Source organism: Dryobates pubescens, chromosome 9 (genome assembly GCF_014839835.1).
Source record: "Dryobates pubescens isolate bDryPub1 chromosome 9, bDryPub1.pri, whole genome shotgun sequence".
In the NCBI taxonomy this organism is placed as follows: domain Eukaryota; kingdom Metazoa; phylum Chordata; class Aves; order Piciformes; family Picidae; genus Dryobates; species Dryobates pubescens.
In genome coordinates, this window is record NC_071620.1 from 685,912 (window position 1) to 754,322 (window position 68,411).

The window sequence follows — 68,411 nt, forward strand, 5'->3', positions numbered from 1 at the left end:
CTGCTCGGCTGGGACCCTGCTCTGCTCGGCTGGGACCCTGCTCTGCTCGGCTGAGACCCTGCTGTGCTCGGCTGGGACCCTGCTCTGCTCGGCTGGGACCCTGCTCTGCTCGGTGGGACCCTGCTCTGCTCGGCGGGACCCTGCTCTGCTCGGCTGGGACCCTGCTCTGCTCGGCTGAGACCCTGCTGTGCTCGGCTGGGACCCTGCTCTGCTCGGCTGGGACCCTGCTGTGCTCGGTGGGACCCTGCTGTGCTCGGTGGGACCCTGCTCTGCTCGGTGGGACCCTGCTCTGCTCGGTGGGACCCTGCTGTGCTCGGCTGGGACCCTGCTCTGCTCGGTGGGACCCTGCTCTGCTCGGCTGGGACCCTGCTCTGCTCGGTGGGACCCTGCTCTGCTCGGCTGGGACCCTGCTCTGCTCGGCTGAGACCCTGCTGTGCTCGGCTGGGACCCTGCTGTGCTCGGCTGGGACCCTGCTCTGCTCGGTGGGACCCTGCTCTGCTCGGTGGGACCCTGCTGCGCTCGGTGGGACCCTGCTGTGCTCGGTGGGACCCTGCTCTGCTCGGCTGGGACCCTGCTGCGCTCGGCTGGGACCCTGCTCTGCTCGGCTGGGACCCTGCTGCGCTCGGCTGGGACCCTGCTCTGCTCGGCTGAGACCCTGCTCTGCTCGGTGGGACCCTGCTGCGCTCGGTGGGACCCTGCTGTGCTCGGCTGGGACCCTGCTCTGCTCGGCTGGGACCCTGCTGCGCTCGGCTGGGACCCTGCTCTGCTCGGCTGAGACCCTGCTCTGCTCGGCTGGGACCCTGCTCTGCTCGGCTGGGACCCTGCTGTGCTCGGCTGGGACCCTGCTCTGCTCGGCTGGGACCCTGCTGCGCTCGGCTGGGACCCTGCTGTGCTCGGCTGGGACCCTGCTCTGCTCGGCTGAGACCCTGCTGTGCTCGGCTGGGACCCTGCTCTGCTCGGTGGGACCCTGCTCTGCTCGGTGGGACCCTGCTCTGCTCGGCTGGGACCCTGCTGCGCTCGGCTGGGACCCTGCTCTGCTCGGTGGGACCCTGCTGTGCTCGGCTGGGACCCTGCTGTGCTCGGCTGGGACCCTGCTCTGCTCGGCTGGGACCCTGCTCTGCTCGGCTGGGACCCTGCTGTGCTCGGTGGGACCCTGCTCTGCTCGGTGGGACCCTGCTCTGCTCGGTGGGACCCTGCTGCGCTCGGTGGGACCCTGCTGCGCTCGGCTGGGACCCTGCTCTGCTCGGCTGAGACCCTGCTCTGCTCGGCTGGGACCCTGCTGCGCTCGGCTGGGACCCTGCTGCGCTCGGCTGGGACCCTGCTCTGCTCGGTGGGAACCTGCTCTGCTCGGCTGGGACCCTGCTCTGCTCGGTGGGACCCTGCTGTGCTTGGTGGGACCCTGCTGTGCTCGGCTCGGAACCTGCTCTGCTCGGTGGGACCCTGCTCTGCTCGGTGGGACCCTGCTCTGCTCGGTGGGACCCTGCTGTGCTCGGCTGGGACCCTGGCTTCCCGAGAAGCTGTCGGCATGACCTCTGCCTGAAGGCAGTGCTGAGGGACAGTCGTCTCTGCCTGGCAGGAGCAGGCTGGGCTCCTCCTTGGAGCATCTCTGCGTTGCCAAGGAGCCTGCAGCAGCCGCGGCTCGTTGGCTCTGCCTGTGCTCCGCAGCTGGGCTCTGCTCTTTGATGGGTGGCAGGGAGAGCTCGGGGGGCTTGGGGCTCTCTGGGGTTTGTAAGGTACTCGTGGGGGCTTCTGTACCAAGGAAAGAGATTCCTGCAGCCAGGCCCTCCCCTGCCAGGAGTCAAGTGGCCGTTTTGGACTGCAGTAACCTGCTCTGCCTCCCCAGGCCACACAGCCTGATCCTCATGGGACTGCAGGCTGGGGTTGTGGGGCAAATCCTTGACAGTGAGGGTGGGGAGAGCCTGGCACAGGCTGCCCAGGGAGGCTGTGGCTGCCCCTTCCCTGGAGGTGTTCAAGGCCAGGCTGGATGAGGCCTGGAGCAGCCTGGGCAGGTAGGAGGTGTCCCTGCCCCTGGCACAGGGCTGGGGCTGGATGATCTTCAAGGTCCCTTCTATCCCAACCCATTCTGTGATTCTATGACTCACAGCATGTCATAAACTTCCTTGCTTTCTTCCTGTGCCCCTGGGCTTGGAGCCTTCTCCCTGCAGCCCCTGGGCTCAAAGATTTCTCCCTGTGCCCCTGGGCTGGGAGGCTTCCCCTGCACCCCTGGGCTTGGAGGCTTCCCCTGCACCCCTGGGCTTGGAGCCTTCTCCCTGTGCCCCCCTGGGCTGAGAGCCTTGTCCCTATGCCCCTGGGCTGGGAGCTTTGTCCCTGCACCCCCTGGGTTCAGAGCCTTCCCCTGCACCCCTGGGCTTGGAGCTTTCTCCCTGTGCCCCCCTGGGCTGAGAGCCTTCTCCCTATGCCCCTGGGCTGGGAGCTTTGTCCCTGCACCCCCTGGGTTCAGAGCTTTGTTCCTTGCTTGCAGGGAGGAAAGGGAACTGGGCTCCAGTGAGGGGCTCCTGTGGTGGGCTCTCTTCCCAAGGGCTCTGTGGCTCAGGGATGTTCTGGTTGCTTGCCCCAGAGTGCCTCACACTGCTGTACTGAATGAGGCTCTGGCTGGGGAGGCTCCATTCAGGTGAGGAGCTGCAGAGCCTGCTGAACGAGCGCTGGCAGAGAGAGGCAGCCTCGGCTGCGCTGCTGCTGCTGCTGCAGAGCACAGCTCCCTTCCACCCCAAGCCACACCAGGCTGCTGTGGGGGCTCTGCCTGGCTCCCAGGGCCCCACCTGGCTAACCTGAAGTGAGATTGCCTCACTTCCCCACCAGCTGAGAGTGAGAGTAGAGCTTGCAGGCTGCCTTCAGCTCTCCAGCCTCCACGCTGCCCGCCGCTGGCTTCCCCCACTGCTCTCAGAGCTTTCCCAACTCCTCCTTTCCCACCTCCTCACCCCTCAAGATCCCCAGCACCAAACACTGCCTGGGAGCAGATGTGGGAGAGCTGAAAGTTCATGGAAACCTGGAATGGTTTGAGCTGGATGGGACCTTGAACACCAACGCCCTGCCGTGGGCAGGGACCCCTGGCCCAAGGGGCCTGGGAATGAAAGCAACCTGCTCCTTCTCTTGGCTTGCTCTCTGGGAGCCAGCAGCAGCTTGGGAGAAGGGGAAGCACCAGCTCAGGGCTCTGGCAAGGCTTTAACCCTTGTTCCAGCATTCAAAACAGCCCCCAGAAAGCACAGGGCAGAGTTAGGCAAACTCATGAAACTCTGTTGTGTCCCCAGATCATAGAATCAGCCAGGCTGGAAGAGACCTCAGAGCTCATCCAGTCCAACCTCTCCCCCAGCACCATCTGAGCAACTCAACCATGGCACCAAGGGCCTCAGCCAGGCTCTTCCTGAACACCTCCAGGGATGGTGACTCCACCACCTCCTTGGGCAGCACATCCCCAGGGCCAATCTCTCTGGCTGGCAAGAACTTTCTCCTCACCTCCAGCCTGAACCTCCCCTGGCACAGCTTGAGACTGTGTTCTCTTGTTCTGCTGCTGGCTGCCTGGGAGAAGAGACCAACCCCCACCTGGCTCCAACCTCCCTTCAGGGAGTTGCAGAGAGCAAGAAGGTCTCCCCTGAGCCTCCTCTTCTGCAGGCTAAGCAACCCCAGCTCCCTCAGCCTCTCCTCCCAGGGCTGTGCCCCAGACCCCTCCCCAGCTTTGTTGCCCTTCTCTGGACACCTTCAAGAGTCTCAGTGTCCTTCTTAAACTGAGGAGCCCAGAACTGGACAGAGATTCACAGAACCATGGAATGGGTTGGGTTGGGTTGGGAGGGACCTCAATGATCATCCAGTTCCAACCCCCTGCCAGGGGCAGGGACAGCTCCCCCCAGCCCAGGTTGCTCAGGGCCTCATCCAGCCTGGCCTTGAACACCTCCATGGAGAGGACATCCCCAGGCTCCCTGGGCAGCCTGTGCCAGCTGCTGGTTGCTGTCAGCATGGGGACAGAGTGGTTGGGCTTTGGGGGGGTGGAGGCAGCCCTGGTGCAGTCAGCTTGCTGTGGTTTCCTGCCAGTGGCTGGGGAGAGCTCCCCCGGAGATGGGAGACTGGAAATTGCTGAGAGCAAAGTGAGAGATTCCTTGAGTTGGGAAGACATTGCTGGTGGTGAGGGTGGTGGGCAGCCTGTGCCGGTGCCTCCCCGGGGCAGCCTGTGCCGGTGCCTCCCCGGGGCAGCCTGTGCCGGTGCCTCCCCGGGGCAGCCTGTGCCGGTGCCTCTCAGGGCAGCCTGTGCCGGTGCCTCTCTGGGCAGCCTGTGCCGGTGCCTCTCTGGGCAGCCTGTGCCGGTGCCTCCCCGGGGCAGCCTGTGCCGGTGCCTCCCCGGGGCAGCCTGTGCCGGTGCCTCTCTGGGCAGCCTGTGCCGGTGCCTCTCTGGGCAGCCTGTGCCGGTGCCTCCCCGGGGCAGCCTGTGCCGGTGCCTCTCTGGGCAGCCTGTGCCGGTGCCTCTCTGGGCAGCCTGTGCCGGTGCCTCCCCGGGGCAGCCTGTGCCGGTGCCTCCCCGGGGCAGCCTGTGCCGGTGCCTCCCCGGGGCAGCCTGTGCCGGTGCCTCTCTGGGCAGCCTGTGCCGGTGCCTCTCTGGGCAGCCTGTGCCGGTGCCTCTCTGGGCAGCCTGTGCCGGTGCCTCTCTGGGCAGCCTGTGCCGGTGCCTCTCTGGGCAGCCTGTGCCGGTGCCTCTCAGGGCAGCTTGTGCCGGTGCCTCCCCGGGGCAGCCTGTGCCGGTGCCTCTCTGGGCAGCCTGTGCCGGTGCCTCCCCGGGGCAGCCTGTGCCGGTGCCTCCCCGGGGCAGCCTGTGCCGGTGCCTCCCCGGGGCAGCCTGTGCCGGTGCCTCTCTGGGCAGCCTGTGCCGGTGCCTCTCTGGGCAGCCTGTGCCGGTGCCTCTCTGGGCAGCCTGTGCCGGTGCCTCTCTGGGCAGCCTGTGCCGGTGCCTCCCCGGGGCAGCCTGTGCCGGTGCCTCTCAGGGCAGCCTGTGCCGGTGCCTCCCCGGGGCAGCCTGTGCCGGTGCCTCTCTGGGCAGCCTGTGCCGGTGCCTCCCCGGGGCAGCCTGTGCCGGTGCCTCTCTGGGCAGCCTGTGCCGGTGCCTCCCCGGGGCAGCCTGTGCCGGTGCCTCCCCGGGGCAGCCTGTGCCGGTGCCTCCCCGGGGCAGCCTGTGCCGGTGCCTCCCCGGGGCAGCCTGTGCCGGTGCCTCCCCGGGGCAGCCTGTGCCGGTGCCTCTCTGGGCAGCCTGTGCCGGTGCCTCTCTGGGCAGCCTGTGCCGGTGCCTCTGAGGGCAGCCTGTGCCGGTGCCTCTCTGGGCAGCCTGTGCCGGTGCCTCCCCGGGGCAGCCTGTGCCGGTGCCTCTGAGGGCAGCCTGTGCCGGTGCCTCCCCGGGGCAGCCTGTGCCGGTGCCTCTCTGGGCAGCCTGTGCCGGTGCCTCTCAGGGCAGCCTGTGCCGGTGCCTCCCCAGCCTCACTGCAAGTCCAGGAAGCCCTCAGGGCCGTGCCGTGGGCCGCCAGGAGGAGCCCAGGCGGCAGCCCTGCCGTGGGGCTGCGTGGGGCAGCTTGGAGCCCTCGGCCGGGGCTGGCTCCTCGGCGAGGCGGTGCCGAACTCGGCGCCGGGCCGGGCGCCGGCAGCGGAGCCGCTCCCCGGCTGTCACTACGTCCCTCAGCGCTCGGCAGGTGTCAGAAAGCACCGCAGGGGTGAGCGCTGCTCCCGCTAAGCCCCAAGCCGTCGGAGGCAGGAGGCTTTGGGGGGTGTTTTGCGGCGCTTCCATGGAACCCGGGGTATTTTTGGATCGCACGGCTCGGCCACGAGACTTCGCCGGGAAGCGAAAACCCCATCCGGCTCTGCCTGCTTCCCTCCGCTTCTGTCGCAAGGGTCTGCCTCTCCCCAGGCATATGGTGAGGCTCAGAATTATCCCTTCTCCCACCCACCGCTCGCAACTCCTTGCCTGCCGATTTCAGCACCTAATCCGTGGTGCTAAAACCAATTAGTGCCGCATCAAAGGCTGCCGCGCTCGTAAATTCGGGGGCCCGCGCGGAGCGGGAGCGCCTGAGCTCCTCATTACAGGCACGGAGACATCTGATCTCTGATCCATCTGATAAGAGATACACTCCAAATATGTTTTCTTTGGCAACCTTACACTCTCCTAATTGAGGGGAAAAAAGCTAATTATGGCGTTCTTGGCAAGGCTGCAGCGAGGCTGTGCACACAGAGCCAGCTGTGAACCAGAAGGGAGAGTTCCACTTCCTCCCCCCCATCCCTCTTCCTCGGGATTCTTTGCTCTCTGGAGCCGCAGGAAGTTCTTCTCCACAAAGCACAGCCTCCAGTGGACGGCTTGGGGGGCTTCAAGGAGGTTCACGGAGTCATAGAATGGTTTGGGTTGGAAGGGAAAAGAATCATCTGGTTCCAAGCCCCTGACACCTCCCACCAGTCCAGGTTGCTCAGGGCCTCATCCAGCCTGGCCTTGACCACAGGCTCCCTGGGCAGCCTGCTCCAGTGTCTCCCCACCCTCCTTGTAAGGAGCTTTGCCCCTGATCTCCAGTCCAAACTTGCCCTCCTTAAGCGGGAGGATCCCTGGGTTAATATCCAAGGCTCCTGCACTAACAGCTCTGAGCCAAGCTTCAGCCCCACAGCCATGCTTAGCTCTTGGCTCAGACCACCCCCACCAAAGCCAGGGACTCCAACTGCTGCCAGCTGAAACCCAGCACCAGAGCAGAGATTAGTAAGTACCACATCCTCCTGGCTGGCTCTCAGGACACCACTGCCATCTGCATGAAGCACATGGACCAGAAGCAAGGCAAGGACCCCATGGTGAAGCCACGCATCCTACAGCCAGTGCTCAGGCTGCTTGCTGGGCTCTTTGTGCCTCCTGCCCTTCCCCAGCCCTCCACAGAGCTCGCGAGGTGCCCCAGGTTCAATAGCCAGTGGGGCCTTGCCACTGGGTGGTAGCTCCCCAGAACACTCAGTTGTTGTCCTCTTCCTCCCCAGGGAGGAGGTTTTCCACCCATTGGAGCCCATGCCCAAGCCTGGCAGGCACCAGCCTGCATTAGCTTGGGGCTGACGGGGCCTTCACTGGCGGACAGGCTCCAGGGTGGGCTGAGCTCTGCTGCCTCCCTTTGCTTCCCAGGGTGAAGAAATGGGCTGCAGTGAGACAGAAAATGGAGAGGGCAGGAAAGAGTGAGGGGAAGAGAAAGAAGGGGGGGGAGGGAGCAGAGAAAGAGATTCCTCCTCTCTGTTGCCCATCAAACCTCTCAGTCTCCCAAGGAAATCCTTGCCAAGGCAGAGGAGCGCCCCGGGATCCCCAGCGTCGGCAGAAGCAGCCCCTGGCCTGCAGGGATTCAGAGGGGGGAGGCAGGAACCCTTTGCTGCTCCTTGCTGCAGCCATTTCCAGGAGACCTTTCCACTCTGCTCAGGAGTTTGCTGCAGACCCTCTGCAGGAGGTGTCCCTCCCCTTGCCCTGTGGGGATGGAGGAGGAAGAGGTTGCTGGCAAGAGCCCAGGCTGGATTCTCACCTTCCGAAGTGGACAACAGGAGGTGAAAGGGATGAAACCTCCATGCCCTGGAGCTGCTTCTGGTACTCACAGGAGGTTCATTCCCCCCTGCCCCCCTCCCCTCCAGCGTTTGAACACCAACACAGCTCCCTGCCAGCAGCTTTTGGGGTACCATCAGCATCCCACAGCTCCTCACCCATGCTGCAGGCTCAGTGTGCACCTCCCACACCAAGCCTGAGCAGCAACATAAGATGCCCTCCACGGTGCCTGCTCTGCTGGGGCTCTTCCTGAGCAGTCTGGGCTAGTGGGAGGCGTCCCTGCCCGTGGCAGGAGTTGGAACTGCCTGAGATTTAAAGTCCCGCCCAGGCCAGCTCGGCCTGGCACATGCCGGCCCAGCCCAGCCCAGCCTTGCTCGGCCCAGCCCAGCCCAGCCCTGCCCAGCCCGGCCCTGCCCAGCCCGGCCCTGCTCAGCTCAGTCCTGCTCAGCCCAGCCAACCCCAGCTCAGCCCAGCACAGCTCTGCTCAGCCCGGCCCAGCCCCGCCTGGCCCTGCCAGCCCCGCCCAACCCAGGCCAGCCCAGCCCTGCTCAGCCCAACCCAGCCCAGCCCAGCTGAGCCCTGCTCACCCCAGTCCTGCTCAGCCCAGCCCAGCCCAGCTCAGTCCAGCCCAGCCCATCCCATCCCATCCCATCCCATCCCATCCCATCCCATCCCATCCCAGCCCAGCCTAGCCCAGCCCTGCCAAGCGCAACCCATCCCATCCCATCCCAGCCCAGCCCAGCCTAGCCTAGCCCAGCCCTGCTCAGCCCTGCCCAGCCCAGCCCAGCCCAGCCCAGCCCAGCCCAGCCCAGCCTAGCCCAGCCCTGCCCAGCCCTGCTCAGCCCAGCCCAGCCCAGCCCAGCCCAGCCCAGCCCAGCCTGGCTCAGCCCAGCCCAGCCCCGCTCAGCCCAGCCCTGAGCAGCCCAGCCCGGCCCTGCCCAGCCCTGCCCAGCCCAGCCCAGCCCAGCCCAGCCTGGCTCAGCCCGGCCCAGCCCTGCTCATCCCAGCCTTGCCCAGCCCAGCCAGGCCCAGCCCGGCATAGCCTGACCCAGCCCTGGCCAGCCCAGCCCAGCCCAGCCCAGCCCAGCCAAGCCCAGCCCAGCCCAGTCAAGTTCTGTTCAGCCAGGCCCTGCCCAACACGGCCCAGCCCAGCCCACCACAGCCAGCCCTGCCCAGCCGAGCCCAGCCCAGCCCACCCCAGCCCAGCCTTTCCCAGCCAATCCCGGACCAGCCCTGCGCAGCCGGGCCCAGCCCAGCCCAGCCCAGCCCAGCCCAGTCCAGCTGTGTTCAGCCAGGCCCTGCCCAACCCGGCACAGCCCAGCCCCCCCCCCAGCCCAGCCCAGCTCACCCCAGTCCTGCCCAGCCCAGCCCAGCCCTGCTCAGCCCTGCTCATCCCAGCCCAGCCCAGCCTGGCCCAGCCTGGCCCAGCCCTGATCAGCCAAGCCCGGCCCAGCCCTGTCCAGCCCTGCCCAGCCTTGCCCAGACCAGCCCGGACCAGCCCTGCCCAGCCTGGCCCAGCCCAGCCCAGCTCAGCTCAGCTCAGCCCAGCCCAGCCCAGCCTAGCTCGGCTCTGGCCAGCCCAGCCCGGCACAGCCCAGGCCAGGCCAGCCCTGCTCAGCCCTGCCCAGCCCATCCCAGCCAAGCGCAGCCCAGCCCAGCCCAGCCCAGCCCAGCCCAGCCCAGCCCAGCCCATCCGATCCCAGCCCAGCCCAGCCCAGCCAAGCCCTGCCCAGCCCAGCCCAGCCCAGCCCAGCCCATCCCATCCCAGCCCAGCCCAGCCCAGCCCATCCCAGCCAAGCCCATCCCAGCCCAGCTCAGCCCAGCCCAGCCAGGCTCAGCCCAGCTCAGCCTAGTCCTGCCCAGCCCAGCCCAGCCAAGCCGTGCCCAGCCCAGCCCAGCCCAGCCAAGCCCTGCCCAGCCCAGCCCAGCCCAGCTCAGCCCATCCCAGCCCATCCCATCCCAGCCCAGCCCAGCCCAGCCCAGCCCAGCCAGGCTCAGCCCTGCCCAGCCCAGCCCAGCCCAGCACTGCCCAGCCCTCCCCAGCCCAGCCCATTGCAGCCAAGCCGTGCCCAGCCCATCGCAGCCCATCGCAGCCCTGCCCAGCCCAGCCCAGCCGAGACCAGCCCAGCCCAGCCCAGCCCGGCCCAGCCCTGCCCAGCCCAGCCCTTCCCAGCCCAGCCCAACCCTGCCCAGCCCAGCCCAGCTCAGCCCAGCTCAGCCCAGCCCAGCCCAGCCCAGCCCTCTTCAGCTCAGCTCAGCTCAGCCCAGCCCAGCCCTGCTCAGCCCAACCCGGACCAGCCCAGCCCGGCCCTGCCAGCACAGCCCTGACCAGCCCTGCCAGCCCAGCCCAGCCCAGCTCTTCTCAGCCCTGCCTAGCCCAGCCCAGCCCAGCCCAGCCCAGCCCAGCCCTTCTCAGCCCTGCCTAGCCCAGCCAAGCCCAGACTAGCCCAGCCCAGCCCAGTCCATCCCAGCCCAGCTCAGCTCTGCTCAGCCCAACCCAGCCCAGCCCAGCTCAGCCCTGCTCAGCCCAGCCCTGCCCAGCCCAGCCCAGCCCAGCCCTGTTCAGCCCGGCCCTGCACAGCCCAGCCTAACCCTGCTGAGCCCAGCCCAGCCCAGGCCAGCCCTGCCCAGCCCATCCCAGCCAAGCCGTGCCCACCCCAGCCCAGCCCATCCCAGACCAGCCCAGCCTAGCCCAGCCTTGCACAGACCTGCCAAGCCCAGCCCATCCCATCCCATCCCATCCCAGCCCAGCCCAGCCTAGCCCAGCCCTGCTCAGCCCTGCCAAGCCCGGCCAAGCCCAGCCCAGGCCATCCCATCCCATCCCATCCCATCCCAGCCCAGCCCAGCCTAGCCCAGCCCTGCTCAGCCCTGCCAAGCCCATCCCATCCCATCCCATCCCATCCCATCCCATCCCATCCCATCCCATCCCATCCCATCCCATCCCATCCCATCCCAGCCCAGTCCAGCCCTGCTCAGCCCTGCCCAGCCCAGCCCAGCCTAGCCCAGCCTGGCTCAGCCCGGCCCAGCCCTGCTCATCCCAGCCTTGCCCAGCCCAGCCAGGCCCAGCCCGGCGTAGCCTGGCCCAGCCCTGGCCAGCCCAGCCCAGCCCAGCCCAGCCCAGCCCAGCCAAGCCCAGCCCAGCCCAGTCCAGTTCTGTTCAGCCAGGCCCTGCCCAACACGGCCCAGCCCAGCCCAGCACAGCCCAGCCCTGCCCAGCCGAGCCCAGCCCAGCCCACCCCAGCCCAGCCTTTCCCAGCCAAGCCCGGACCAGCCCTGCGCAGCCAGGCCCAGCCCAGCCCAGCCCAGCCCAGTCCAGCTGTGTTCAGCCAGGCCCTGCCCAACCCGGCACAGCCCAGCCCCCCCCCCCAGCCCAGCCCAGCTCACCCCAGTCCTGCCCAGCCCAGCCCAGCCCTGCTCAGCCCTGCTCATCCCAGCCCAGCCCAGCCTGGCCCAGCCTGGCCCAGCCCTGATCAGCCAAGCCCGGCCCAGCCCTGTCCAGCCCTGCCCAGCCTTGCCCAGACCAGCCCGGACCAGCCCTGCCCAGCCTGGCCCAGCCCTGCCCAGCCTGGCCCAGCCCTGCCCAGCCTGGCCCAGCCCAGCCCAGCTCAGCTCAGCCCAGCCCAGCCCAGCCTAGCTCGGCTCTGGCCAGCCCAGCCCGGCACAGCCCAGGCCAGGCCAGCCCTGCTCAGCCCTGCCCAGCCCATCCCAGCCAAGCGCAGCCCAGCCCAGCCCAGCCCAGCCCAGCCCAGCCCATCCGATCCCAGCCCAGCCCAGCCCAGCCAAGCCCTGCCCAGCCCAGCCCAGCCCAGCCCAGCCCATCCCATCCCAGCCCAGCCCAGCCCAGCCCATCCCAGCCAAGCCCATCCCAGCCCAGCTCAGCCCAGCCCAGCCAGGCTCAGCCCAGCTCAGCCGAGTCCTGCCCAGCCCAGCCCAGCCAAGCCGTGCCCAGCCCAGCCCAGCCCAGCCAAGCCCTGCCCAGCCCAGCCCAGCCCAGCCCAGCCCAGCCCAGCCCATCCCATCCCAGCCCAGCCCAGCCCAGCCCAGCCCAGCCAGGCTCAGCCCTGCCCAGCCCAGCCCAGCCCAGCACTGCCCAGCCCTCCCCAGCCCAGCCCATTGCAGCCAAGCCGTGCCCAGCCCATCGCAGCCCATCGCAGCCCTGCCCAGCCCAGCCCAGCTGAGACCAGCCCAGCCCAGCCCAGCCCGGCCCAGCCCTGCCCAGCCCAGCCCTTCCCAGCCCAGCCCAACCCTGCCCAGCCCAGCCCAGCTCAGCCCAGCTCAGCCCAGCCCAGCCCAGCCCAGCCCTCTTCAGCTCAGCTCAGCTCAGCCCAGCCCAGCCCTGCTCAGCCCAACCCGGACCAGCCCAGCCCGGCCCTGCCAGCACAGCCCTGACCAGCCCTGCCAGCCCAGCCCAGCCCAGCTCTTCTCAGCCCTGCCGAGCCCAGCCCAGCCCAGCCCAGCCCAGCCCAGCCCTTCTCAGCCCTGCCTAGCCCAGCCAAGCCCAGACCAGCCCAGCCCAGCCCAGTCCATCCCAGCCCAGCTCAGCTCTGCTCAGCCCAACCCAGCCCAGCCCAGCTCAGCCCTGCTCAGCCCAGCCCTGCCCAGCCCAGCCCAGCCCAGCCCTGGTCAGCCCGGCCCTGCACAGCCCAGCCTAACCCTGCTGAGCCCAGCCCAGCCCAGGCCAGCCCTGCCCAGCCCATCCCAGCCAAGCCGTGCCCACCCCAGCCCAGCCCATCCCAGACCAGCCCAGCCTAGCCCAGCCTTGCACAGACCTGCCAAGCCCAGCCCAGCCCATCCCATCCCAGCCCAGCCCAGCCCAGCCTAGCCCAGCCCTGCTCAGCCCTGCCAAGCCCGGCCAAGCCCAGCCCAGGCCATCCCATCCCATCCCATCCCATCCCAGCCCAGCCCAGCCTAGCCCAGCCCTGCTCAGCCCTGCCAAGCCCATCCCATCCCATCCCATCCCATCCCATCCCATCCCATCCCATCCCATCCCATCCCATCCCATCCCATCCCAGCCCAGCCCAGCCCAGTCCAGCCCTGCTCAGCCCTGCCCAGCCCAGCCCAGCCTAGCCCAGCCTGGCTCAGCCCGGCCCAGCCCTGCTCATCCCAGCCTTGCCCAGCCCAGCCAGGCCCAGCCCGGCGTAGCCTGGCCCAGCCCTGGCCAGCCCAGCCCAGCCCAGCCCAGCCCAGCCCAGCCAAGCCCAGCCCAGCCCAGTCCAGTTCTGTTCAGCCAGGCCCTGCCCAACACGGCCCAGCCCAGCCCAGCACAGCCCAGCCCTGCCCAGCCGAGCCCAGCCCAGCCCAGCCCAGCCACGCCCAGCCCAGCCCAGCCCAGCCCAGCCCAGCCAAGCCCTGCCCAGCCCAGCTCAGCCCAGCCCAGCTCAGCCCAGCCCAGCCCAACCCTGCTCATCCCAGCTCAGCTTAGCCCGGCCCTGCCCAGCCCAACCCAGCCTTGCTCAGCTCAGCCCTGCTCAGCCCAGCCCAGCCCAGCTCAGCCCAGCCCAGCCCCGCCCAGCCCAGCCCTGCCCAGCCCAGCCCAGCTCAGCCCAGCCCAGCCAGGCTCAGCCCAGCTCAGCCTAGTCCTGCCCAGCCCAGCCCAGCCCATCCCAGCCCAGCCCAGCCCGGCTCAGCCCAGCCCACCCCAGCCCAGCCCATCCCAGCCCAGCCCAGCCCATCCCAACCCAGCCCTGCCCAGCCCAGCCCAGCCCAGCCAAGCCCAGCCCAGCCCAGCCAAGCCAGGCTCAGCCCTGCCCAGCCCAGCCCAGCACAGCACTGCTCAGCCCTGCCCAGCCCAGCCCAGCCCAGCCCAGCCGTGCCCAGCCCAGCGCAGCCCATCGCAGCCCTGCCCAGCCCAGCCCAGCCGAGACCAGCCCAGCCCAGCCCAGCCCTTCCCAGCCCAGCCCAACCCTGCCCAGCCCAGCGCAGCCCAGCTCAGCCCAGCCCAGCCCAGCTCAGCCCTGCCCTGCCCAACCCGGCCCAGCCCAGCCCGGCCCTGCCAGCACAGCCCTGACCAGCCCTGCCAGCCCTGCCAGCCCAGCCCAGCTCAGCCCAGCTCAGCCCAACCCGGCCCAGCCCAGCCCAGCCCAGCCCAGCCCTCTTCAGCTCAGCCCAGCCCAGCCCAGCCCTGCTCAGCCCAACCCGGCCCAGCCCAGCTCAGCCCAGCCCAGCCCAGCCCAGCCCAACCCTGCTCATCCCAGCTCAGCTTAGCCCGGCCCTGCCCAGCCCAACCCAGCCCTGCTCAGCTCAGCCCTGCTCAGCCCAGCCCAGCCCGGCTCAGCCCAGCCCAGCCCAGCCCAGCCCAGCCCAGCCCAGCCCATCCCAGCCAAGCCCTGCCCAGCCCTGCCCAGCCCAACCCAGCCCTGTTCAGCTCAGCCCTGCTCAGCCCAGCCCAGCCCAGCCAAGCCAGGCTCAGCCCTGCCCAGCCCAGCCCAGCACAGCACTGCTCAGCCCTGCCCAGCCCAGCCCAGCCCAGCCCAGCCCAGCCCGGCCCAGTTCTGCTCAGCCCAGCCCAGCCCTACTCAGCCCCGCCCAGCCCAGCTCAGACCTGCCCTGCCCAACCCAGCCCAGCCCAACCCTGCTCAGCCCAGCCCAGCCCTCTTCAGCTCAGCTCAGCTCAGCCCAGCCCAGCCCAGCTCAGCCCTGCGCAGCCCAGCCCAGCCCAGACAAGCCCAGCCCAGCTCAGCCCAGCCCAGCCCAGCCCAGCCCTCTTCAGCTCAGCTCAGCTCAGCTCAGCCCAGCCCAGCCCTGCTCAGCCCAACCCGGCCCAGCCCAGCCCGGCCCTGCCAGCACAGCCCTGACCAGCCCTGCCAGCCCAGCCCAGCCCAGCCCTTCTCAGCCCAGCCCAGCCCAGCCCATCCCAGCCAAGCCCTGCCCAGCCCAGCCCGGCTCAGCCCAGCCCATCCCAGCCCAACCCAGCTCAGCCCAGCCCAGCCCAGCCCAGCCCAGCACTGCTCAGCCCTGCCCAGCCCAGCCCAGCCCAGCCATCTTCAGACCAGACCAGCCCAGCCCAGCCCTGCCCAGCCACTCCCAGCCCATCACAGCCCAGCTCAGTCCTGCTCAGCCCAGCCCAGCCCAGCCCGGCGCTGCCCAACCCGGCCCAGCCCGGCCCAACCCTGCTCAGCCCAGCCCAGCTCAGCCCAGCCCGGCCCTGCCCAGCCCACCACAGCCCTGCTCAGCCCAGCACAGCCCAGCTCAGCCCAGCCCAGCCCAGCCTGGCTCAGCCTGGCCCAGCCCTGCTCATCCCAGCCTTGCCCAGCCCAGCCTGGCCCAGCCCTGGCCAGCTCAGCCCAGCCCAGCCCAGCTCAGCTCAGTCCAGCCCAGCCCAGCCAAGCCCAGCCCAGCCCAGTCCAGTTCTGTTCAGCCAGGCCCTGCCCAACACGGCCCAGTCCAGCCCAGCCCAGCACAGCCCAGCCCTGCCCAGCTGAGCCCAGCCCAGCCCACCCCAGCCCAGCCTTGCCCAGCCAAGCCCGGCCCAGCCCTGCGCAGCCTGGCCCAGCCCTGCTCAGCCCTGCCCAACCCAGCCCAGCCCAGCCCCCCCCCCAGCCCAGCCCAGCTCAGCCCAGCCCAGCCCAGCCCAGCCCAGCCCTGCCCAGCCCGGCCCAGCTCTGTTCAGCCCGGCCCAGCCCAGCTCAGCCCAGCCCGGCTCAGCCCAGCCCAGCCCGGCCCTGCCCAGCCCAGCCCAGCCCTGCCCAGCCCTGCCCAGCCCGGCCCTGCCCAGCCCAGCCCAGCCCGGGTCTCTGTGGTGGATGCCTGCTGCTGCAGCGAGGGTCACCATGCTCTGCCTGCCACCCGCGGGTGCTGTAGGGGAGTGGGGATCGGGATCCCTATCCTGTGTTGCTGCTCACCCGCTGCAGCCCCCCGAGGTGGGCTCTGGAGCACCTCAGTTAGAGCACAGCTCCACAGCCTCCTCTCCTCCTCCAGCCCTCCCCCGGAGCGAGCGCAGGCCGAATCCCACCGCGGCTCTGCCCCCCGGGCTGGGAGGCAGCTCTGGCAGGGCTGAGTTCCCCCTCCCTGCTCAGGCACCCACTTCCTCCAGACCTCATGTTCTCTCTGTGCAATAAACCCCCATTGATTTCTCTCTGATTTAATTCTCTCCCTGTCCCCCCAGCCCCTCCTGCCCCTGACATGGCAGTGAGTAACAGCAGATGCCAGGTGAACAGCTCCGCAGCACCTCCACAGTCCTCCCTCCTGGCCCCAAGCAGTGCTGCTTGCTTGGGCACCCCTGACCAAGCAGAGCCCTCTGGGCACCTCTTGCACCTACCACTCCAACTCCTTCCCTTGCTTCTTACAGCAGACACCCCAGGAAAGCCCTGGCTCCATACCTTCTCCCCCAGCCAGGAGACTCCAGCGTCCTCTCAGGGAGCTCTACAGAGCAGTGAGGTCTCCCCGCAGCCTGTTCTTCTCCAGGCTGATCACCCCCCAGGCCCCTCAGGGGGTTTTGGAACTGGGTGATCCCAAAGGTCCCTTCCAAGCCCACTGACCTCACCTCACAACCTTCTCTGCTCTGCCATCTCCACCCAAGGAACCAGCTTCTGCCCAAGGCTTCTGGGTCTCAAGCAGCTGCAGCAGACCCTGTCTATCCTTGCCCACCTCCCCAGGAGAACCCAGGCGAGCCCCTGGCTGCGCTCAGCTGGGGACACAGCCTGACCTGGGCAGTAGAGGCCCCAACTGCAATGCCTGTTGGGGCTCCATCTCCTCAGCCTGCTCTGACCCAGCATGTGGCAGAGCTGGGCCTGCAGCTGGGAATGTCCCAGGGCACACAGCCCCCTGAGAGCACCTGAGCTCCTGTGTCCTCCTGCTCCTCTCCTACAGAGCCATAGAATGGGTTGGGCTGGAAGGCACCTTGCAGAGCACTGTGTTCCAAGCTCCTGCCATGGGCAGAGACAGCTCCCACTACCCAGGCTGCTCACCACTGCTCTTCCCCTGCCTCACAGGAGTCAGTTCTGGCTTTCCCTGGCCTGGAGCCATCAGCCCTGGGCCACCCATAGCGAGGGCCATTTACCAGGACCAACTTTTCAGCCCTACCCCAAGGCTTCCAGAGGACCTTGCAGATGTGCTGTAGGGGGGCTGCCAGGAGAAGCTTCACCCTGAGAGCCCTGAGCTGGCTGATGACAGACAGGGGACGAGGCTTGGCCTGCAGCTGAGCCCAGAGCAGCCTTCCTTGCCAGCTCTGGGTGCTCCCTGCTCGGGGGAGGGCTGCTCTGTGCTGTCTGCTGATGGCTTTTATTCTCCACTCTCCATGTGGTGGAGCTGGTCCTCAGCAGAGAATCATAGAAGCAGAGAATCAATAAGGTTGGAAAAGACCTCAGAGAGCATCAAGTCCAAGCTGGCACCCAGCACCTCCTGACTAGCTAAACCATGGCTCCAAGGGCCACATCCAATCCCCTCTTGAACACCTCCAGGGATGGGGACTCCACCACATCCCAGGGCAGCACATCCCAAGGGCCAATCTCTATGGCTGGGAAGAACTTTCTCCTCACCTCCAGCCTAAACCTCCCCTGGCATAGCTTGAGACTGTGTCCTCTTGTTCTGGGGCAACCAAACCCCCAGTGAGCCATTCACCCCCTTTCATCTCTGCTCTTGTCCCTGATGAGGTTGTCCTGCTCTGGTGGGGTGGAAGCCCAGGCCAGCCATGGGCTGCAGGTGCTTAGCAGTGTGGATTCAGCCAGGGCAGCTGCCCCCACTCTGCTCCCAGGTGAATCTCACTGACACCAGGCTCAGTCTAAAGGGGGAAGCTGGAGGAGGGGAGGTCCTCCTGGCTGGCTTCCTCCTGATTCTGCTGCTGAGGACACCCTGGTGAGTGCTGCAGCCCCTGGGCTGAGTCTCTCTTCCTGCTCTGGGTTGGCTTTGGCATGAGTTTCAGAGTATCACAGAATCAGTCAGGGTTGGAAGGGACCACAAGGATCATCCTGTTCCAACCCCCCTGCCATGGGCAGGGACACCCCACACTAGATCAGGCTGCCCAGAGCCTCATCCAGCCTGGCCTTAAACACCTCCAGGGAGAGGGCCCCAACCACCTCCCTGGACAACCCATTCCAGGGCTTCACCACTCTCATGGGGAAGAACTTCCTCCCCACCTCCAGCCTGAATCTCCCCACCTCCAGCTTCATTCCATTCCCCCTAGTCCTATCACTGCCTGAGAGCCTGAGCAGTCCCTCCCCAGCCTTCTTGGAGCCCCCTTCAGACACTGGAAGGCCACAATGAGGTCACCTCAGAGCCTTCTCTTCTCCAGCCTGAACAGCCCCAACTCCTTCAGCCTGTCCTCATAGGAGAGGTGCTCCAGCCCTCTGCTCATCCTCCTGGCCCTTCTCTGGATACCTTCCAGCACCTCCAGATCCCTCTTGTCCTAGGGGCTCCAGCACTGGAGGCAGTACTCCAGGTGGGGTCTCCCCAGAGCTGAGCAGAGGGGGAGAATCCCCTCCCTGGCCCTGCTGGCCACACTTCTCTTGCTGCAGCCCAGGCTCTGCTTGGCTTTCTGGGCTGCAAGTGCACACTGAGAGCTCCTGGTGAGCTTCTCCTCCCCCAGCACCCCCAAGGCTCTCTCCTCAGGGCTGCTTTCCAGCCAGTCCCTGCCCAGCCTGGATTTGTGCCTGGGATTGCCTCCACCCAGCTGCAGGACCTCTGCTGCTGGGAAAGACCTGTCCAGGCAAACCCATCCACCACTGCAAGAGCCAAAGGCAGGGGCTGGTGAGCACAGCTGCAGCAGAGCACCACCCAGCTGGCAGGCCCTGCAAGCTGCAGGAGAGGAAGGGCAAAACCAGCCCAGCTCCAACAGCAGCGGGTGCTGAGCACCAGGCACAGCCTGCTCCTGCAGCCACCTCTCCCCTCTGATGCTGGGCTGGGGAGGCAGAGGAATGAAGAGAGGCAGGAGGACACAGCACAGAGCAAAGGTGTGAAGTGGTCAAAGGTGTGAAAAGAGCAGAGAGGTGAAACAGGAATGGGAGAGAGCTCCCCAAAGGAGGCAGCAGAGAACCTTCCCACGTGCGGCGCCGACGGGGCTGAGCTGATCAAGGGCTGGAGCAGAGCGCGGGGGTGAGCAGAGAGGCACCAGGGCACTCTGGGGATCATGAAAGGGCTGGAAATTACCTTCCAGCTCCTCCTAAATTGCCAGGGGGTCCAGCTAATGGCTGGGAGACAGTCGGGAAGGGGGCAGCGAGGAGGCTTCCCCGTGCAGGGCCAGCAGCCAGGCTGGCAGGGCGAGCACAGGGCGAGGAGTTCGCTGCTCACACCTCTGAGCTCAGCTGTGGCTCACTCAGCAGCATCTCACCTCCCACCTCAGGAAGCTGCTGAGCTGCAGACCCTCAGGTGGTCCTGGGGAAGCTCTGCAGACAACGATTGAGACATCATCCTGCTGCTGCAGACCCCCCGGTTCCCGCTCCCAGCTCTGGCAAGCACTGATCCACAGCAGGGAGCAGTGGTCCTCAGCTGCAGGGAGCAGTGCCTGGAGGCACCCTGCCTGCCCCAGAGCCTGGCCCCTGTGCACTCACAGTCACCTCAGGAGCCTGGGTCCCATGTCCTGTGCTCTCCTGGGGCACCTGCCCATGGCTTCCTCCAAGGGAAACCAAGGTCTGTGGCCCACAGGGTGAAGAGAAGCAGCTGGGGGACACCTGTGGGGTCTTGGTAGAAAGCTCCTGAGAGCCCACAGCTCAGCAACAAGCTTGGAACACCATTTGTCAGCCTGGAACATGGCTCAGACTGGCCTGAAATGGCAGCAGGGGAGGGGAGGTTGGGTGTGAGGAACAATTTCTCTGCTGCAAGAGTGGTCAGGCACTGGGACAGGCTGCCTGGGGAGGTGGTGGAGTCTCTGTCCCTGGAGTGGAACCAGAAACCTGTGGCCAGGGCACTTGGGGCCATGGTTTGGTGGCCATGGTAGGGTTGGGCTGAATTGAAGAGACTAGACTAGAATTAACCAGGTTGGAAAAGACCTCAGAGCTCATCCAGCCCAACCTCTCCCCCAGCACCATCTGAGCAACTCAACCCTGGCACCAAGGGCCTCAGCCAGGCTCTTCCTAAACACCTCCAGGGCTGGGGACTCCACCACCTCCCTGGGCAGCTCATCCCCAGGGCCAATCTCTATGGCTGGGAAGAACTTTCTCCTCACCTCCAGCCTGAACTTCCCCTGCCACAGCTTGAGACTGTGTCCTCTTGTTCTGGGGCTGGGTGCCTGGGAGCAGAGCCCAACCCCCACCTGGCTCCAACCTCCCTGCAGGGAGCTGCAGAGAGCAAGAAGGTCTCCCCTGAGCCTCCTCTTCTGCAGGCTAAGCAACCCCAGCTCCCTCAGCCTCTCCTCCCAAGGCTGTGCTCCAGACCCCTCCCCAGCTTTGTTGCCCTTCTCTGGACACCTTCCAGCAGCTCAACCTCTTTCCTGACCTGAGGAGCCCAGAGCTGGACACAGGACGCAAGGGGTGGCCTGAGCAGTGCTGAGCCCAGGGCACAAGGACTTCCCTGCTCCTGCTGGCCACACTCTGCCTGCTGCAGGCCAGGATGCCCTTGGCCTTCTTGGCCCCCTGGGCACACTGCAGGCTCCTGTTCAGCTGCTCTCCACCACTCCCCCCAGGTCCCTCTCTGCCTGGCTGCTCTCAGCCACTCTGCCCCCAGCCTGTAGCTCTGCCTGGGGTTGCTGTGGCCAAAGTGCAGCCCCTGGCACTTGGCTGTGTTCAGTCTCCTGCCCTTGGCCTCTGCCGCTCTGCCCAGCCTGGCAAGGTCCCTCTGCAGAGCTCTCCCTGCCTCTCACAGCTCAACTCCTGCCCCCAGCTGGGAGCTGTCTGCAAACTTACTGATGCTTGGTGCTGGACTGGGTGATCCTGGAGGTCTTTTCCCACCCAGACCATTCCAGGATTCTCTGATTAAAAGCCAAGCAGCTCCTGGTGCTCCATTCCTTGACCAGCCCTGGACAGCACTGATGGCTCTTGGGCACAGCCAACATTCCCCTGCCTGGGGCTGTGTCCCCATCACTGCTGGGGTGTTTTACAGGCCCCAGGAGCTGGAGGCTTCTGCTGGCATCCCCAGGGGTCCTCACACATCACACAGAGCCCTCTTTCCCCAGGGCTTCCTGCTGCCATCCTCCCCCTGTCCCCAGCCCGCCTCACTTCCCCTTGCACCCAGCAAAAGCAATTACTCCCACGGCTTAATTAGCAAGAAATCTGCCAGGAGAAGCTGCCTTGAGTGACTTTGAGTTATGGTCTCTGCTCCTAGCAGGGCTTTATTGCTGCTCAGAGCAGGCAGGGATGGCAGCTCCTTGGCAAGCAGCCTGCCCTGCTGCTTGCTTTGCCTTGCTGAGAGCTTCCCCAGGCTTGAAGCCTTTGGGCTGAGGTTCTGCAGCCTGGGCAGCCACTTCCAGCCCCTTGCTCCCACACACAGAGCTTTGGCTCCAGGGCTCAGCTCTTTCAGAAGGAGAAGAGGGAGGGCTACAGGAAAATCACAGAAGGGGTTGGGTTGGAAGGGATCTCAGAGCTCAGCCAGCTCCAGCCCCCTGCCATGGGACCCCTCCCACCAGCCCAGGCTGCTCAGGGCCTCACCCAGCCTGGCCTTGAACACCCCCAGGGAGGGGACAGCCACAGCCTTCCTGGGCAGCCTGTGCCAGAGTCTCCCCACCCTCACTGTGGAGAATTTCCCAGTCCCAACCTGCCCTCTCCCAGCTCCAAGCCACTGTTCCTCATCCTGGCACTCCCAGCCCTTGTCCAAAGTCCCTCCCCAGCTCTCCTGGAGCCTCTGCAGGGACTGGAAGCTGCTCTGAGGTCTCCCTGGAGCTTCCTCTTCTCCAGCCCCAGTTCTCTCAGTCATTCCAGGGCTCCAGCACCCTCACACCAGAGAACTTCCTCCTCTTGTTCAGGTGGCACTTCCTGGGTTCCAGCCTGTGCCTGTTCCTTGTCCTGTCCCTGGGCACCACTGAGCATCTTCATCCTGACCCCCACCCTCAGGTGCTTAGAGGCATTGCTCAGATCCCCTCCCAGCCTCCTCCTCTCCACACTGAACAGCCTCAGGGCCCTCAGCCTCTCTTCACAGCAGAGCTGTTCCTCTCCCTTCCTCATCCTCACAGCTCTCTGTTGGAGCCTCTCCAGCAGATCCCTGTCCCTCTTGACCTGGGTCTAAGACATCTAACTCCTCCTACCCAGCCTGGTGAACCTTTGCACAGGCTTACCCCAGAGGCAGCCTCCTCCACCTGCAGCCTAAGGCAGCCCTGGGCTGCCCAGCCCAGCCCCAGGAGCAGCCCAGCCCTGTGCTTCAGTCTCCAGGCTTGGGTGGAGGGGATGGAGATTAACAGCTCCTGAGATTTATGTGGGGATAAATTTAGACTTTCAGGGAGACAACAAGAGAGCACAAGAGGCTGTTGCAGACAGGATGAGAGGGCTAGGAGCAAGTGATTCATCCCCCAGCTGAGGAGCACAGGTTGTGGCTGGCACTGGTGGTATCCTGGGACGTGGAGCTGGTACAGAGGAGTGAGAACCTGGTCCCTTTCCAGAGCTCCTCCTCCACAGCACCTGAGGACCACCCAGGAGCTACTCAAGCAGCTGCTGGAAATTGTTGTGGGTGCCTAACAGTCTGTGAGCCCTTCAGAAAGCACACAAGAAACCCACCCTGCAGGGCTGCCTCTCCAGGGGCTGCCCAGCTGGGTTAGAGCCAGAGCTGCTGGGTGCCAGCAGGCCACAGACAGCACCCAGTGGAAGTGGGAGGAGGAGCTGCCTGCTCCTCTGCCTGGTTACCACCAATCCCCCCTCCTTCAGGAGGATGCTGGAGGTGAAGAGCATCTCAGGAGGCTGTTTAATGGGGGAAGGATGCTGCCCAACTGCAAAGCAGAGGGCTGCCATGGAGAGGAGGGCAGGAGTGGAACAGCAAGTGTGCCATTAGAGGAGCTCCTACCAGCAGCTGCAGCTGCAGAGCACAAACTGCACTTCCCTTAAGTTCCTAATGCCTGCAGGAGGTTTAGCTCCCGGCCCCCACAGCAGTGAGCTGCTTGAGCCCCGCAGCAGTGAGCTCCTGGCCCCTGCAGCGGTTAGCTGCTTGAGCCCTGCAGCGGTTAGCTGCTTGAGCCCTGCAGCGGTTAGCTGCTTGAGCCCTGCAGCGGTTAGCTGCTCCTTGAGCCCTGCAGTGGTTAGCTCCTCGAGCCCCGCCGCAGTTAGCTGCTCCTCGAGCCCCACCGCGGTTAGCTACTCCTGGACCCAGCAGCGGTTAGCTCCTCGAGCCCTGTAGCGGTTAGCTGCTCCTGGACCCTGCAGCAGTTAGCTGCTCCTCGAGCCCCACCGCGGTTAGCTACTCCTGGACCCAGCAGCGGTTAGCTCCTCAAGCCCTGCAGCGGTTAGCTGCTCCTGGCCCCCACAGCGGTTAGCTGCTCCTCGAGCCCTGCAGCGGTTAGCTGCTCCTCGAGCCCCGCAGCGGTTAGCTGCTCCTGGCCCCCGCAGCGGTTAGCTGCTCCTCGAGCCCCGCCGCGGTTAGCTGCTCCTGGCCCCCACAGCGGTTAGCTGCTCCTGGACCCCGCAGCGGTTAGCTGCTCCTGAGCCCCGCAGCGGTTAGCTGCTCCTGGCCCCCGCAGAGGTTAGCTGCTCCTCGAGCCCTGCAGCGGTTAGCTGCTCCTGGCCCCCGCAGCGGTTAGCTGCTCCTCGAGCCCCGCAGCGGTTAGCTGCTCCTCGAGCCCCGCCGCGGTTAGCTGCTCCTCGAGCCCTGCAGCGGTTAGCTCCTTGAGCCCCGCCGCGGTTAGCTGCTCCTTGAGCCCTGCAGCGGTTAGCTGCTCCTTGAGCCCTGCAGCGGTTAGCTGCTCCTTGAGCCCTGCAGCGGTTAGCTCCTTGAGCCCTGCAGCGGTTAGCTCCTTGAGCCCTGCAGCGGTTAGCTCCTTGAGCCCTGCAGCGGTTAGCTGCTCCTGGCCCCCGCAGCGGTTAGCTGCTCCTGGCCCCCGCAGCGGTTAGCTGCTCCTGAGCCCCGCCGCGGTTAGCTGCTTCTTGAGCCCTGCAGCGGTTAGCTGCTCCTTGAGCCCTGCAGCGGTTAGCTGCTCCTTGAGCCCTGCAGCGGTTAGCTGCTCCTGGACCCCGCAGCGGTTAGCTGCTCCTGGACCCCGCAGCGGTTAGCTGCTCCTCGAGCCCCGCCGCGGTTAGCTGCTTCTTGAGCCCTGCAGCGGTTAGCTGCTCCTTGAGCCCTGCAGCGGTTAGCTCCTTGAGCCCTGCAGCGGTTAGCTCCTCAAGCCCTGCAGCGGTTAGCTCCTCAAGCCCTGCAGCAGTTAGCTCCTCAAGCCCTGCAGCGGTTAGCTCCTCAAGCCCTGCAGCGGTTAGCTGCTTCTTGAGCCCTGCAGCGGTTAGCTGCTCCTTGAGCCCTGCAGCGGTTAGCTCCTTGAGCCCTGCAGCGGTTAGCTCCTCAAGCCCTGCAGCGGTTAGCTCCTCAAGCCCTGCAGCGGTTAGCTCCTCAAGCCCTGCAGCGGTTAGCTGCTCCTTGAGCCCCGCAGCGGTTAGCTGCTCCTGGACCCCGCAGCGGTTAGCTGCTCCTGGACCCCGCAGCGGTTAGCTGCTCCTGGACCCCGCAGCGGTTAGCTGCTCCTCGAGCCCCGCCGCGGTTAGCTGCTCCTGGACCCCGCAGTGGTTAGCTGCTCCTCGAGCCCCGCAGCGGTTAGCTGCTCCTGGACCCCGCAGCGGTTAGCTGCTCCTCGAGCCCCGCCGCGGTTAGCTGCTCCTGGACCCCGCAGCGGTTAGCTGCTCCTTGAGCCCCGCAGCGGTTAGCTCCTCAAGCCCTGCAGCGGTTAGCTGCTCCTTGAGCCCCGCAGCGGTTAGCTGCTCCTGGACCCCGCAGCGGTTAGCTGCTCCTGGACCCCGCAGCGGTTAGCTGCTCCTGGACCCCGCAGCGGTTAGCTGCTCCTCGAGCCCCGCCGCGGTTAGCTGCTTCTTGAGCCCTGCAGCGGTTAGCTGCTCCTTGAGCCCTGCAGCGGTTAGCTCCTTGAGCCCTGCAGCGGTTAGCTGCTCCTTGAGCCCTGCAGCGGTTAGCTCCTTGAGCCCTGCAGCGGTTAGCTCCTCAAGCCCTGCAGCGGTTAGCTCCTCAAGGCCTGCAGCGGTTAGCTCCTCAAGGCCTGCAGCGGTTAGCTCCTCAAGCCCTGCAGCGGTTAGCTCCTCAAGCCCTGCAGCGGTTAGCTGCTCCTTGAGCCCCGCAGCGGTTAGCTGCTCCTGGACCCCGCAGCGGTTAGCTGCTCCTGGACCCCGCAGCGGTTAGCTGCTCCTGGACCCCGCAGCGGTTAGCTGCTCCTGGACCCCGCAGCGGTTAGCTCCTTGAGCCCCGCAGCGGTTAGCTGCTCCTCGAGCCCCGCAGCGGTTAGCTGCTCCTCGAGCCCCGCAGCGGTTAGCTGCTCCTCGAGCCCTGCATCGGTTAGCTGCTCCTCGAGCCCCGCAGCGGTTAGCTGCTCCTCGACCCCGCAGTGGTTAGCTGCTCCTCGAGCCCTGCATTGGTTAGCTGCTCCTGGACCCCGCAGCGGTTAGCTGCTCCTCGAGCCCCGCAGCGGTTAGCTGCTCCTCGAGCCCCGCAGCGGTTAGCTGCTCCTCGAGCCCTGCCGCGGTTAGCTTCTCGAGCACTTCTCTTGTGCATGTTCTGGAAGGGAGCTGGCAGGTGGATGGAGCCTGATGGGTATGAAACAGGCTGCTTCCTGTGTCCACTGTATTGGGATGGACACTGTGACAGCAGAGGTGTAGCTTCTGTCACAGGAACAGCAGGACCCAGCCTAAACTGCTGCTCCTGGAAGCCAGGAGGTGGCAGCTGAGCAGGAGGAGAAAGTGGTTTGGGGGGAGGCTGCTGGAGGCCTGGAGCAGGCTGCCCAGAGAGGTTGTGGAGTCTGCTGGGGTGGAGAGCTTCCAACCCCCCCTGGGCACTGTGCTGCTGGGCAAGCTGCTGGGGGGGCCCTGCTGGAGCAGGGCTTGGGCTGGGGCAGCTCCAGGGGTCCCTTCCCACCCCTCCATGCTGGGCTCCTGTGGGAACACAGGACTCTGGATCTGGTGCCACTCATCATCACAGCCAGAGGAAGCAAGGGGGCTGAGCTCCTTTAGTTACCAACAGCCTCTCTTCATTTCCAAGCCAAGCTCTGGGAGCTGAGGCTCAGAGCTGCCTGCAGCCTGCCCACAGCCCAAGCCAGGAGAGCCTCAGGTCACCCCCTGCAAGACCTGGACATCTCCCCTGGAAGCTGCCTGGTAGCTCAGAGCCTTCTCATTCACACCCACAGGCTGAGCTCTGCTGCTGCAGGACACTGAGACTCTTGAAGGTGTCCAGAGAAGGGCAACAAAGCTGGGGAGGGGTCTGGGGCACAGCCCTGGGAGGAGAGGCTGAGGGAGCTGGGGTTGCTTAGCCTGCAGAAGAGGAGGCTCAGGGGAGACCTTCTTGCTCTCTGCAACTCCCTGCAGGGAGCTTGGAGCCAGGTGGGGGTTGGGCTCTTCTCCCAGGCACCCAGCAGCTGAACAAGAGGACACAGTCTCAAGCTGTGCCAGGGGAGGCTCAGGCTGGAGGTGAGAAAGTTCTTCCCAGCCATAGAGATTGGCCCTGGGGATGTGCTGCCCAGGGAGGTGGTGGAGTCCCCATCCCTGGAGGTGTTCAAGAAGGGATTGGATGTGGCCCTTGGAGCCATGGTTTAGTTGTCAGGAGGTGTTGGGTTCCAGCTTGGACCTGATGCTCTCTGAGGTCTTTCCCAACCCTACTGGTTCTGTGGCTCTCTGTGTTCTGCCCCCACCCCAGGGGCCAGCTGCCAGGGCTTGGCTCTTTCTGCACACACAACCAGGGAATGGCTTTGGTTGCCAGAGCCCTTGCAGATCAAAGGCAAGCCAGCCCTGGCAGTGCTGGAAGTCCAAGGGCAGGCACCAGAAGAGCTTGGAAGTGCTCAACAGAGGTGAGGATGTGGCAGCTCAGGGGCTCTGCAGCTGAGGTTTTGCAGAGGATGGGAGGCTGGAAGCTGCTGGCAGCACCGAGGTGAGAGCTGTTGGGAGGTCTGGTGGCACATTGGAGGGGAGCAAGGTATTGGCAGGTGCCAGCTCCCTGCCTGTGCACACTTGAGTGTCTCCCTGCATGCCTCACCCCTGGCTCTCTGCAGATGGAAGGCAGCAGCAGGCTCGCTGCTTAGGGTCTTCAGCAGTTACAAACACATCCAGCTGCTGCTCTGCTCTTATTAAACCAATCTTTCATCTTTACTTCCTGCTTTGGGAAAGCTTCATCAGCCCTCAACAGCCTTTGGAGGGCTGGCATGGAGCCTGCTGCCTGGGGGCTGCAGGGCAAGGAGGCTTTGGTGGAGTGCTGCTGGCAGCGGAGGCAGCTTCTGCCTGCTCTGAGGAGCCAAAGCCCAGAGCTGCTGGGCTCCCCCTCCCCACTGTCCTTCCTCTCCCCACTGTCCCTCCCCTCCCTGCTGTCTCTCCCCCTCCCTGCTGTCCCCAGGGGGCTGGGAGCTGCACAGCTCCTCAGGGTCCCACAGCACTCTGCTGCTGGACTGACTTCCCCTTCCCCCGCTGTGTGCCACCCACCTGCTCCAGGTTGTGTTTGCCAGCTGGGACACTGGCAAGGAAGGCACAGCCTGGGTGAGGGTGGAATGGAATGGAATGGGATAGGATAGGATAGGGTAGCGTAGGGTAGGATAGGATACAATAAAGCAGGCTGGGAAAGACCTCAGAGCTCATCCAGTCCAACCTCTCCCCCAGCACCATCTGAGCAACTCAACCATGGCACCAAGGGCCTCATCCAGTCTCTTCCTAAACACCTCCAGGATGTGCCCCTCTCCACCACCTCCCTGGGCAGCACATCCCAGTGGCCAATCTCTATGGCTGGGAAGAACTTTCTCCTCACCTCCAGCCTGAAACTCCCCTGGCACAGCTTGAGGCTGTGGCCTCTTGTTCTGCTGCTGGATGGGGGCCTGGGAGCAGAGCCCAACCCCCACCTGGCTCCAAGCTCCCTGCAGGGAGTTGCAGAGAGCAAGAAGGTCTCCCCTGAGCCTCCTCTTCTGCAGGCTAAGCAACCCCAGCTCCCTCAGCCTCTCCTCCCAGGGCTGTGCTCCAGACCCCTCCCCAGCTTTGTTGCCCTTCTCTGGACACCTTCCAGCAGCTCAACCTCTTTCCTGACCTGAGGAGCCCAGAGCTGGACACAGGACTCAAGGGGTGGCCTGAGCAGTGCTGAGCACAGGGCACAAGGACTTCCCTGCTCCTGCTGGCCACACTCTGCCTGCTGCAGGCCAGGATGCCCTTGGCCTTCTTGGCCCCCTGGGCACACTGCTGGCTCCTGTTCAGCTGCTCTCCACCACTCCCCCCAGGTCCCTCCCTCTCTGCCTGGCTGCTCTCAGCCACTCTGCCCCCAGCCTGTAGCACTGCCTGGGGTTGCTGTGGCCAAAGTGCAGCCCCTGGCACTTGGCTGTGTTCAATCTCCTGCCCTTGGCCTCTGCCCCTCTGCCCAGCCTGGCAAGGTCCCTCTGCAGAGCTCTCCTCCCCTCTCACAGCTCAACTCCTGCCCCCAGCTTGCTGTCAGCTGCACATTTCCTGCTGCTGGACTCCATCCCCTCCTCCAGATCATCAATGAAGATATTGACCAGGCTGGGGCCCAGCACTGGTCCCTGGGGCACCCCACTGGTGCCTGGCTGCCAGCTGGCTGTGGCACCATTCCCCACCACTCTCTGGGCTCAGCCTCCAGCCAGTTCCTCACCCAGCTCAGAGAGCTGCTGCCCAAGCCAGGGGCTGCCAGCTTGACCAGGAGCTTGCTGTGGGGGATGGTGGCAAAGGCCTTGCTGCAGTCCAGGCAGACTCCATCCACAGCCTGCCCCACAGCCACCAGGCAGTGCCCTGGGCATGGAAGGAGCTCAGGTTGGTCAGGCAGGACCTGCCCTGACTGCCCTTCCAGCACAGCCTGGAAGCCTGGAAGCGCCACCTGAACAGGAATAGAAAGCTGTTTGGGGTGAGTCTGCTGGAACCTGGAGCAGGCTGCCCAGAGAGGTTGTGGAGTCTCCTGGTGTGGAGTGCTTCCAGATCCCTCTGGATGTGTTCCTGTGTGACCAGCCCTGGGTGGTCCTGCTTTGGCAGGGGGCTTGCACTGGGTGATTTCCAGAGGTCCCTTCCAACCTCCAGCACAGCATGACCACAGGCATCAGCACACTCTCTGCCAGCAGGTTGTATCCCCAAAGCTTCCATCCCACCCAGGGAGCAGCTCAGGGTGGTAGAGTGGGCACAGGTCCCACAAGCTCTGGAGCTGGGCCTCCTGCTGAGTGTCTCTAGGCACCTCCAGCAGGTAGCCACACACCAGAGCTGCTCTGCTGGGCTCCCTCTGTGGTCAGCAGGAGAAGCAGGTACCAAGAAGGGTGATTCCTGTAGGCTACCTTGAAGGCCATCTCTCTCCTTGGTGGAGCCATGGGGAGTGACCTTGAAAGCCATCTCTCCCTGGTGGAGCCCTGGGGAGTGAGAGGGAGCATTTCTTTGCCAGAACCTCCCCATGCCTCAGCCACCTTTTGTTAGACCTCTGCCCAGCAGCCTCAGCTTGGGCAGCAGCTGCTCCAGCCCCTTCTGAGCAGTCTTAGCTCTCCAGCTCTCCACTGACACCCAGAAGTCAATCACAGAGCTGTCAGGGTTGGAAGGGACCTCAAGGCTCAGCCAGTCCCAGCCCCCCTGCCATGGGCAGGGACACCTCACACCGCAGCAGGTTGCTCACAGCCACCTCCAGCCTGGCTGCAAACACCTCCAGGCAGGAGGCTGCCACCACCTCCCTGGGCAACCTGTGCCAGGCTCTCACCACCCTCCTGGGGAACAACTTCTTCCTCACAGCCAATCTCAATCTCCCCACTTCTAGTTCTGCTCCATCCCCCCCAGTCCTATCCCTCCCTGACACCCTCCAAAGTCCCTCCCCAGCTTTCTTGCAGCCCCCTGCAGATCCTGGAAGGCCACAAGAAAGTCTCCCTGGAGCCTTCTCCTCTCCAGCCTGCACAGCCCCAGCTCCCTCAGTCTGTGCTCACAGCAGAGCAGCTCCAGCCCTCTGCTCCTCCTCAGCTCTGCAGCCCTGTGGAGCACTTGGAAACTGCTTGGGCAGCTCCTCAAACCAAAGCCACCCAACCCTGTGTGATGTGGCTGCTGAAGGGAAGGATTTAACAGCACCCCCCAAGAGCCAGCCTGGGACCAGCTGCAGCCCCAGGCAGAAAGGCTGTGCTGGAGCTGGAAGCTGAGGCAAGCAGCTGCATCCCAGCTCTGACCCCAAGCTGCTCTCCTGGGGGGAGCGTCCCCAGGCTCAGCCAAAAGCTGCAAGCAACCAAGCCAGCCAGCTGCAGACCTTCTCCTGGAGTCCTCTGTGCCCACCTGCTTGTGAGGCAGGCACAGGCAGCAGCGTGGAAACAACCTCCACAGGAGGGCAAACAGCATGGAGTTATCCAGAGGAAGACAAGGAGGGGGAAGAGAGGAGGGGGGAAGAGAGGAGGGGGAAGAAAAGAGGGGGAAGAAAGGAGAGGGAAGAAAGGAGGGGGAAGAAAGGAGGGGGAAGAAAGGAGAGGGAAGAAAGGAGGGGGAAGAAAGGAGGGGGAAGAAAGGAGGGGGAAGAGGAGGAATAAAGAAGAGGAGGTATAAAGGAAGGGAAAGAAAGAGAAAGAAAAAAGTGGAGAAAAATGAAGGAGACAAAACACTGGAGGAGGGAAAAAGTGGAGCAAAAAAAGTGGGGAAAAAGGAGGAAGAATAAAAGGAGGAGAAAAAAGGAGAAGGAAAAGTGGAGGGAAAAAGTGGGGGGAAAGGAGGAAGAAAAAGAGGAGGAGGAAAAAGATGGAGGAAGAAAAAAGGAGAAAAAAGGAAGAGAAAAAAGGAGGAGGGGGAAAGGAGGAGGGAAAAAAGGAGGAAAAAAGGAGGAAGAAAAAATGGAGGAGGAAAAAAGTGGAGGAGGAAAAAGTGGAGGAGAAAAAAGTGGAGGAGGAAAAAGTGGAGGAGAAAAAAAGTGGAGGAGGAAAAAGTGGAGGAGAAAAAAAGTGGAGAAAAAAAAAGAAAAAAGAGGATGAAAAAAAGTGGGGGAAAAGGAGAAGGAAAAAATGGAGGGAAAAAAGGAGGAGGAAAATGGAGAAAGAAGGAAGGAGGCAAAATGAGAAAATAACAAAGGAGGAGGAAAAAGGGGGGAGGAAAAAAGGAGGAGAAAAAAGAGGAAAAAAGGAGGAGATAAAAGGAGGAGAAAAAAAGGAGGAGAAAAAAAGGAGGAGATAAAAGGAAGAGAAAAAAGGAAGAGGAAAAAGGAAGAGAAAAAGGGAAGAGAAAAAAGGAAGAGAAAAAAGGAAAAAAGGAGGAGAAAAAAAGGAAGAGAAAAGGAGGAGGAGGAAAAAAAGGAGGAGGAAAAAGAGAAGGAAAAAAAGGAGGAAAAAAGGAGGAGAAGACAGGAGGAAGAAAAAAGGAGGAGAAAAAAAGGAGGAGGAAAAAAAAAAAGGGGGAATCAAAGGAGGAGAAAAAAGGAAGAGGAAAAAAAGGAAGAGGGAAAAAAAGAGGAGGAAAAAGGGGAGAGACAAAAGAGGAGAAGGGAGAAGGAGAAGCCTCTGTTGTCCTGCCAGCAGCGCGGCGTGCATCCCAAACCGGGCAGTGGTTTTCACATCGATTCCTGGAGGAGGAACAGAGGCAGCAGCTCAGCAGGCTGCCTGTGATCCCCTACCAGAGCCTTCATCACTGCTGCTCACTCCCTGGGCAAGCTGCGTGCCAGGGAGCAGGATTTCTGTGGCAGCTCTTCCTCTGGGTCTGTTTGCTCCTGGGCTGGGTGCTGGCAGTCAGAGGGGTCCCCTGGAGCTTAGGAACCAACCCTTAATTGTCTCTGCAAAGCTGTCAGCTACTGCTACTGAAGGGAACATTTGTGGGGAGATAGAGGAGGATTTGGGGGGGGGGTAGGGTGGTCAGGGTGAGGAAGGCTAAAGGAAGAACATCCACAGCTGTGTTGAAGGGCAGCTGCAGTGAAGACCTCTGTTTTCCTCTGGGTGCCACTGAGGGTGCCACAAGGAGAGGCTGAAGTGGACCCAGAGAGGAGGAATTTGCTTCCCTGCTCTCACTGTTAGTTGAGAGCAGCCTGCTGCCAACCCTGCTTTCCCTGCCCTGCCACTCTTACCCTGCACCAGCCTGGGCACCAAGCTCTGCCCCAGCCCCTTCCCAAGCTGCCTCCCTAGGAGAGCCACTTGAGTCACACCAAGCTGAGCCTGCAAGCATGGCAGCAGGCAGGCAGGAAGGACAAGGAGTGAAAGGGGACCTGGGTTGGAGGTGGAACTGAAGCGCTTTGATGGGCGAGTCGAAGCCACAGCTGTGGGCATCGACTTTCCCAGTGGGAAGGTTGGCAGAGCCCTTGGAGCCAGCTGGGTGCCAGGAGCTGCAGAGAGCCTGCATCTCCCACTGCTTGTCACAGAGGTTTGGAATGCCAGCCCTGTTAGCCTGGGTGTGCCTGCAGGGAGCTGAGAGAGGCTGGAGGAGGCTGGGATTCAATGCGACCTCAGCAGGGCCCAGAGCCCCTTAGGACATGTAGGAACTGCTGCAAACTACAGCTGGCCTGAAGAGAAGGTGACAGTGGCACAGGAGAGGAGGGAGAGGAGAGCAGAGCAGCCCAGCAGCACCTGCCACAGCCAGTGGAAGCAGAGCTGTGGAGCACCCACAGGCAGAGCCAGAGTTGGGTAGTAGCCACAAACACTTCCAGAGTTAAAGAGCGCCCACAAAGACTTCCAGAGGTCAGGATTCCAAGTGCCAGGGGCTGCACATTGGCCACAGCAACCCCAGGCAGTGCTACAGGCTGGGGGCAGAGTGGCTGAGAGCAGCCAGGCAGAGAGGGACCTGGGAGTGCTGGTTGACAGCTGCCTGAACATGAGCCAGCAGTGTGCCCAGGGGGCCAAGGAGGCCAAGGGCATCCTGGCCTGCAGCAGGCAGAGTATGGCCAGCAGGAGCAGGGAAGTCCTTCAGCCCTGGGCTCAGCACTGCTCAGGCCACCCCTTGAGGCCTGTGTCCAGCTCTGGGCTCCTCAGGTCAGGAAAGAGGTTGAGCTGCTGGAAGGTGTCCAGAGAAGGGCAACAAAGCTGGGGAGGGGTCTGGAGCACAGCCCTGGGAGAAGAGGCTGAGGGAGCTGGGGTTGCTTAGCCTGCAGAAGAGGAGGCTCAGGGGAGACCTTCTTGCTCTCTGCAGCTCCCTGCAGGGAGCTTGGAGCCAGCTGGGGGTTGGGCTCTGCTCCCAGGCACCCAGCAGCAGAACAAGAGGCCACAGTCTCAAGCTGTGCCAGGGGAGGTTCAGGCTGGAGGTGAGGAAGAAGTTCTTCCCAGCAAGAGAGATTGGCCCTGGGGATGTGCTGCCCTGGGAGGTGGTGGAGTCCCCATCCCTGGAGGTGTTCAAGAGGGGACTGGATGTGGCCCTTGGTGCCATGGTTGACTTGTCAGGAGGTGCTGGGTGCCAGCTTGGACTTGATGCTCTCCGAGGTCTCTTCCAACCTTACTGATTCTATGACTCTATGACATGTCCATGCCATGTGCCCCCCGAGGGGCTGAGTGACACAGCTCCACAGCCTCCCAGGCTGTTGCACTCCAGAGCTTTCCCTGCCCCTGGGAGCTGAACCCAGTGCTCCTGATCCTCCGGGGCAGAGACAAACTGCAGCTCCTGCTGCTCTGGAGCACCTCTCTGTGTGTTCAGAAGCGTTCAAAGCCAGGCTGGATGAGGCCTTGAGCACCCTGCTCTAACAGGAGGTGTGCCCATGGCAGGGGGGTGGGGATGAGATGACCTTGGAGGCCCCCTCCCACCCACCCCCTTCTCTGTGCTGTGGTTGTTCACAGGTCCTCCCTCAGCCTGCCGGAGATCGAACTGAGCCGAAACCCCCAACCCTCTCCTGGCAGCCTTGCACTGAGCAGGGGCTGTGCTGAAGAGGAGGGAAGTGTGGTGTGTGGCTGGTCCCCAGGCAGGTGCAGAGCACTGGGGCTCTTTTCAGCACGTTGGAGAAAGCTGAGGATGCTTCTGGCCCCTCAGAGGGCAGAGCCAGGAGAGAGAGCCCAGAGAGGAGGTCAGGCGAGTCCTGCTGGGCTGTGTGCTGGTGTCCCTTCACTCTGGTGCCTGCAGGTTGAGCAGCTTCACCCTCCCGACCTGCTGCTGTGCCCAGGCCTGTGCTTCCTCAGGCTTTTCTCTTTCAGGCCAGAAGAGACCACAGACTTCTCCATGGGGTTTTCACCTCAGCAGGGAGAGCCATGGGAAAGGCTCCTTGAAGAGCCCCACCTGGAGCTGGAGCTGGAGAGCAGCTCCGGGGAGCGTGCTGCTGTGCTTGCTCTCTCCCAGCGCTCTCTAGGTGCTGTCCTCCAGCCAGAGGCAGGGCTGTGGTCTGGGCAGACTCTGGGGGCTGCCTTCCACACCTGGATAAGGATGTGATGGATTTGTCCCTTTCACTGCTTGGAATGTGATGGGCTCCAGGCACGGCTCTGGCTTTGTCTGGCCCAGTGCTGCCTTCCTCTCAGCTGAGTAAGGCTGGAGATGCCTGCAAGGCTGAGGGAGACATGCTAGCTCTGGCACAGCAGGGCTGGCTTGCCTCCTGGCTGAAGGGACCATGGCTTGGCACAGCCAGGCTTCACTGAGGCACAGTTTGGCCTTGGACCTCTTTCTCAGAAGGGGATTTTTCAGGGCTTCCTTGCCTCCCCTCTGACTCCTCCTAGGCCTGAGTGTGCTTTCCTGGCAGGTGGAGACAGCCCAGTGCCTGCCCTTCAGCAGCAGCTGGTAACCAAGTTATCAGTGAGCTGAGTGACCCATCAGCCTCTCCCTAGCAGCATCAGCTCTGTGGGTCTCACAGGGCACCTCGGGAGGGCTCCCCCTCCGCTCTGTCTGGGGAGCTCATGGGATGCCTCTTTCCTCCTCTTGGTGTGAGCCAGGGGGTCCTGCTCTGGCTGGGGAGCTCATGGGATGCCTCTTTCCTCCTCTTGGTGTGAGCCAGGGGGTCCTGCTCTGTCTGGGGAGCTCATGGGATGCCTCTTTCCTCCTCTTGGTGTGAGCCAGGGGGTTCTGCTCTGGCTGGGGAGCTCATGGGATGCCTCTTTCCTCCTCTTGGTGTGAGCCAGGGGGTCCTGCTCTGTCTGGGGAGCTCATGGGATGCCTCTTTCCTCCTCTTGGTGTGAGCCAGGGGGGTTCTGCTTCCTGCTGCTTTGCCTGCAGCTCTGGGTCACAGATCTGCTGTCTGCAGGAGGTGAGGGCTGGTGGTGCCTCCCACTCATGCCCCAGAGGCAGTCTGAGGGATGGAGAGCTGCAGTTGCCTGCTGAGCAGCTTTGGAAGCTGTTTGATGACTTTGCTGGGGAACTTTGAGGTTCAAGTGCAGAGATGTTTGCTCCAGGGCTCACTTGAAACTAGTGCCCGTCCTGCTGGAAGGTTTGGCAGGCTTCAGCTGAGCAATGTTCCTTGGCTGAGGTTCAGACACCTACAGAAGTGGTGGGAACTGAGTTGTTGCTGCCGTTTGCAGCTCCTAATGGGCCTCCTGTAGCCCTGTCAGGGGTTGGGAGTGTTACAACAGGCAGTGAGTCCTTCACAGAAGTCCTGATTTGAGCCTCCTCAGAGGGCACCCAATGAAGTGGAAGGTTTATGCTCCTAGAAGGTTTTGCTTCTGCTTCCTCTCTAACATAAACTATGAAGTGCTTCACAGATCAGAGAGGTGAGCCTCTCCTGAAGCAAACCTGAGAAACCACAGAAGCGCAGACTGGGTTGGAAGGGACCTTGAAGAACATCTAGTTCCAGCTCTGGGCTGTGGGCAGGGATGCTTTCTGCTGGCCCAGGCTGCTCCAGGCCCCATCCAGCCTGGCTTCCAGCCTTGGAGCCTCCACAACTTCCCTGGGCAACCTGTTCCAGAGCCTCTCCAACCTCCTGGGGAAGCATTTCCTCCCAGTGCCTGACCTCACTCCAGCCTCTGCCAGTCTGAAGCCATCACCTCTCATCCTGCCGCTCCCAGCCTTCCTCACAAGTCCTTCTCCAGCTCTCCTGCAGCCCCTTCAGGTGTTGGGAGGCTGCCCTAAGCCCTCTCCAGGCTGAACAGCCCAAACCCTCCCAGTCTGTCATCACAGCAGAAGCTCTCCAGCCCTTGGATCATCTCTGTGGCCTCCTCTGGCCCTGCTCCAGCAGCTCCACATCCTCCTCGTGTCGGGGGCTGCAGAGCTGGCCCCAGCACTGCAGGTGGGGGTCTCAGAGGGGCAGAACCGTGGTGGCAATGTTTTCAGCCCAGTTTCAGGGAGGTGGCCTAGCTTTGGTGTGGCAAGATTCAGCTACAGGACCTCCTGGCTCATGGCAGCACCAGCAGAGCGAAGCCTTCAGTCCGGTGGAAACGGTGGAGGCGCTCAGCCTCTTTGCTGCTGTGGCTAGCCCTTAGGGAACACATTTCTCCTTCCTCCTGCTCCCTCAGCATGGAGTTGGAGTTGGAGTTCTGAGCCCAAACTCTCCTCCCTGAAAGCCCTCCTGCAGTCAGGCATGGTCTGTGCAGAGCTGCTCTGGCTGACACCGAGCCCCTTGCCGGGGCCGTCCCTCGCAGGGCTCTCGGGAGCCTGCGCTGCTGAGGCTCTCTCTGGCTTTCAGGTTCCTCCAAGCCTGGCAACCTTCTGCCTGTGACTCATCTGCTTTTTAATAGCTGTTGCATAACACTGCTGCTCGTGGTGCTTGTGCTGCTGTGCACCATATGGAGCTCCTCAGGGACAATGTCCTCCAGGAGAGGTCCTGCGGCACAGCGCAGGTCCGGGCTGGGGCTGGGGTTGGGGCAGGGCGGGCAGGGATGAGTTGTAACCGACAGGCAGGGTGCCAAGCAGGGGCTGCCAGCCCAGCCTTTGCCTTTGGATGCTTTTCTCTGAGGCCTTGGCAGGTGGAAGTGCTCCAAAGGACACAAAACCCTGCAAGTTCTGACCATCATTAGGCTAAAAATAGCAGGAGAGCCAAAGCCAGCCCCCCCCCTGCTGCATCACCTGCAGGGGAGAGCAGAGCTCTGAGCATCCAGCATCCCTGCAAGGAGACAAACCAGGAGAGGACTGGAAGGAGAGGACTGCAAAGCAGGCACAGACTGGGTGGCTTCTCTTTGCTCGTGGCCTGAAGCTTGCAGAGGATTTGTGTGTCCAGCCCCCAAAGCAAGGCAAGAGCTGATGGAGGCAAAGTAGAGGGAAGTAAATCTGTCCTGAGCCTCTCCTGCACTGGGATGTGTTGGATTCTTGTGTCACACAGAGTCACAGCAGGCTGGCAGGCGCTGGAAGGCACCTCTGGAGACAAGCCAGGCCAATGCCCCTGCCAGAGCAAGGCACCTAAAGTAGGTCACATAGGAATATGTCCAGGTGGGCCTTGAATGCCTCTAGAGATGGAGGCTCCACCGCCTCTGCGGGCAGCCTGCTCCAGGAGTCTGCCACCCTCACAGTGAGGAAGCTCTGCTCACATTCAGATGGCACTTCCTGTGCTCAGGTCCATGCCCATTGCCTCTTAGCCTGTCACTGGGCACCAAGGAGAGGAGCCTGGCCCCAGGGGCAAGCCCACTGCCACGTTCGCACAGCTTCATTCCCCCTGCCAGGGCAAAGCTCCTCTGCTCCTTTGCTCTCATAGAATCATCACAGAACTGTCAGAGTTGGAAGGGAGTTCGAAGCTCAGCCAGATCCAACCCCCTGCCACGGCCAGGGACACCTCACACTGCAGCAGGTTGCTCACAGCCACCTCCAGCCTGGCTGCAAACACCTCCAGGCAGGAGGCTGCCACCACCTCCCTGGGCAACCTGTGCCAGGCTCTCACCACCCTCCTGGGCAACAACTTCTTCCTCACAGCTAATCTGAATCTCCTCACTTCTAGTTCTGCTCCATCCCCCCCAGTCCTATCACTTCCTGGCACCCTCCAAAGTCCCTCCCCAGCTTTCTTGGAGCCCCCTGCAGATCCTGGAAGGCCACAATGAGGTCTCCTGGGAGCCTTCTCCTCTCCAGCCTGCACAACCCCAACTCCCTCAGTCTGTGCTCACAGCAGAGCAGCTCCAGCCCTCTGCTCCTCCTCATGGCCCTGCTCTGGACACCTTCCACCACCTCCAGATCCTTCCTGGCACAGAGGTTCCAGAACTGGACACAGAGCTCCAGGTGGGGTCTCAGCAGAGTGGAACAGAGGAGGAGAATCACCTCCAGGGTCCACCTCCAAGGTGTTGCCCAGCAGAGCAGGCACCTGTGGCTGGCTTCAGTGGGGTCTGTGGGAGAGGGGGGAGCTGGGAGCTGCCAAGCTGAGGGAGATCACTTCTACCACCCTTCCCTTTGCAGAGCCCTCTCCTGCTCTCCTCCTGCTCCCTCCTCCACGCCAGGCTGTGCTTTGGCTCCAGCCTCCCTCAGCTCCCTCTGCTGTTCTGTGCCGTCTGGAGCAGCTCCCTTGTGCCGCCGGCTGGGGGGCAGGCAGCCTTAGCTTGCTGCGGGAGCTGGGCAGAGGCTGCTTGGCGCTGTGTGGCTGAGTGCCAGGGCTGAGCCGGGGAGCTGGTAAAAGCACTCCACACTCAAACGCTTCTCTTCCTCCTTTTTGTTCCTCACTGGCTGGGGAGAGGCTGGGGAAGGGCCTGGAGCACAGCCCTGGGAGGAGAGGCTGAGGGAGCTGGGGTTGCTTAGCCTGCAGAAGAGGAGGCTCAGGGGAGACCTTCTTGCTCTCTGCAGCTCCCTGCAGGGAGCTTGGAGCCAGGTGGGGGTTGGGCTCTGCTCCCAGGCACCAGCAGCAGAACAAGAGGCCACAGTCTCAAGCTGTGCCAGGGGAGGTTCAGGCTGGGTGTTAGGAAAACGTTCTTCCCAGCCATAGAGATTGGCCCTGGAGATGTGCTGCCCAGGGAGGTGGTGGAGTCCCCATCCCTGGAGGTGTTTACAAGGACACTGGACAGGGTGCTCAGTAGCATGGTTGAGTTGCACAGATGGTGTTGGGTGACAGGTTGGACTTGATGCTCTCTGAGGTCTCTTCCAAACTTACTGAGTCTATGATTCAAAGCACCCCATGAAAGCTCTGAGAACATCCTCCTGAAGAGTGGAGATTGGCAGCTCATGGGAGCAGTGCTCTGCTCTTAGTGGGAGAGGGGAACCTGCTTCAGAAAGCTCTTTGCAAAGACTGGTTGGGCCCTTCCAACCCAACCCATGCTGTGTTGTTCTGACTGAAGAGCGTTGAAGGTGTGTCACTGGGAGCTCCCAAGCCCTGGGAGGGTTTGTGGCTGAATAGAATAGAATAGAATAGAATAGAATAGAATAGAATAGAATCAACCAGGTTGGAAGAGACCTTCGAGATCATCCAGTCCATCCTCTCCCCCAGCACCATCTAAGCAACTCAACCATGGCACCAAGGGCCTCAGCCAGGCTCTTCCTAAACACCTCCAGGGATGGGGACTCCACCACCTCCCTGGGCAGCACATCCCCAGGGCCAATCTCTCTTGCTGGGAAGAACTTTCTCCTCACCTCCAGGCTAAACCTCCCCTGGCACAGCTTGAGACAGTGGCCTCTTGTTCTGCTGCTGGGTGCCTGGGAGCAGAGCCCAACCCCCACCTGGCTACAACCTCCCTTCAGGGAGTTGCAGAGAGCAAGAAGGTCTCCCCTGAGCCTCCTCTTCTGCAGGCTAAGCAACCCCAGCTCCCTCAGCCTCTCCTCACAGGGCTGTGCTCCAGACCCCTCCCCAGCTTTGTTGCCCTTCTCTGGACACCTTCCAGCAGCTCAACCTCTTTCCTGACCTGAGGAGCCCAGAGCTGGACACAGGACTCAAGGGGTGGCCTGAGCAGTGCTGAGCCCAGGGCAGAAGGACTTCCCTGCTCCTGCTGGCCACACTCTGCCTGCTGCAGGCCAGAATGCCCTTGGCCTTCTTGGCCCCCTGGGCACACTGCTGCCTCCTGTTCAGCTGCTGTCCCCCACTCCCCCCAGGTCCCTCTCTGCCTGGCTGCTCTCAGCCACTCTGTCCCCAGCCTGTAGCTCTGCCTGGGGTTGCTGTGGCCAAAGTGCAGCCCCTGGCACTTGGCTGTGTTCAGTCTCCTGCCCTTGGCCTCTGCCCCTCTGCCCAGCCTGGCAAGGTCCCTCTGCAGAGCTCTCCCCCCCTCTCACAGCTCAACTCCTGCCCCAGCTTGCTGTCAGCTGCACATTTCCTGCTGCTGGACTCCATCCCCTCCTCCAGATCATCAATGAAGATATTGATCAGGCTGGGGCCCAGCACTGCTCCCTGGGGCACCCCACTGGAAGAACCAACACCGGTTCAGTCTTTACCTTGCAAAGTGCAACCCCTGAGCCCAGAGGTCAACCTGCTCTGACTGAGTGCCTCCAGACAGCGCCTCCTGCCCAGCCACCACACTGCAGCCCGGCAGGCAGCGAGGGAGTGTGATCTGTCTTGTGTAACGGCACATCTCTGACAGCTGCGGGAGACAGAGCGGGAGCGGCAGTCAGATAGCATCAGAGTCATTTGCCCGGCATTATTTCATTCATCTCCCACTCCATCACTGCAAATAGAGTGAGAAAATGTCTCTGCTATATAAAGATTTCCAAAACAAAGCGGAGCTGCTCCCTGCCTCTCCATTACCCGCGCAGGAATCAATCTCCCTGAGCCGCGGCCCCGGCGGCTCCCCGGGAGGGGCAGGGCGAAGCCTTTGACTCCCCGCCAGAGCTTGGCACCTCTGCGAGGCTACAGAGGGAGGAACGCCTGGGGGGGGCCCGGGAAGTTCAGGGCCTTTTCATTAGCCGAAGTCACGATTTCCTGTGTCTCCGCTGGCAGGCGAGAGTCCGGCTGCAGGCTGGGCAGAAGGCCATCCTCGGGGGGGAGGCCGAGCGCCGGCGGGGAGCCGGGCGCGCTGCGCGCCTCGGCTGCGCTGCCGCCTTCCTTGGGCTGCTCCGGGGGGCGGGGGGGGCCCTGAAATGAGCAGCCCCCAATCTCTAGCAGGAAAGATGGGACTGGCCCAGAAGAGGTCACAGCCACGATGATCAGAGGGCTGGAGAACCTCTCCTACAGGGACAGGCTGGAGGTGGTGTTCAGCCTGTGGAAGAGAAGGCTGCAGGGAGAGCTCAGAGCTGCACTGCAATACCTGCAGGGCAGCTGCAGGCAGGCTGGGGAGGGACTGCTCAGGAGGGGCTGTGGGGACAGGAGGAGGGGCAGGGGGTTGGAAGTGGAGCAGGGCAGAGGCAGCTTGGCCATCAGGAGGAAGCTCTGCACAGGGAGGCTGGGGAGGCACTGGCACAGGCTGCCCAGGGAGGGGCTGGAGGCTCCATCCCTGCAGCCATCCAGGCTCAGCCTGGCTGTGGCCCTGGGCAGCCTGCTCTGGCTGGAGCTGTCCCTGCTGCCTGCAGGGGGGTTGGACAGGATGCCCTTTGGGGGGCCCCTTCCAGCCCCATGGAATCTGTGGGTCTGTGCACTATGGGCAGAACCACGCTGATGTTGGTGCAGGTTCCAAGGTCAGAGCTAGAGAAGTGTCCCAGGCTGGTTTCCAAGGGATGCATTGCAGTGGTGCAGAGCCCCCTGAGTCCCTCACACTGGATGTGGTGGCACTGCAGCCACCCTGGGGCTGCATTCCTCTTCCAGACAGCCTCTTCCACGTTTCTGTTCCAGAGAGAGGAGGCACATAGAGCAAAACCAGAGCATTTATGTTGCTAAAGATAACTTTTTCCCTCGCTGGAAGCGCTGGAGAGCTCTCACATAGCTTGGTTCCCCATTCCCAAGCTGCCCAAGCCACTTACCAGCCTGCTGTGGATGGTTTTCTCAAGAGCCTGTGACAAACCTGCTGCCAAGAAGTGTGACACCAGCGTGGTGATGGCAGCCAGGCTGCCTGTGTGCTCTGAGTGATCAGCAGAGCTGCTACTACCAGCTCCCACCACCCCCAGCAGGCAGCTGCAGGCCCTGTGCCACCTCAGCAAGGCAGCAGGCAGCGGGGTGCCGCCACCCAAAGCCCTGAGGGTGCTGCAGAGGAGAGGGGCAGCTCAGGGCACAGGGCTCCACGGCTCCCCAGGGTTGGCAAACTGGAGGCTTGCCTGGGGTGGCTGTTGGAAAGTTTCCCACAGCTCAGAACCCAAACCTTGTCCCTTTCTGCTCCAGCCTCTGTAGAGCCCTACGGAGCCTCTATAGAGTCCTATGGAGGCTCTATAGAGCCCTGTGGAGCTTCTATGGAGCCCTATGGAGCCCTGTGGAGCCTCAATAAAGCCTCTATAGAGCCTCAATAGAGCCCTATGGAGCCTCTATGGAGCCTTGTGGAGCCCTATGGAGCCTTTATAGAGCCTCTACAGAGCCCTGTGGAGCCTTTATAGAGCCTCTATGGAGCCCTATAAAGCCTCTATAGAGCCTCTATAGAGCCCTATGGAGCCCTGTGGAGCCTCAATAAAGCCTCTATAGAGCCTCTATGGAGTCCTATGGAGCCTCTATAAAGCCTCAATAGAGCCCTATGGATCCTCTATAGAGCCTCTATGGAGCCCTATGGAGCCTATATAGAGCCCTATGAAGCCTCTATGGAGATCTGTGGATCCCCTATGGAGCCCTATGGATCTTCTATAGAGCCTCTATGGAGCCCTATGAAGCCTCTACAGACCCTCTATAGAGCCCTATGGAGCCCTATGGAGCCTCTATAGAGCCCTATGGAGCTCTGTGAAGCCTCTGTAGAGCCTGTATGGAGCCCTATGGAGCCTCTATGCAGCCCTATAGAGCACTCTGTACCCTATGAAGCCTCTATAGAGCCTCTATAGAGCCCTCTGGAGCCTCTATGGAGCCTCTATGGAGCCCTATGGAGCCTCTATATAGCACTATGGAGCTTCTATAGAGCCTCTATAGAGCCCTATGGCGCCCTATGGAGCCCTGTGGAGCCTCAATAAAGCCTCTTTAGAGCCTCTATGGAGTCCTATGGAGCCTCTATAAAGCCTCAATAGACCCCTATGGATCCTCTACAGAGCCTCTATGGAGCCCTATGGAGCCTATATAGAGCCCTATGAAGCCTCTATGGAGATCTGTGGATCCTCTATGGAGCCCTATGGATCCTCTACAGAGCCCCTATGGAGCCCTATGGAGCCTATATAGAGCCCTATGAAGCCTCTATGGAGATCTGTGGATCCTCTTTGGAGCCCTATGAAGCCTCTACAGAGCCTCTATGGAGCCCTATGGAGCCTATATAGAGCCCTATGTAGCCTCTATGCAGATCTGTGGATCCTCTATGGAGCCCTATGAAGCCTCTACAGACCCTCTATAGAGCCCTATGGAGCCCTATGGAGCCTCTATAGAGCCCTATGGAGCCCTGTGGAGCCTCTACTGAGCCTCTATATAGCACTATGGAGCCACTATAGAGCCTCTATATAGCACTATGGAGCCTCTATAGAGCCCTATGGAGCCCTATGGAGCCTCTGTAGAGCCTGTATGGAGCCCTATGGAGCCTCTATGCAGCCCTATAGAGCACTCTGTACCCTATGAAGCCTCTATAGAGCCTCTATAGAGCCCTCTGGAACCTCTATGGAGCCTCTATGGAGCCCTATGGAGCCTCTATATAGCACTATGGAGCTTCTGTAGAGCCTCTATAGAGCCCTATAGAGCCCTCTGTACCCTATAGAGCCCTCTGGAGCACTCTGGAGCCCTCTGGAGTCTCTGTAGAGCCTCTATAGTGCCCTATGGAACCCTATGGAGCCTCTATGGAGCCCTATAGAGCCCTCTGTATCCTATGGTGCCTCTATAGTGCCCTCTGGAGCCCTCTGGAGCCCCATGGAGCCCTCTGGTCCCCAGCCTCCCCTTTCTGTGCCTGCTCTGGAGGGACGCTGGCCCCGTTCCCCAAAGCATGGTCTCTAGAAGTGAGGGGAAGAAGGAAGCTCACAGCACCTTCTCTGGTAGTCCTCTGGAGCCTCACCTGTCAGGACTCAGCTCATACAAGTGTGGCTGTGGAAGTTCTTCCCATTCTCCTCAGGCCCATGGGTAAGCCACTACTCGGTCCCTGCTCTGTGCCTCAGACACAAAGAGTGTGCAGGGGCCCAGTGCCAGACCTGTGGCACCACAGCTGCTGCAGAAGTAAGCTTGGGTGGCTCTAAAGGTCTCTCTGGTCAGTTATTTCTTGAGGGATTTGGCTTTGCTGCACTCTGCTGAGACCACAGCTGGAGCTCTGGGGCCAGCTCTGGAGCCTCTGTGCCAGGAAGGCTCTGGAGGGGCTGGAAGGTGTCCAGAGAAGGGCCAGGAGGAGGAACAGAGGGCTGGAGCTGCTCTGCTGTGAGCACAGACTGAGGGAGCTGGGGCTGTGCAGGCTGGAGAGGAGAAGGCTCCCAGGAGACCTCCTTGTGGCCTTCCAGGATCTGCAGGGGGCTGCAAGCAAGCTGGGGAGGGACTTTTGAGGGTGTCAGGGAGGGATAGGACTGGGGGGGATGGAGCAGCACTAGAAGTGGGGAGCTGGAGCTTGGCTGTGAGGAAGAAGTTGTTGCCCATGAGGGTGGTGAGAGCCTGGCACAGGCTGCCCAGGGAGGTGGTGGCAGCCTCCTGCCTGGAGGTGTTTGCAGCCAGGCTGGAGGTGGCTGTGAGCAACCTGCTGTGGTGTGAGGTGTCCCTGCCCATGGCAGGGGGGCTGGAGGTTCCTTGAGGTCCCTTCCTGGAGGTCCCTTCCAACCCTGCCAGTTCTCTGGTTCTGTGATTCTTCCAGGTCAAGCTCAGGGTGTTTCGCCCTGCCTGGGGCGGGTTCCCACTGAGAGGTTTGACAAGGCAGAAGCCCTTCCCTCAGAGCCCATCACACACAGATGGACTTCCAGACTCAGGACCTGACTGAGTGATTCTTTTACAGCTGCCAGAAGTGTTTGGAACATTGAGGCAACAGCTGCCCCAGTTCAGAGCCTACAAACTCAGCTGGATTAGTGACTCTGGGCCCCCTGGGTGTCCATCTGAAGTGATGCAGCCTTGAGGCCTGGAGGAGAGTGGGCAAATCTTTTGTCCAGGCAGCACAGCCCTCAGTCAGTGCCACTGTGAGGTGGCTGCCCACAAACCAGCACCAGGAGCAGCTCCAACGGGCAGGCAAGGTCATGTTCTGACATCCTGGAGTCACAGAGTGGCTCCGGCTGGGAGGGAGCTCAGAGCTCAGCTGCTCCAACCCCCTGCCCTGCCCAGGGACACCTCTCAGCCACACTCAGCTGCTCATCCAGCCTGGCCTTCAGCATCTCCAGGCAGGAGGCAGCCACAGCCTCCCTGGGCAGCCTGTGCCAGAGGCTCAGCAGCCTCACACTCAACAACTTCTTCCTCAGCTGCTCTCTGACCCTGCTCTGCCTCAGCTCCAGACCCTTCCCCCTTGGCCTGGCTCAGACACCCTTGTCCGAACAAGAATCCTATCCTTATCCTGGAGAAGAGGAGGCTCAGGGGAGACCTTCTTGCTCTCTGCAACTCCCTGCAGGGAGCTTGGAGCCAGCTGGGGGTTGGGCTCTTCTCCCAGGCACCCAGCAGCAGAACAAGAGGACACAGTCTCAAGCTCTGCCAGGGGAGGTTCAGGCTGGAGGTCAGGAAGTTCTTGCCAGCAAGAGAGATTGGCCCTGGGGATGTGCTGCCCAGGGAGGTGGTGGAGTCCCCAGCCCTGGAGGTGTTCAAGAGGGGATTGGATGTGGCCCTTGGAGCCATGGTTGAGTTAGCCAGGAGGTGTTGGGTTCCAGCTTGGGCTTGTTGCTCTCTGAGGTCTCTTCCAACCTCACTGATTCTGTGATTCTGTGATTCTAAGAGCAGGGGGAATCAGCTGGGCCTGCCACTAGAACCCCAGCGCAGGACAAAGGTCCAGCTGCAAGATGATGGTGATGAAAAGCAGTGCTGGGACAAACCAGGTTGTCACACAGAGCCCTGAAGCAGACAGCCCCAGAAAGATCCAGGCTGAGAAGGCTGCAGGTCTCCTCCGCCCCGCTGGGCTGCCGGGGGAGGAGGCGGCGGCGGCAGCGCAGCGCCCCGGCGGCAGCAGCGACTGCAATTACACCAAGGGGGCTTACAACTAATTAACTGTGGGACCCAGAGAGCCGTGGCAGCACGTGGCTGAGGGCTGCCATACCCAGAGGCTGGGGTGCAGAGGACGTCCCGAAGCAGCAGGCTGCGTTCTGCCAGCGGGAGAGAGCCGCTGAGGGCTGGGAGAGCGGAGCAGAGCTGCTGCCGAGAGCCCGGAGGTGTGCGAGCCCCAGGGCTCTCCCCTGAGCCTCCTCTTCTGCAGGCTAAGCAACCCCAGCTCCCTCAGCCTCTCCTCACAGGGCTGTGCTCCAGACCCCTCCCCAGCCTCCTTGCCCTTCTCTGGACACGCTCAAGTCTCTCAATGTCCTTAAACTGAGGAGCCCAGAACTGGACACAGGACTGAAGAGTGGCCTAACCAGTGCTGAGTACAGGGCACAATGACTTCCCTGCTCCTGCAGGCCAGGATGCCATTGGCCTTCTTGGCCCCCTGGGCACACTGCTGCCTCATGTTTAGGCAGCTGTCAATCAGCACCCCCAGGTCCCTCTCTGTTTGGCAGCTCTCAGCCACTCTGACCCCAGCCTGTAGCTCTGCCTGGGGTTGCTGTGGCCAAAGTGCAGCCCCTGGCACTTGGACTTGTTGAATGCCATCCTGTTGGCCTCTGCCCATCTGTCCAGTGGGTCGAGGTCCCTCTGCAGAGCCCTTCCATCCTCTAACTGACCAACATCTGCCCCCAGCTTGGTGTCAGCTGCACATTTGCTGATGACTGACTCAACCCCCTCCTCCAGATCATGAGTCAAGAGGAGGTTGCAGTGAGGATTTCCTCTCAACTTTCCCTCCATTTCTTCCTACGCTTCCATAGAGTCACAGAATGGCTTCAGCTGGAAGGGACCTTAAAGGCCACCTAGTCCCAGCCTGCTGCCAAGTGCTTCCAGCTGTACCCCAGGCACTCCGCCATGACAGCCTGGCACTATCCCAGAGCATGCCATGGTCAGCCCAGAGGCCCAGACTTCGTGCCAAAGCACAGAGCATCATTTATATAGCCCCTCCAGCAAACTCCAGCAGGTCCAGGGATCAGTCAGGCAGCCCCCCAAAGCCTTTTCCAGGAACAAGGACCCTCCACAGCCACCCTGCTCCCTGCAAGGAGACCATGATAGACAGGTGCCAGAGCTTCAGGTGAGAGGAAAATGTCCCTTAACGCTCTGAAAGCCACCCACAGTCGCAGCTCCATCCCAGAGTGATGCCTCCTGCTGTGCCACGAGCCAAAGCCCCTGACAGTTCCATCTCCTCCCCTCCCCGTGCTCTGGCTCGTTAGCAGGCAGACCAAGAGGCTGCTCTTGTTCCTTGTCCTGAGCAACAAGGGCTGACAAAGTGATAATGAAACCTTCTGCTGAGCACAACCCTGAGAGAAGGACCGAAGGAAGCCTCAGCTGGGCCCCTTGGAAAGGAGCTAAAGTGGAAGTGGAGAGGGGGAAGAGCTTCCTTCAAGCCCTGCAGGGCACAGCCCCTCCTGAGGGCACAGAGACAGCGATGGCAGCGACACAATGAAGCACTGAGGAGGCAGAAACCTCCACACAGACCTCTGCTGTTCCCAGAGGCTGGCACTGGCAGGGGAGCTGCTCTGCAGTGCCCTCCCTCTCCAGACCCTCAGACCTCTGTGACCACACTGGCAAGGCAAGAGAATAGAATAGAGTAGAGTAGATTAGAATAGAGTAGAGTAGATTAGAATAGAATAGAATAGAATAGAATAGAATAGAATAGAATAGAATAGAATAGAATTAACCAGGTTGGAAAAGACCTCAGAGCTCATCCAGCCCAACCTCTCCCCCAGCACCATCTGAGCAACTCAACCATGGCACCAAGGGCCTCAGCCAGGCTCTTCCTAAGCACCTCCAGGGATGGGGACTCCACCTCCTCCCTGGGCAGCACATCCCAATGGGCAACACTCTCTCTGTGTAAAACATCCTCCTCACCTCCAGCCTGAACCTCCCCTGGCACAGCTTGAGACTGTGGCCTCTTGTTCTGCTGCTGGCTGCCTGGGAGCAGAGCCCAACCCCCACCTGGCTCCAAGCTCCCTGCAGGGAGTTGCAGAGAGCAAGAAGGTCTCCCCTGAGCCTCCTCTTCTGCAGGCTAAGCAACCCCAGCTCCCTCAGCCTCTCCTCCCAGGGCTGTGCTCCAGACCCCTCCCCAGCTTTGTTGCCCTTCTCTGGACACCTTCCAGCAGCTCAACCTCTTTCCTGACCTGAGGAGCCCAGAGCTGGACACAGGACTCAAGGGGTGGCCTGAGCAGTGCTGAGCCCAGGGCAGAAGGACTTCCCTGCTCCTGCTGGCCACACTCTGCCTGCTGCAGGCCAGGATGCCCTTGGCCTTCTTGGCCCCCTGGGCACACTGCTGCCTCCTGTTCAGCTGCTCTCCACCACTCCCCCCCAGGTCCCTCTGTGCCTGGCTGCTCTCAGCCACTCTGCCCCCAGCCTGTAGCTCTGCCTGGGGCTGCTGTGGCCAAAGTGCAGCCCCTGGCACTTGGCTGTGTTCAATCTCCTGCCCTTGGCCTCTGCCCCTCTGCCCAGCCTGGCAAGGTCCCTCTGCAGAGCTCTCCTCCCCTCTCACAGCTCAACTCCTGCCCCCAGCTTGCTGTCAGCTGCACATTCACTGCTGATGGACTCAATGCCCTCCTCCAGATCATCAGTGAAGATATTGAACAGGCTGAGGCAGCAGAACAAGAGGACACAGTCTCAAGCTGTGCCAGGGGAGGTTCAGGCTGGAGGTTAGGAAGATGTTCTATACAGAGAGAGTGTTGCCCATTGGGATGTGCTGCCCAGGGAGGTGGTGGAGTCCCCATCCCTGGAGGTGTTCAGAAGGAGCCTGGCTGAGGCCCTTGGTGCCAGGGTTGAGTTGCTCAGATGGTGCTGGGGGAGAGGTTGGACTGGATGAGCTCAAAGTTCTCTTCCATTCCATTCCATTCCATTCCATTCCATTCCATTCCATTCCATTCTATTCTACTCTATTCTATTCCAGTCCAGTCCAGTCTAGTCCTTTCCATTCCATTCCATTCCATTCCATTCCATTCCATTCCATTCCATTCCATTCCATTCCATTCCACTCTATTCTATTCCAGTCCAGTCCAGTCTAGTCCTTTCCATTCCATTCCATTCCATTCCATTCCATTCCATTCCATTCCATTCCATTCCATTCCAGTCTAGTCTAGTCTATTCCATTCCACTCCATTGCGTTCCTCTCCATTCCATTCCATTCCATTCCATTCTAGTCTAGTCTATTCTATTCTAGTCTAGTCTAGTCTAGACTATTCTAGTCTAGTCTATTCTAGTCTAGTCTAGTCTATTCCACTCCACTCCATTCCATTCCAGTCTAGTCTAGTCTGTCTAGTCCATTCCATTCCATTCCATTCCATTCCATTCCATTCCATTCCATTCCATTCCATTCCATTCCATTCCATTCCATTCTCTACCATTCCATTCCATTCCATTCTAGTCTAGTCTAGACTATTCTAGTCTATTCTATTCTAGTCTAGTCTAGTCTATTCCACTCCACTCCATTCCATTCCATTCTATTCTTTCCTCCAGGGCTGGGGCTGGGAGCAGGGCCACCTGCCTTGGTTAAAACTCCTGCAGCTTCACTCAATAAATGCAATTAAGCTGTGATTTGTTCAGTGTATTTAGGAACACTTCCCTGCTATAACTCTAATAACTTAATTGGCAGCTGGGGCAGGAACGTGACAGCTACCCAGGCAGTAAATAATTGGCGCTGCAGTACGGCACCGCTCTCCCTTCCCCTCCTCTGCTGCTCCCAGCCTGGAGAAGAGGGCTGCAATTGCCAGTTAATGAGGGATGCATGCAGTCTCATTGGCATTTCTCTCTTATTGGTGCTTAATGAGATTAGATGAGGAATAATTAGACAAAGCAGCAGTGCAAAGCCCGAGGGGAGTGGTACAACTGCAGGCGTTGCACCGGGAGCCTCAGGAACCCTCTGTCAGCTCTGGGGTGAACCTCCCAGCCCAGCAGGCTGCCCCCCAGCAGCAGCAGCAGCTAAAAGCCCTTCCTGACCTGCCCTTGCTTCCTGGCAAGTCACAGACTCACAGAGCTGGAAGGGTTGAGAGGGACCTCAAGGCTCAGCCAGCTCCAACCCCCCTGCCATGGCCAGGGACACCTCACACCACAGCAGGTTGCTCACAGCCACCTCCAGCCTGGCTGCAAACACCTCCAGGCAGGAGGCTGCCACCACCTCCCTGGGCAGCCTGTGCCAGGCTCTCACCACCCTCCTGGGGAACAACTTCTTCCTCACAGCCAATCTCCATTTCCCCACTTCTAGTTCTGCTCCACCCCCCCAGTCCTATCCCTCCCTGACACCCTCCAAAGTCCCTCCCCAGCTTTCTTGGAGCCCCCTACAGATCCTGGAAGGCCACAGTGAGGTCTCCTGGGAGCCTTCTCCTCTCCAACCTGCACAACCCCAACTCCCTCAGTCTGTCCTCACAGCAGAGCAGCTCCAGCCCTCTGCTCCTCCTCGTGGCCCTTCTCTGGACACCTTCCAGCCCCTCCAGAGCCTTCCTGGCACAGAGGCTCCAGAGCTGGCCCCAGAGCTGCAGCTGTGGTCTCAGCAGAGTGGAGCAGAGGGGCAGAATCCCCTCCCTGGCCCTGCTGGCCACACTTCCCTTGCTGCAGCCCAGGCTCTGCTTGGCTCTCTGGGCTGCAAGTGCTCCCTGCTGGCTCCTGCTGAGCTCCTCATCCACCAGCACCCCCAAGGCCTTTTCTGCAGGGCTGCTCTGCAGCCAGTCCCTGCCCAGGGACTTGCAAACATTCCAGGCTGGTGGTGCTTCCCCTGTGGCAAACCCAGAAACGAATAGGAAGTGATTTAGGGCTCAGCACCTCGGCCTTTTGTGCAGGTATTTGTTTTACTCCCAGCTCCTCAGCCCTATTCCACAGATGCCTCCAAGCCCATTCCTGCCCAGGGTCCTCTTGGGAAGCTGCAGCAGGACTCACACCTGCCCCAGGGGAGCACAGAGGTAGTGATGTGTGATCTAAGCAAAACTCTCTGCTCCCTGCCAGGCAGGTGCTGGGGTCAGCATCCCTGGAGCTGTTTAGGATCAGACTTAGTGCTGTGGTCCAGTTGATTAGTTAGGCTTGGGTGGTCAGTTGGACTTGATGGTCTTGGAGGTGTCTTCCAACCTGGTTGATTCTGTGATACAAACCTGCAGAAGAGGAGGCTCAGGGGAGACCTCATTGGTCTCTACAGCTCCCTGAAGGGGAGGTTGTAAGCAGCTGGGGGTTGGGCTCTGCTCCCAGGCACCCAGCACCAGAACAAGAGGACACAGTCTCATGCTGTGCCAGGAGAGGTTTAGGTTTGATCTTAGGAGGAAGTTCTTCCCAGCAAGAGAGGTTGGCCCTTGGGATGTGCTGCCCAGGGAGGTGGTGGGGTCAGCATCCCTGATGGTGTTCAAGAGGAGCCTGGCTGAGGCCCTTGGTGCCATGGTTGAGCTGATTGGATGATCAGTTGGACTGGATGGTCTTGGAGGTCTCTTGCAACCTGGTTGATTCTGTGATTACTTAGGGCTCAGCACCTCGATCTCATATGCAGGTATTTGTTTTACTCCCAGCTCCTGAGCCCTACTCCACAGATGCCTCCAAGCCCATTCCTGGCCAGGCTCCTCTTGGGAAGCTGCAGCAGGACTCAGCCCTGCCCCAGGGGAGCACAGAGGTAGCGATGTGTGGTCTGAGCACAACGCTCTGCTCCCTGCCCCCTGGCCAACCAGGAGAGCTCTGCTGTGTTTCCCCTCCTGCCTCCCAAAGCCTCAGCTCTGAAAAGGATGCTGAATAATTGATGCACCCTCCTGACTCTGCAGGCTGTTCACAGAGGTTCAGAGAGCAAAACTCTGCCCTTGTGCATTATTCACCCTGCCTCAGTGACATCCTTCCCTCTTCAGGGAAACCTCTCCTGAAGCAAGAGCGATCCAGTGTCGGTGCCTGTAACAGCAACACTCTGCCCTCAGGGCAGCCTAAACCAGGCAGGTTTTAAACTGAGCCCAGGATCACTGCTGCCACATGTGCCTGTGGACCCACAGGGGCCCTGCAGGCATCTCCCTTGTGCCGTTTCCAGAGCCCATCCCTTGCCGTTCCTGCTCCGCACAAAGGTGAATTCACACACCCAGGGGAGGCTGGGGCAGAGCCCAGGCAAAGCCTAAGCCTAAGCCTAAGTAAAAAGGCATAGATGGTGGGAATGAAGCCTCCAGAGCATGGCTGCTCCCAGGAGCTCTGCCTGGAAAGACACCACCAGGTGAATCCAAAGCCACCCAAAGTGCAGGCTGGAGCTGTGTCAGGCTTAGAGCCGTCTGCAGCTGAGGAAAGAATGGCACAGCAGCCCCAGGCAGAGCTACAGGCTGGGGGCAGGGTGGCTGAGAGCAGCCAGGCACAGAGGGACCTGGGGGAGCTGATTGACAGCAGCTGAACAGGAGGCAGCAGTGTGCCCAGGGGGCCAAGAAGGCCAAGGGCATCCTGGCCTGCAGCAGGCAGAGTGTGGCCAGCAGGAGCAGGGAAGTCCTTCTGCCCTGGGCTCAGCACTGCTCAGGCCACCCCTGGAGTCCTGTGTCCAGCTCTGGGCTCCTCAGGTCAGGAAAGAGGTTGAGCTGCTGGAAGGTGTCCAGAGAAGGGCAACAAAGCTGGGGAGGGGTCTGGGGCACAGCCCTGGGAGGAGAGGCTGAGGGAGCTGGGGTTGCTTAGCCTGCAGAAGAGGAGGCTCAGGGGAGACCTTCTTGCTCTCTGCAGCTCCCTGCAGGGAGGTTGGAGCCAGGTGGGGGTTGGGCTCTGCTCCCAGGCCCCCAGCCCCAGAACAAGAGGCCACAGTCTCATGCTGTGCCAGGGGAGGCTTAGGCTGGAGGTGAGGAGAAAGTTCTTCCCAGAGAGAGTTGTTGGCCCTTGGGATGTGCTGCCCAGGGAGGTGGTGGAGTCATTGTCCCCAGAGGTGTTCAAGAGGGGATTGGATGTGGCCCTTGGAGCCATGGTTTAGTTAGCCAGGAGGTGCTGGGTGCCAGCTTGGACTTGATGCTCTCTGAGGTCTCTTCCAACCTGATTGATTCTGTGCTTCTGTCACTTTGGGGGCAGCCTGGGTACCAAGTGGCCCGGGAAGGCAGCTGAGAAGGAATAGGTTGAAGACAGCATTTAAACACAGGAGGTGCAGCTGCCTGCCCAGGGTGAGCACACAGGGATGGTCCCTCCCTATCTACAAGCATCATGAAGCCAAAGGGAGCTTCAGAGGGACTTGGAATGAGGGCTGTTGGCTTCAGTAAGCAGAACAAGAAATGGATGCAGGACCTGGTGTCTCCTAGAGACCAAAGGCTGCCAGCAGAGGGGCAGAGCTGCTAGGAAGGGAGAGGATCTCCCCTAGCTCCAGCATTAGCTACAAGCAGCAGGAAGCAGAGGGGAAAATTTCCCTCTCAGCTGCACATTAACTTTACATGAGACATGAGGCCAGAAGCAGGCAGGGGAGAGGTAAAATATTTAGAGGATCTAATAGGTTCCCAGTCCTGGAGCTGCTCCTGCTGCTGAGAGAAGCTGAGATGCAAATGTCACAGGGCACAGCCAGGGAGCTGCCAACCCAGCTGGCTGGGACAGGCTCTGCACCTGCTCCTGGGGCTCAGGCAGCCAGGGGCTGAGATCAGGCAAGCTGAAGGTGTTCAGGTGATGATTCTGCACTGGGGTAGCTCAGCAGAAGAGCTGATGGAACCACTGGCATCTGGGGGGGCGGGGAGAAAGGGGGCTGAGGGACTGCCCTCAGAGCCATGCTTGGCCACATTTTGCCCCTGTGACAGGACAAGGGGCAATGGATATAGACTACAGCACCTCAACATGAGCAGCAACTTCCTCACTGAGGGTCACAGAGCCCTGGAGCAGGCTGCCCAGGGAGGTTGTGGAGTCTCCTTCCATGCCCAGGGGACTGCCAGGGGGATGTGGGGCAGGCTGTGGATGGAGTCTGCCTGGACTGCAGCAAGGCCTTTGCCACCATCCCCCACAGCAAGCTCCTGGCCAAGCTGGCAGCCCCTGGCTTGGGCAGCAGCTCTCTGAGCTGGGTGAGGAACTGGCTGGAGGCTGAGCCCAGAGAGTGGTGGGGAATGGTGCCACAGCCAGCTGGCAGCCAGGCACCAGTGGGGTGCCCCAGGGCTCAGTGCTGGGCCCCAGCCTGGTCAATATCTTCATTGATGATCTGGAGGAGGGGATGGAGTCCAGCAGCAGGAAATGTGCAGCTGACAGCAAGCTGGGGGCAGGAATTGAGCTGTGAGAGGGGAGGAGAGCTCTGCAGAGGGACCTTGCCAGGCTGGGCAGAGGGGCAGAGGCCAAGGGCAGGAGACTGAACACAGCCAAGTGCCAGGGGCTGCACATTGGCCACAGCAAGGGAGACCTTCTTGCTCTCTGCAACTCCCTGCAGGGAGGTTGGAGCCCGCTGGGGGTTGGGCTCTGCTCCCAGGCCCCCAGCAGCAGAACAAGAGGCCACAGTCTCAAGCTGTGCCAGGGGAGGCTTAGGCTGGAGGTGAGGAGAAAGTTCTTCCCAGAGAGAGTTGTTGGCCCTTGGGATGTGCTGCCCAGGGAGGTGGTGGAGTCATTGTCCCCAGAGGTGTTCAAGAGGGGATTGGACATGGCACTTGAAACCATGGTTTAGTTACTCATGAGGTGTTGGGTGACAGGTTGGACTTGATGATCCCTGAGGTCTTCTCCAACCTCAATGATTCTATGATCCTTTTCATCATGGAATGAATTCTTGATGTACTGATCAGCAGGAGCTGGGTGGGGGAGCACAGAGGTGTCAGGTCCTCCCCTCTCTGCTCAGGCCTTGCCTGCTGCTTCCACATACCCACCCCCAACGCTCGCCAAGTGTCCCTGGCACCTTCCATGCCCTGTGGCTGCACACCTCCAGGTGCTCCTGTGCTGCACCCACTGCTCAACATCTCTTTGAGGTAACCTCACAGCCAGAGCCAGCCAAAGCCTTGGCAGCTGTTGCTGAGGCGGACAAGGCTAAAGCTGTCTGAGCCTTCATTCACACTGTGCCCTCCAAGCCACGGTGAGCCTGGCGCCCCTGCCCAGCTCAGGCTGGGCCCATGGATCTCCAGCCCCTCTCCCTGGGAGACAGACTGAGCTCCCCAGAGTGCTGGCAGGGAGCAGCCCAGCTGCTGAGCCTCTCCAGCTCGGAGAGGAGCTCCTGGCTGAATGATCAGGGCCTCAGCCTCCAGTCCTGCAGGCAGCTCTGCGCCACAGGCTCCCCGAGCACCCAGGCTTGGACCCACGGCCACAGGGCTTTGCTGGGGGAGCTGCCTTGCTTTTCTCTTTGCAGAGCCTTACAAACACCATCTGAGCTGAGCTGTGAGCAAACCCCACCAGCTACAAAGCCCAGCTGCCTCTTCCCTCAATGTGTCCCCCCACAGAGCCTCCTCTGGGGTCAGGAACACCGGGCTGACCGGAGAGAGGCTTCCCCACTGCCCGGATCCACGGCAGCAGCCAGCCACAGCCAGGCTTGGCCCAAGAGCTCCCCATGTGTCCCTCTGAAATGTCACCAAGCTGGGGCTGCAAAGCCTGCTCCTATTTTTGTGAGCTGCAGCTTGTGAGTGGGAGGCAGGAGAGCCAGCTCCCAGCACGAGGAGCAGCACACGGGGCAGCAGCTTGTGCGGCGAGCGGCAGAACAAAACCACCCAGGCTGAGAGCTTGTCCTGGCTCCTGCCTCCCCAGCCCACCCTTGCCAGAGGCTGGCCACCCTGCTGTGGGCAGCCCTTTCCCCTCCCAGCCACGGCAGTTCCAGCTGCTCCTTTGCTCCCAGGCTGGAGAGTGAAGCTGTCTGGAGCAGAAGTGGCCACGAGAACCTCTTCGTAGCCTGGGAGCTCTCTCGGGGGGTGGCACAGAGGTCGGGCCGGGATGTTCCAGCTGGCTCCTTCCTTATGGTCACACTGAATCCCACTCTGGGCCCAGTTCAGCCCCAGCCAGATGTGGTTTCCACTGGTAGTCAGCAGCTGTTCACAGTACAGGAGGCATCAGTCACCCTCCCTCCACCTCCACCCCCAGCCTGCTGCCTGGCACCGGCCCCATCGCTGGAGCTGCAGCCAGCCCAGGGCACTGGGGACTTCCCTTAGCTACCAAGCCAGCTGCAGCCCTGGAAGCAAGACAGCATCATTAAGGTTCCAGCAGAGCCAGCAGGGACCTGGAGGCAGCAGGCTGGGCACAGCCCCACAATGGAGCTTCCTGCTGCTGGGCACAGGGGTCCCTCAGGAGCAGCAAAGTGATGCTCTGCTGCTCGGTGCCACCAGCTCCTCACCTGGGCACCCAAAGGAGTGACACAAAAGAGAGAGTTCCAGATGGTTGCTGCTGGAGCTTTGCCTTCATTCCTGCACTCCAGATACCAGGCTGGGTGGCACAACCACAGACACCAAGGCTGGTGAGGGAAGAAAGGTGCTGCCACTGCCCCAGTGTGGGCACAGCCCCGGGAGAGGGCCAGAGAGCTCAGCCACGACTGACAGTGACAAGCTGGGGACAAATGACAGCTGAGTCTGTTACCAGGACACTTGGCATCTTCACTGATGATCTGGAGGAGGGGATCGAGTCAGTCATCAGCAAACGTGCAGCTGACACCAAGCTGGGAGCAGATGTTGGTCAGTTAGAGGGCAGAAGGGCTCTGCAGAGGGACCTTGCCAGGCTGCACAGATGGGCAGAGGCCAACAGGATGGCATTCAACAAGTCCAAGTGCCAGGGGCTGCACTTTGGCCATGGCAACCCCAGGCAGTGCTGCAGGCTGGGGGCAGGGTGGCTGAGAGCTGCCAAACAGAGAGGGACGTGGAGGTACTGATTGACAGCTGCCTAAACATGAGCCAGCAGTGTGCCCAGGGGGCCAAGAAGGCCAAGCGCCTCCCAGGAATAGTGTGGCCAGCAGGAGCAGGGAGGTCATTCTGCCCTGTGCTCAGCACTGCTCAGGCCACCCCTTGAGTCCTGTGTCCAGCTCTGGGCTCCTCAGGTCAGGAAAGAGGTTGAGCTGCTGGAAGGTGTCCAGAGAAGGGCAACAAAGCTGGGGAGGGGTCTGGAGCACAGCCCTGGGAGGAGAGGCTGAGGGAGCTGGGGTTGCTTAGCCTGCAGAAGAGGAGGCTCAGGGGAGACCTTCTTGCTCTCTGCAACTCCCTGCAGGGAGGTTGGAGCCAGCTGGGGGTTGGGCTCTGCTCCCAGGCACCCAGCAGCAGAACAAGAGGACACAGTCTCAAGCTGTGCCAGGGGAAGTTTAGGCTGGAGGTGAGGAGAAAGTTCTTCACTGAGAGAGAGATTGGCCCTTGGGATGTGCTACCCAGGGAGGTGGTGGAGTCCCCATCCCTGGAGGTGTTCCAGAGGGGATTGGATGTGGCACTTGGTGCCATGGTCTAGCCATGAGCTCTGTGGTGCCAGCTTGGACTCGATGATCCTCGAGGTCTCTTCCAACCTTGGTGAGACTGTGAGACTGTGAGGTCATCCCTCAGCCCCCCAGAGGTGCTCCTCACAGGACATTCCTTCCAGACCCATCTCCAGCTTTGTGGCCCTCCTCTGGGTGCATTCAAGGACCTTCACACCCTTCTGGCAGCAGTGATGGGGCCCAGCACCGCTCACAGCCCGCAGGGTGAGGCCACCCCAGCGCTGGCTGCAGCAGGACAATGCTCTCCCTTGGCCAGCTGCTTGTGCTGTGCTTGATGCACCCCAGGACAAGGTTTGCCCTCTTGGTGCCAGGGCACGGTGCTGGCTCCTGCTGAGCTGCTCCTGACCAGCATCCCCAGATCCCTTCCTGCTGAGCTGCCCTCCAGCCACCCCTCTCCCAGTTTGTGCCTGGCCTTACTCCATCCCAGGGGCAGCATCCAGCTTCTGGACTTGACCAAGGTCCTGCTAGCACTTCAGGGCTCCAGAGCCCCACCACGAGCCCCTGGCTGCTTCTATGCCTCCCCCAGCAACACAAACACAGGCAGCTGCTTTACACAGCAGCCCTTGGTGTGGGCTCAAGGCTGATCCCCATGCCCTGGGCAGGCTGGAGGAGATTGGGATGAGGCTGGGCTCTTGGAGGGGAACTGCTGGAGGCAGCTGCCTCCAGCTCTGCAGAGCTGGGTCTTAAAGCTTCCCCAGCCTGTTCTGCTCCCTGGCACCCCCCCCAGACACCCTAACCAAGCTCAGCCTGCCAGGCAACCACTCTCCTCCTCCTCCTCCTCACACCTGCCTGGCCAGGCACCTTCCCAAGAGCTGCTGCTGCTGGTGGAGGTGGTGGAGGTGGTGGGAACTGCCAGCTTGGCAACACAACCTTAACTCTTTCTGCCCTCCCTCCCTCTCCTTGCTCCCCCTGCCCTGGCCCTTGTGGAAGGCAGAAGCCAGCAGGGATGGCTCTGCTGGCTGCCCAGAGGGGCTCAGTGCACAGGGCAGAGATGAGTTCTGCATGGCCAGAGGCCAAAGCTCTGCTGGTTTGGAGTCGGACAAGTCTGAGGCCTCCAGGGTCTGTGAGAAACCCTGAAGGGCCACATCAGCCTTGCCCCAAGCCTCCTTGGCAGGCAGCAGGTCTGCAGGTGACTGACCAGGGTCAGGACACATCTGCTGCTCTGCTGGGGCAGATTTGGGGCAGATTTGGGGTTGTTTCCAAAAAGAGAGCTCTCTGAAGAGTCCCAGCTGAACAGCTTCAGTGGTGCTGGAAGCTGTTCCCCTGTGATGGCACCTGATGAGAGTCACCCCAGCAGCTCAGAGGAAGGAAGACCCTTCCTGGAGTAGATGTGAGGGATGAAAAATAGACCTCAGAACTCATCCAGCCCAAGCTGGCAACCAACACCCCCTGACTAACTCAACCATGGCTCCAAGGGCCACATCCAATCCCCTCTTGAACACCTCCAGGGATGAGGACTCCACCACCTCCCTGGGTAGCACATCCCAAGGGCCAATCTCTCTTCCTGGGAAGAACTTCTTCCTCACCTCCAGCCTGAACCTCCCCTGGCACAGCTTGAGACTGTGGCCTCTTGTTCTGCTGCTGGGTGCCTGGGAGCAGAGCCCAACCCCCACCTGGCTCCAACCTCCCTGCAGGGAGTTGCAGAGAGCAAGAAGGTCTCCCCTGAGCCTCCTCTTCTGCAGGCTAAGCAACCCCAGCTCCCTCAGGCTCTCCTCCCAGGGCTGTGCTCCAGACCCCTCCCCAGCTTTGTTGCCCTTCTCTGGACACCTTCCAGCAGCTCAACCTCTTTCCTGACCTGAGGAGCCCAGAGCTGGACACAGGACTCAAGGGGTGGCCTGAGCAGTGCTGAGCACAGGGCAGAAGGACTTCCCTGCTCCTGCTGGCCACACTCTGCCTGCTGCAGGCCAGGATGCCTTTGGCCTTCTTGGCCCCCTGGGCACACTGCTGCCTCCTGTTCAGCTGCTCTCCCCCACTCCCCCCAGGTCCCTCTCTGCCTGGCTGCTCTCAGCCACTCTGCCCCCAGCCTGTAGCTCTGCCTGGGGTTGCTGTGGCCAAAGTGCAGCCCCTGGCACTTGGCTGTGTTCAGTCTCCTGCCCTTGGCCTCTTCCCCTCTGCCCAGCCTGGCAAGGTCCCTCTGCAGAGCTCTCCTTCCCTCTCACAGCTCAACTCCTGCCCCCAGCTGGGTGTCAGTCACAGCCCCCTGAGCTGCAGGCAAAGGCTCCAGCTCTGCACCTCAGGATGCCTGTAGGAAGCTGACAGAAATCAGTGGAGGAGTCCCCAGGGCATTAATGAAGATGTGCAGAGACTTCTCCCCCTCCCCCAGGCTGTCTGCCAGACTTGCATGAGCACTGCTGCCCCAGCCCTGCCTCCCCCAGAGCTGCTCTGCAGATGGATGTGTCCACAGCAGACTAATGAGGGCAAGGGAGCACAACTGCAAATCCAGGCTCTTCCCTGGCAGGAAATTCCCTCTGCAGCCAGAGCTGAGGATTCACTGCCACAGGGGGTCTGGCTCATTTTAAGCTGCTGAACTTGGGGCTGCTGGGTTCTCAACCTGTGGAAGAGCTTTTATTGCTGGGCATAAAGGCCTCTCAGAGGACTCAACCATCAAGAGGAAGGGAACCCACACCTCGCTGAGCCCAGAGAGTGGTGGTGAATGGTGCCACAGCCAGCTGGCAGCCAGGCACCAGTGGGGTGCCCCAGGGCTCAGTGCTGGGCCCCAGCCTGGTCAATATCTTCATTGATGATCTGGAGGAGGGGATGGAGTCCAGCAGCAGGAAATGTGCAGCTGACAGCAAGCTGGGGGCAGGAGTTGAGCTGTGAGAGGGGAGGAGAGCTCTGCAGAGGGACCTTGCCAGGCTGGGCAGAGGGGCAGAGGCCAAGGGCAGGAGATTGAACACAGCCAAGTGCCAGGGGCTGCACTTTGGCCACAGCAACCCCAGGCAGTGCTACAGGCTGGGGGCAGAGTGGCTGAGAGCAGCCAGGCAGAGAGGGACCTGGGGGGAGTGGTGGAGAGCAGCTGAACAGGAAGCAGCAGTGTGCCCAGGGGGCCAAGAAGGCCAAGGGCATCCTGTCCTGCAGCAGGCAGAGTGTGGCCAGCAGGAGCAGGGAAGTCCTTCTGCCCTGTGCTCAGCACTGCTCAGGCCACCCCTTGAGTCCTGTGTCCAGCTCTGGGCTCCTCAGGTCAGGAAAGAGGTTGAGCTGCTGGAAGGTGTCCAGAGAAGGGCAACAAAGCTGGGGAGGGGTCTGGAGCACAGCCCTGGGAGGAGAGGCTGAGGGAGCTGGGGTTGCTTAGCCTGCAGAAGAGGAGGCTCAGGGGAGACCTTCTTGCTCTCTGCAACTCCCTGCAGGGAGGTTGGAGCCAGGTGGGGGTTGGGCTCTGCTCCCAGGCCGCCAGCAGCAGAACAAGAGGCCACAGTCTCAAGCTGTGCCAGGGGAGGTTCAGGCTGGAGGTGAGGAGAAAGTTCTTGCCAGCCAGAGAGATTGGCCCTGGGGATGTGCTGCCCAGGGAGGTGGTGGAGTCCCCAGCCCTGGAGGTGTTTAGGAAGAGCCTGGCTGAGGCCCTTGGTGCCAGGGTTGAGTTGCTCAGATGGTGCTGGGGGAGAGGTTGGGCTGGATGAGCTCTGAGGTATTTTCCAACCTGGATAATTCTATTCTATTCTATTCTATTCTATTCTATTCTATTCTATTCTATTCTATTCTATTCCATTCCATTCCATTCCATTCCATTCCATTCCATTCCATTCCATTCCATTCTGGAAGCTCTGTCCCTGCACACTGCATTCCTGGGGCTGAGCTGGAAGCTAACCCTAACCCAGCCCCCCACCTCAGACAGCCCCTCAGCCTCAACCTCAGACAGCCCCTCACCCCCACCTCAGCCATCAGGAGCAGCAGGGTCAAACCCAGCCTGGTGCTGAATGGTGACCTTCTGTGCCCCTGCATGCCAGGCTGGCTGCAGAGCCAGCAGCGGAGCCCTGAGCCGGCAGGGATACTGCTGCCCCCCCCACACGTGTGGGCACAGCCTGGGCACAGAGCAGGCACCCGGCGTGGGCACAGCCTGGGCACAGAGCAGGCACCCGGCGTGGGCACAGCCCGGGCACAGAGCAGGCACCCGGTGCGGGCACAACCCGGGCACAGAGCGGGCACAGAGCAGGCACCCGGCAGGGGCACCTGGTGCGGGCACAGAGCGGGCACAGAGCGGGCACTCGGCACGGGCACCTGGTGCGGGCACAGAGCGGGCACCCGGCACGGGCACCTGGTGCGGGCACAGAGCGGGCACAGAGCAGGCACCCAGCACGGGCACCTGGTGCGGGCTCAGAGCGGACACCCGGCACGGGCACCTGGTGCGGGCTCAGAGCGGGCACCCGGCACGGGCACCTGGTGCAGTCACAGAGCGGGCACCCGGCTCGGGCACCTGGTGCGGGCACAAAGTGGCTCCCGGCACGGGCACCCGGCACGGGCACCTGGTGCAGTCACAGAGCGGGTACCCGGCTCGGGCACCTGGTGCGGGCACAAAGTGGCTCCCGGCACGGGCACCCGGCACGGGCACCTGGTGCGGGCTCAGAGCGGGCACAGAGCGGGCACCCGGCACGGGCACCCGGTGCGGGCTCAGAGCGGGCACCCGGTGCGGGCACCCGGCGCGGGCAGAGCCATGGATCCCCGCACAGCTCAGCCACTAAGCCGCCAAGAGGCGGCTTTGCGGCGCGGAGCGCGGCGGCCGGAGCCGGAGCCGTGCTGCCGTAGGGATGCTCTGAGCGCTCGGGCGGCAAGCAAGGGCGAGGCAGCTCTAACCAGAGCCAAAGGGCCACCGGCGGAGCTGCAGCCACCCAACTGCTTCAGCCGCAGGCGGTCTGTGAGCTCCGCCAGGCTGCGGTAAAACCCTGGCTGCGGTGGGCCCCGGCAGCACCACGGGCAGCGGGGTCCCTGCCTCTCCGCACGGACACAGGGCTCTCACACGTGGTGCCAGGGGGAACCTGGGACACAGGCTCCGAGAACGCCCCGGGTTGGAAGGGGCCTCGAAAGCTCAACCGGTCCAAGCCCCCTGCAGTCGGCAGGGACATCCCCGGCTAGAGCAGGCTGCCCAGAGCCACATCAAACCTGGCTGGGAATGTCTCCGGTCAGGGGGCAGCCACAGCCTCCCGGTGCCAGTGTCTCCCCCCATCGCTGTCAAGGATTTCTTCCTCCTCTCCAGTTTCAATCTGCCCTCTTCCAGCTCAAAGCCGTTGTCCCTTGTCCTGGCACTGCGAGCCCTTGTGCAGAGTCCCTGCCCTGCTTTCTGGTGGGCCCCCCTCAGGGAGTGGAAGGCCACCAGTTCACCAGCAGCCCCAAGTCCTGTTCTTCAGGGCTGCTCTCTAGCACACCCTCCCCCAACACATACTGGCAGCAGGGATTGTCCTGAGCAGGCTGCAGCAGCCTGCACTTGGCCTTAGAATCATAGAATCACAGAGCCAATCAGGTTGGAAGAGACCTCAGAGAGCATCAAGTCCAAGCTGGCACCCAGCACCTCCTGACTAACTAAACCATGGCACCAAGGGCCACATCCAGTCCCCTCTTGAACACCTCCAGGGATGGTGACTCCACCACCTCCTAAGGGCCAATCTCTCTTGCTGGCAAGAACTTTCTCCTCACCTCCAGCCTAAGCCTCCCCTGGCACAGCTTGAGACTGTGTCCTCTTGTTCTGCTGCTGGGTGCCTGGCAGAAGAGCCCAACCCCCACCTGGCTCCAACCTCCCTTCAGGGACTTGCGGAGAGCAAGAAGGTCTCCCCTGAGCCTCCTCTTCTCCAGCTTGTCCAGGTCCCTCTGGATGCCTGTCCAGGTCCCTCTGGATGCCTGTCCAGGTCCCTCTGGATGCCATCCCCTCCAGGAAAGAGTCCCCAGAGCAAGCCAAGTCCCTGGAATGGCACTGGATAGGGCAGGTGCAAAAGGAACCTCTCTGGGGGTCCAAACTGGGAGGCTTGGCTGAGACACCTGAAGGTTGTGAGGCCATTCAGAGACTTGGGCAGGCTGAGAGCTGGGCAGAGAGGAACTTGCTGAGGTTCAGCAAGGTTAAGTGCACCTGGGAAAGAAGAGCAAACCACAGCAGCACAGGCTGGGAGGGGATCTGCTGGGCAGCAGCCCTGTGGAGAACCACCTGGGAGTGCTGGGGGGCAGCAAGGTCTGCATGGGGCAGCAATGTGCCCTGGGGGCCAGGAAGGCCAAGGGGATCCTGGGCTGCATTCAGAGCAGTGTGGCCAGCAGAGCCAGGGAGGTTCTCCTCCCCCTCTGCTCTGCCCTGCTGAGACCCCACCTGGAGTATTGCATCCAGCTCTGGGCTGCCCAGCTCAGGAGGGACTGGGATCTGCTGGAGAGAGGCCAAGGGAGAGCTGCCAGGATGATGAAGGGGCTGCAGCACTGCCCTGAGGAGAGGCTGAGAGCCCTGGGGAAGACTGAGAGGGGATTTAATCAATGTCTATCAATATCTGAGGGGTCAGGAGGGAGGGGACAGGGACAGGCTCTGCTCAGCTGCACCCTGGGACAGGACAAGGGGCAGTGGATAGAAACTGCAGCACAGGAGGCTGCAGCTTAACCTCAGGAGGAACTTCTGCACTGTGAGGCTCCCAGAGCCCTGGAGCAGGCTGCCCAGGGAGGCTGTGGAGTCTCCTTCTCTGGAGCCTTCCCAGCCCCACCTGGATGTGTTCCTGTGAGCTGTGCTGGGTTCTCTGCTCCTGCTCTGGCAGGGGGGTTGGGCTTGATGATCTCTGAAGGTCCCTTCCAACCCCTCACGTCCTCTGATCCTGGGATCCTATGAACCCAGCACAGGCTGCCATCAGCTGGTGACACCCTGGCAAGAAGTTGTGGAGGCAGAAGGAGCCTGGGGGCTGCGAGTGCAGTGATTGGGCCATGGGGGTGCACATCCCCTGGCCCTGTCACACAGCTCTGTTGCAAGCAGGAGGCCTTCAGAGCTGCCCTGCGCTCGTGGACATCACTGCACGAACCCTGCGCTGCCGCGCGGAGGAGCACAGCTCCTGCTGCCCCCTGCCCGTGCCCTCAGCAGTCCAAAGCAGACTCCTCCTGCAGCCAGGCTTGTGCAGACAAGAGGTCACACAGGGGCAGATGGAGCCCTGCTCTGCTCACCCTCCCCCACCACCACCTCCCCGGCGAGCGGGAGCCTCCCGCCGCGCCGCGCCGTGCCGCAGGGGGATCCCAGCTACCTTCTCACCCCCTGGCCTGGAGAGCCTTTCTCTTCTGCAGGCTAAGCAACCCCAGCTCCCTCAGCCTCTCCTCCCAGGGCTGTGCCCCAGACCCCTCCCCAGCTTTGTTGCCCTTCTCTGGACACCTTCAAGAGTCTCAGTGTCCTGCAGCAGCAGAGCTCAGCCTGTGGGTGTGAATGAGAAGGCTCTGAGCTACCAGGCAGCTTCCAGGGGAGGTGTCCAGGTCTTGCAGGGGGTGACCTGAGGCTCTCCTGGCTTGGGCTGTGAGCAGGCTGCCGGCAGCTCTGAGCCTCAGCTCCCAGAGCTTGGCTTGGAAATGAAGAGAGGCTGTTGGTAACTAAAGGAGCTCAGCCCCCTTGCTTCCTCTGGCTGTGATGATGAGTGGCACCAGATCCAGAGTCCTGTGTTCCCACAGGAGCCCAGCAGGGAGGGCTGGGAAGGGACCCCTGGAGCTGCCCCAGCCCAAGCCCTGCTCCAGCAGGGCCCCCCCAGCAGCACAGTGCCCAGGGGGGTTTGGAAGCTCTCCACACCCGGAGACTCCACAACCTCTCTGGGCAGCCTGCTCCAGACTCCTCCTGCAGCCAGGCTTGTGCAGACAAGAGGTCACACAGGGGCAGATGGAGCCCTGCTCTGCCCACCCTCCCCCCCCATCCCCTCCCCGGCGAGCGGGAGCCTCCCGCCGCGCCGCGCCGTGCCGCAGGGGGATCCCAGCTACCTTCTCACCCCCTGGCCTGGCGAGCCTTTCTTCTTCTGAAGCACCAGCCAGCAGCTCCAGGCACTGGGTGACACCAGGAAATGTTTTACCAGGGCAAGAGCAGCTGCTACAGGGCTTCTGCCAGCAGCTTTGCTCAAGCTGGAGGGCCCCAGGGCAGCCCGGTGGGAGCAGCCCGGGGCTGCTGTCAGCCAAAGGTTACCATCGGCTCTGTGCTCCTCTCTGCCACACTGAGCTCGCTAATGACGACCTGTTGCTCACAGCTGGTGACAAAGCAATGCTGTTAACACTGGTTAAATCTGGGGGCTGATGCAGGCCCTCTCCAGTGCCTGCACTCATTATGTGCCTGCACTCATTATGTGCCTGCAAAGATGGAAGGAGCTAATTACATCATTGGCATTTCCAAGTAATCAGAGGATTTCACAGGAAACTCTGCTTTTTGCTCTGGGCAAGACAGGCTTTAATCACTTTGTAGCTCCTAGGAAGGGCCTGACCCTGCCAGAGAGCTTCAGCAGCTTGCAGACAGCTAGAGGTTGTGCTTCGTCCTGCCAGGAACAGGATCAAAAGGAGGCAAGAGCCCCTCGAGGAGCAGCTGTACCTAAATCATGTTGTCCTCAGCTCCAAGCCTGCTGCTGCTGCACAAACAGCTGAGAGTGATGCTCAGCAGCAGCTTTACAGCACGCTCAGTGCACTCTGTGTGGGCAGCATCCCAGGAGGTGTCATCAGCAACAAGAGGCATCAGCCATGCAAGCCTTCTAGGGAGCAGCTTGGCTGCCTTGCCCTGCAAGAAGGCTTGAAGCAAGGTCATGAGGGTTAGAGTGGAGCTGAGGAAGAAGTTGTTGAGTGCCAGGCTGCTGAGACTCTGGCACAGGCTGCCCAGGGAGGCTGTGGCTGCCTCCTACCTGGACGTGCTGAAGGCCAGGCTGGGTGAGGCCTTAAGCAGCTGAGCCTGGCTGAGAGGTGTCCCTGGGCATGGAGGGGAGATTGGAGCAGCTGAGCTCTGAGGTGCAGCCTAAGCCATGCTATGGTTCTGGGGAAGCTGCAGAGGACCTCCCAAAGCAGCTGACTGCACTCAAACCAAACCTGCAGAGGTAAAGAGGACACAGGGCAGGCTGTGGAGGGCAATGCAAAGGCAGTGCTCAGGCTGAAGCATCAGCAGAACATCAGCCAGAGCCTTTCATGGGGAGCCCCTTGGAGGTGAGCTGCAGAAGGCTCAGGGCTGCAGTAACAAAGGCTCCATCCCACTCTGCCTTCCCCTGGCTGCTGGGCTCACAGAAGCTGGGTTTGCAGTTTGGAGCAGGGGAGCCCCGAGGTGCCTTCCAAGCTGAGCCAGTCTGCAGCTCCCTGACAGCCTCATGCCCTGGCTTGCAGCCACGTGGCAAATGGCTCTAGGATGAAGATGAAGCTGCTGGAAGCAAAGCTTGGGATCTTGCCAACAGAGAATTACCTCTGAGCATTTCACCCTGCCTGGCATCACCAAACACTCTAAGGAGGCCCCCCCAGAAGTTTTGTGTATCCTTGCTGCAGAGAAGAAAGTGTCTTTATAGATGGCCTGGGTGAGGGGTTGAGTCTACCAGCAGGAAATGTGCAGCTGACAGCAAGCTGGGGGCAGGAGTTGAGCTGTGAGAGAGGAGGAGAGCTCTGCAGAGGGACCTTGCCAGGCTGGGCAGAGGGGCAGAGGCCAAGGGCAGGAGATTGAACACAGCCAAGTGCCAGGGGCTGCACTTTGGCCACAGCAACCCCAGGCAGTGCTACAGGCTGGGGGCAGAGTGGCTGAGAGCAGCCAGGCAGAGAGGGACCTGGGGGGAGTGGGGGAGAGCAGCTGAACAGGAGGCAGCAGTGTGCCCAGGGGGCCAAGAAGGCCAAGGGCATCCTGGCCTGCAGCAGGCAGAGTGTGGCCAGCAGGAGCAGGGAAGTCCTTCTGCCCTGGGCTCAGCACTGCTCAGGCCACCCCTGGAGTCCTGTGTCCAGCTCTGGGCTCCTGAGGTCAGGAAAGAGGTTGAGCTGCTGGAAGGTGTCCAGAGAAGGGCAACAAAGCTGGGGAGGGGTCTGGGGCTGTAATGGGTTGGGGCAGATCCCCTCCCACCACAGGCAGAAATAACGACTCAGGCAAACGGATTGCAAAAGTGATGGAAAGTTTAAATAGGAAAAACAATAACAAACAACAATGAAAGTTTTACAGAGACCCACAAGCACCATGACAAAGAGAGAGATCCCAGAACATACCCAAGAACATCCCATCCCCACCTGGGGGTACACCCAAACCCCCCCAGGGCTCTTTCTTCCCCCCCCCACCCCCAGCCTTGGGCCTGAGCAGGCCCAAGGGAGGCAGCTCACGCCATGTTACCCAGGCAGCAGCAGGGGACGAAAGAGGAAGTGAAGACCCCGCATGGCCTTTTTATAGGGGAGCAGGGCATTATGGGAATGGAATACCTGGTCCCTGTGACCACCCCCTGGGCTGGGCCCACCCCTTGGGACCTCCCAGGTGTGGCCTGTGCAGTGGCATCTGGGCCAGCACCCAGCCTAAACCACGACAGACCACCCCTTATTCCATACCATAATCCCTGCACCCAGAACATACCATCAAATTAGAACTCTTCTTATGACATGTGTAGCAACAGTCCATGTCTTCTTCTGGGCATCCTTCCACACAGTCTCCCATTCAGGCTCAAGCATCAGTCCATTCCAGTTGTTCTTCCTCCTGTGATGGAACCTCCCAGCGACGCAGTCCTTCTCCTGCAGTGTGAATTCCTTGTGGACTCCTTGGGACATCCTGGTCACCTGGAAACACCTCACAACTTCTCAGCCAAGCCTTTATCTGCATTTACAGTTTCTCAGCGGCTTTTTCCACCCCTGGGGCAAGCCGGTCGGAGCAATCAGGCTCCACGACCGCTTTTTCCATCCCTCCAGGGAACCACGACCGACCGCTTCTGGCCAGTCCAAAGCTACACCAATGCACATCGCAGGCACATCGCCCCCCCACGGGGCGTTCACATACCGAGGCATCACCGCATCCGGTTCACAGCCCTCCCCCGGAGGGGGCGGCTGCAGCACAGCTCGCTGAGAAGAGAGGAGGCGGAGCCAGGTGCTCGGCGCCGTTTTCAGAACATGCCCGAAAACACCAGGGAAAGATTTACAGCTGCCGCCGCCTCCTGAACGCAGCCCGGCTCGGGCGGTGCCGCCGCCGCCGCTTGAACGCGGCCCAGCCCGGCCCCCGCCGTCTCTGTCGCCGCGATGCAGAGTCCGAGTCACCTCCAGCAGTCGCTTGCCCGCTCGCCGCGGGTGTCCGCCCCCCGCCGCGGCCGCGGGCCGACCACGCTCTGCTTGCCGCTGCCCCTCCTCCGCTCCCCGCCGCTCCGCAGAGAACGAGGAGAAGGCAGGTCTCGCCTTCTTAGGCTACTCGAGCATTCTTAAGCCACCCTGGGCAGAAAGTCACAGAAAGAGCCACCCCTCGCTGTTCCCAAGCAACAGGAGGGACTTCCATGCCATCAGCCATGCACCAGCTATCCTTCTGCAGCCCACAGGAGTTCACACAGTCGCCCCGGTAGCACAAAACCTGAGCCCCAACTTCCCAAACCCAAACCGACGCCCAGAACTAAATTTAAACTCTCCATCTTTTGCAATCCGAGCTGCAGTTGGCCCCACGTTGGTGCCAAAATGTAATGGGTTGGGGCAGGTCCCCTCCCACCACAGGCAGAAATAACGACTCAGACAAACGGATTGCAAAAGTGATGAAAGTTTAAATAGGAAAAACAATAACAAACAACAATGAAAGTTTTACAGAGACCCACAAGCACCATG